The following is a 72,089-nucleotide window of genomic DNA, read 5'->3' as shown; positions in this document are numbered from 1 at the left end:
TGCCAACAACAAGATGCAGTTGGTGGACGACCTGAAGAATGATGGACTTAACCAGTGGATGCTTGCCAAGCGAGCACCTCCCCCAGCAAACACTACCCAAGTGTTAAATTAAAGGCAAGCCCCGGTTTTATGCATAACCGTTTATATATGCTATTTTACTACACTTAATGTTTGTAGGCTTGTACCGTGCACTTAAGTGTAGGAGTTGGTTGAAACCCTAGTTGCATGAACTCAGGATTCCTTTTGAGATGGATACTAGTATGCTAGGTCGAGTAGCTGCTATGCTAAATCAGGATCTCGGTAGAAGTCGAGTGAATTTTCTAGCACTCGCGCGAGGTCAGGAATTGGTTGTATCCATTTTGATAACAGAATGATGATGGTCTGTGGACACGGATCCATGGGGATGCGTTGTCTATGAGACAAAATTGGAATAAGGATTAACGTGCGGATACCTGTGTCAAGCGTTTGAATGTACTAAACACATGTCGGGAAAAATGGTAACCGGTAAACCTAGTACCTGAGTGAAGCCGGGCGCGGACTTTATCCCTCACGCGACCTGAGACTGGGTCTCCCATTCTAGATATGGTGGGTACAAGTGCGGCCACTGCACGGCGGCGGCCGGGGTCAGTGGAGCATTGTATGCCAAGGCGGTGAGGCCTGGACGCGAACGGGGAATCGATGGGGACGGTTGACATGTGTGGGGACGAAGTGCCCTGACATGTCATGTGTTTAGGTTTACCTTGCAAGGATAAAACTCGATTCGAATCGTCTGCTTCTCGCAGCTAATGAGACTGCTTGATCCATTGTACTGCATTGAGTAATAAGTGGAAATGAGGATACTGGCAAAAGATGTTGGTTGACTAAATTGCTTACTACCATGTATGAATAGATAGGTTCTCATCTAGTCTAAAGGATTACACTAAAACTTGAAAAGCTAAAATTTGTTTTTAGACTCAGCTAGTGCTTTTGGCAAACCAAACCCCTCAGCCAAACAGCTGCATGTCTAGAGGTAGAGGAGTAGACTCCTCACACCGGGTAAGTCTAGCTGAGTATTAGTATACTCAGCCTTGCTTGTGGCATAATTTTTGCAGGTACCTCCTTGATTTGGTTGATGGTGTGACTTGGCCTCCATCCCCGCCACCGGGATAGACGGTCGAGTGGGTTGCTGTTTCCGCAGGAGAGGACCAGGAGCAGTAGTGTGGCCAGGCTTCGCCATGTTACTCGGTTCTTCTCCGTTAGTTATTTCCGCTGCATTAAAAACTATTGTTACTATTTCTGAAACTCCGATAATGTAATTACTAATGATACTTATTAAATTTGTGGTATTATGCTTTATTGTATTTCTCTGTGCCTCACCTTCGAGTGAGCTAGTGGTATTCGATCCTGGATAAGTGGCTTTATCGAACTAGATCCGAGGGACTAACAGGTTATTCCGATTTAAGTGTGTTGATGCCTTTAAGGGTACGACTTGGGCACTTAAGCTAGAATAATTCAGGCGGTTCCGCCACACTATATCTTCTATATATATTTTTGCATTAATTACAAGATCTGACGCTGACGATCTATGGTTCTAAATTTATCTTGGTCCTACAGTCGGGGTTACCATAAGCATGGTGTCCACGCTGAGGTGAGCGGTATGGGTGCTGAGTCCCGACGGGAGTGGGGGAGCCATCCTCCAGGTGACGATGCTCCGCGCGCTGAGCCCACCACTGGGCGATCTCAGCACGAGCCCTACTTAGCTCGTCTAATGCATGGTCCAGCTCCATGTTTAGCACGGCGGCTAGGTTGACTGTGCAGCTCAACCTAGGATTGTCCTCACCAACAGGTGAGACAACCACGCCTCCTGTGTTGCCAGATGGGTGGCGGGGGTAATACCTCAGGTTGAGACCATCGGCTACCTCGCTGAGCACTGAGCAGTAGTGCGAAAGCGCACGCCGTGCGGAATCTTGCATGGCTGCCTCAACTGAGTCCCGCTCAGAGATAGAATAGTGCTCTGAGCAGATCTCCGCACCCCGGAGACTGTTCTCCGGACGGCACACCATGCAGGTCGCCTCCCAGCGGTCTGGGTAAACCCCATGACTGTGCTAGAAGACAACACAACGATACTCGATGGACCAAGTGCGCCGGTCGAGTGCCTAGCGCAGTAGGGTGTCGAGCGCGTCGTGGAAGTGACACCCGCGAGCAGCGTCACGAGTGACGGGTCGAGCAACCCATCCTTCTAGCTCTTGGTCGGTTGAAAGGTCGATGCTGTGGCTCGAGCTGCTGTCTCCACCTCCATCGCCTGGGTCTCCTCCAGCAGCTACTCTAGCGGCTGGGGCGCTCAGTGGTGGTGCAGGTGGCGCCTCCAGCGGAAGCACAGGTGAGCAGCTCCTCACAGACTCTATCGTCTGCTGAAGCGAGAAAGAAGAGCCTTGCTGCTCCAGCTCCTGTCGTCGGTGCTCCTGCTCCTCGTGCATGCGATAGTGTAGTCTCTCCAAATGGTTAGACTGACCAGTCACCGGACGGCGAAGCGGACGCTCCGCGAGACGAGAAGGCAAGAAAGGAATGACTGACTTCCGTGCAGTGTGTCTAAGACTTGCCATCTACAAAAGACATCGTAAGCATAAGAGTGAGAACATAGCTAATATGACCAGCAAGTAAACCATGAAAAATTAGGAATTAGAATGAAACAATTTTTTAGCAAGGTATAATATATAGTATAACATAGGTTTGGTCGATATGACCAACTTTTGAAGGGATACCAAAGTCAAGGTGATAATAGGGGTCTATAATCCTTAGATACCAAAGTCAAGGTAATATATAGTAGAACATAGGTTTGGTCTATTCTAGGTTAGCGGTCCTACAGTTAGCACGACTTTGATACCACCTATGTCACACCCGGTTTTAGAAGGCAAACTGAATGCGAACCATGTATGTGCTAGGATAAGCAATTCACGTACACAGCAGTTACATAACTGGACATCATCACATAGTGCTCAAATAATAGCATAAAAGGGGAATAATAGTCGATTACATCATGATGTCCAAGACATCCACATAGTCTTTAACAATATAATCAAAGTGCGGAAAACAAACGTAGATACACATGGCCTACACAGGCAGCTGACTGGGGGTTTGCCGCTAACCCACGCCTAGAACTCATCGTACTCTTGGAACTCCTGGAAGTCCTCCTCCACGACTTCATCTTCACCTGAGCAATGGTTGCAACGTGGACAACCTGGGGGGGGGGGGGTTGGTGTGTAAAACAAGGGTGAGTACACATCAACATACTCATCAATATGTCCCGTTTGGCTGTAGTGGACTAGCTTTATGTGGAGTTAAGTCAAGCAGTTGCTTTTAGTTGGTCAGGTTATTATTACTAGTAGAAAGCCAGGTTTTAGCATTAACCCAAGTTATCAACCCAAAGTACCCTTTCTAAACGGAAAGAATACCACTTACCATTACCATAAGCACAATCATAACCATCCTCCTCATCACCACATGTAAACCATGCATCTCTGATCAAGTATCTCTAATCAATGGAGCTCCCTTGGCTGCTTATAACTGCGAGCACGGCTGATATATCAGTTTCATAACACTCTGCAGAGGTTGTGCACTTTACCCACAAGCCGTGATTCTCTCTTGCCTCGGCCGATCAAACCCTTAAACACTACCAAGGTGAATAGGTAGGGTTTCACTATGTATCCTTTACAAAGATTTCCTAGGGCTGTAGCCACCCATTAGGTTTACTAAATGCACCGCACTCCTCCCCAAGGGGCGAACCAACCTTGGCAGAGCAAGCCGCATACATCGAGCCCCATTAACGGCACGACGGCGAAGCGAACTACACCCCAGTTCCTCTAATTACTCAGCTAAGGGCATCCCACTCCACCCTTATGGTTGCACTGTTTTCCCGGGTGGTCATCCAACGAACCATTCTTTACGGAGAGGCACTCGAGAAATAGCTCGAGTCCCCTTAAATGTCACAGAACCATCATCATAATCAAAAGGGAAAAAACATATCATAGATAATCTCATCATGTTCATTGATTTATGTGAAGCGCTAGCATAAAGCTAAACCATAATAACGCAACCAGAATAGGTAAACAAAGACAAGATAAACAAAAGCTAGTCAATCCTTAGGTACAAAGTGTGTAAATGCGGGGAGTGAATTATAAAATGTATAGGACATAGATGGGTCAAGGGACACTTGCCTTCACCAACCGACTGCTGCTCAGGGTCTTCACCTGCAACTCCTTCGGACTCCACCAACTAACCGTTATCTATACGAGTTCAAACATACATTCCACAAATTTAATACAAAAGAATAGTACACCATACAATAGAATGTAATAACTAAACAAACGTTCGATGCAGGGCTCACACCTACGACTAAGCGAGAAAGAGAAGGTAACGGTTGAGGCTACGGTCGAAGAGCGATCACGTCACACGATTATAAATTAAAATACTCGTTTAAATAGAATTGCATTAAGTTAGCCATCGCGTTTAGCATAGGGTAAAGTCAAGTTCCATGTTTAATTATTATGAACAGATAAAGGTAAATTAAAAGGATTGTCGCGCGGCGAAACGCGAATTAAGAAATAAACGACTCGTCGCGCGACGGAGCGTGCAACGAGACACTTGCATTAATTATAAAGAGACGTTAAGCATCGCGCGACGAAACGCACGACGGCATACGTCATCTAAACTAAATTTAAAACGAAACGTCGCGCGACTGGACACGCGACACAACACATTAAATAATCTGAAATTAAGACGAACCATCACGTGACGTAGCGCGCGACAAAGCTCATTAATAAAGATGAATTGAAAATGAATCGTCGCGCGACGTTGAGCGCGACGCAGCTCATTAATAAGGGTAAATTTAAAATGAAATGTCGCGCGGCGAAGCGCGCGACACAGCACATCGACTAAACTAAATTTTAAAATGGATTAAACTGAAAGTTGAACGTCGCGCAACTACGGTCGCGTGCGCGGGATCGCTCTGCGCGCGCCAGGGGCACACGAGCCGCCGCCGGGGCACGACGCGGTGCTGCAGGGAGGCGCGCGGGGCCCGCCAGGGTGCGCGAGGCCCGCCAGGGGGGCACGGCCGCCGGGGAGGGACGCGTGGGCCGCCAGGAGGGGCGTGGCACGGGGAGGGCCGAGCCCTCGGGGACGCTGTGACAGAACCTTCCAAGTTATTTGGCCCACCTACAGTTGTCCTTGTCCATCGGACTTCGGACAACCCTGTAGATGTACCTGATCACTTGACAAGTTCGATATCTGAATTCTTTACCTTGCCCAAGAGCGTTTCACCCGTCACACAGATATTACAACACATCGGAGAAACGAGTATGCGGAAGCAGTTACAGCAACTTATTTTATATTAAAGTATAGAAAGAGTAGTATTATTATAGATCGGTAAAATATAAGAGTGTTGGAGTAATATTATTACAACCCTGGGAGGCAAAAACCCCTCCCGATTAACAGTAAAAAGTTTTTAAAGGAGGACACTTCCTCCCGAGGCTTCAATCCTGGTTTTCTTCCTTAGGCACCACCTTGGAACAAAAGCAACAAAAATATGCTGCTTCCTCTCCTACAATAACATGGGTTCGAAAACCCTGAGTACGGAGTGTACTTTTGCAAGTCTTACCCATCAAAATAAAAGATTCTCAAAGATATGCTGGCTTAAGGGAGTCAAGGTAAGGCTTAATCAATAATCAAGACTCCTGTTTGCAAAAATGCTTACTAATAGTGGATCCTTAAAAATCCAGTTTTATTAGCAAGTTAAGTCATTACCTGAGTTCTAGAGTTCTTTCTACCCTAGTTCAAGCACTTGACCTATACTAGCCAATTTTTTATCAACCCTTCTAGTTCACTGGAATGCTATGTGTAGGGCAGTGACCAAGTCTTCATGTCTGAGAAGTAACGTCGATCCGAATCGATTAATACTCAGCTGAGGATCTCCAATCACACGACATATGTAGCACTTAACCCTTGCATATGTCAACTCGCCATCGGGGTTCTTAAGACCAGATCAGGTTCACGCCAACCGAGAGCACAGATACACCACCGTCCAGCCTCTTGCCACGAAGGGTACATGCTACTCTCGCCATCTCTCCACTCCCATTGTGTGTTATCTTATTCTGGTATTAGTCTGCCCGAGGCAAAGCTTACCCATGATGAGGCATGTGACCAGTTAAAAGGTCCTCGATCAGCAAGCCTACATCGATAAGGTCCTTAATCGACTCAGACGGAGACACTACACCGAGACTCCCTTCTCGTGCAAGTCACCCGCCCGGTCTCAGCTTTATCATTTAACCCAAAGTTTGGTACCTGACAGAGGTACATCTTTTTCGATGTTGAATCCATCATGACCATGATGGATCCACCATCAAGTTTTATTTTGAAAACATCCCATCCCACTTGAAGCATCATCTTTTGTCAAAACAAAAACATTTTGTTTTTCTAGAGCAAGGCTAAGCATAATAAAAATCTTTTTGTACAACAGGGGATCAAGGAAAGGTAATCAAATTCTCAAGGAAGGAAATGTAGCAATTTGTTTAGCACACAACTCCTATCACCTAATGCATCAAGCAAGTGAGAAAGATTTTAAAATAGCAAGGAGGTGGCAAATGCACCAGGGCTTGCCTTGTGTTATAGGTGAGTCGGGCTCTGCTCCACAGATGTCAAAATAAAAGCAGTTCCCATCCGGTGGTTCTTCAGGTGGTGGTGGTGGTGTAGCTCTTGCTTCTTCAACTTCTACTTCTTCGTTTTCTATATATCACATATATATATATAATCATGAATGCTCATGTAATGCTTATGAAAATGCAAAGATAATAAAAGTATATTATCTTAGGTCTTGAATATAATTTTCCCTCACAAAACTCCAGAAAACTAAGGTTGTTGGAGTGAGAACTGAAGTTCCTAGGGCAAGCATCACTAGAAGATTAGGGTTTTGGGTTTTTGGTATCAAACATTGTCCAAATCATACCAAACTTTGCCCAAAGCTTTTAAATAACTCTTAGACTTTATCCAAAAAGTTTAATGATTTTTTGGAGTTATTAATCAATTTCTAAAATTTTAGGAGCATAAGTTTTGGCTATTCTAAATACTCCATAATTTCCTATTTGGACTAAAAATCATGCTACCATTTTTATTAAATACTATAGAAAATTAGGAACCTAGCAAAATTGGTCTTGTATTTTTAGCATTTTTCTACAATTCTCTAGAAACTCCCTAACCCTGGCAGAAAAAAGAATAATAAAAACAATGAAAAGTGTTGGGCTGAATTCAGCCCAACCGGCCTGCAGAAGGGGAAAACCCCGCGCGCTCCCTCGCCCGCGGTGCCGACTTTGCACAGAAGACCCTAGCCTTTTAAACAACCCGAAAGAGTCTGCGACACTATTGTTTTGCCTCACTGACATTTACACCGAAACCCTCCATGTTCTAATTCTTCACAACCCAAGGTCCTCGACGGCGAGCGGCGAAGAACCGAGCTCCGACGAACCTGTACCGGCCAAGATAAGAAATGGCCGGTTCCCTAACTTGACTGAGGCCTAATTCAATACCTAACAAACGTTTCCCCTCGCTCAATTCCACAATCCGAGCCCTAAATCGCCCTATCCATGGAGACAGTGCGAACTACGGATGAATAGAAGTGTTCCCAACGATCTAGCGCGGTTTAGCTCAATTGAATGGGTCGAGGAGCATCAGGAGAACCTAAGGACACTGAGACGGAAGAGCAGAGAGCATGAACAGACCAGGAACGAGCTAGCCACAGCGAGGTCACTATGCGCGGTGTTTCGGACCGATTTGTGGGAAATCCCAAATTAGGGCTATCTGGTGAGTAATTGGAGGCATGAGCGGGTGGATTGGATGCTTGAATACCTAATGGAGCCGAGGGTGTGCTTAATTTATAGGGCTCTTGAGCGGTGGCTAGTGAATTTGTGCTCGCGCGGTGGTGGTCGGAGAGAAGGAGGTGCACTGGCGGAAGCGATTGGTGGCAATTACCGTGGCAAGCTCACCGGCGATCACCAGATGGGCTAAGATGAGTCAGGGCGGTGTGGTTAAAGCACCGAGGCACGTGGCACAAGGTTGCGAGGTGTCTAACTATGGCAAGGGTAGATCCGAAGCGGCCGTGAGCTAAGCGGACACGGCGGCCGGAGTGAACAGTGGCCGGAGTTCATCCACTGGGTGATTTTTCTTACTCCCTCTACGTTATCCAACTGCGCCGAGCACGAATCACCACGACAGGCACGAATTCGGGCGCACGGTCGTCGGCGATGAGTTAACTGAGCTGGCGCTCTGTTCTGGTTACTGTACCATTGAAGCCCTGATTCAGAGTGACTGATAGGCCGAATTGTAGTGCCCAGATCATAGATTTTCGTATAAGAACTTGCTAATTCGTCTGTAGCAAACTTGTAGTCCTTCATACTAGCTACAATTCTGCTATAGCAACTACCCCCAATCGAGCAACAGATCCTACTCTAATTCGACCCAAAAGTCTGGCCAATGTCACTGGTGACCCAATTTCAGTCAGCAGAGTGACTGACAGCACAACTTTGAGCTTATTTTTCTCCAAACTTTGTATGTGATCAAAGCTTAGTTACTTAAGAAAAGTTGTTCTCCTATTATAGCTCTAGACTTTTGATGTGTTGACCCTAGGCAAATTCTTTGTATTTTTATAATTATAGAGCTCCAAAGTAAGCCTTGTTCACTGATTTTTAGACTTAGTCATATGAGAGGAATTGAGTGGCTTTTTGCAAATAAGCCCATTTCACATCTTTTGACTTGGAAATCCCCAAATGTGTGAACCTTATGCTTTAGGGTACCCTAATTCCATGGTTTTTGCACTTGGGTCCAAAAGTGTGCAAAATTTACATCTAACCCCCTAGGGTTTCAACTCAGGGTTTTCAGTGGTCTTTTTAGGGTTTCTGGCACTTCTAGGGTTTTGGTGCTATAAATTTCCATTAAAGGTGATATCTTATGACCATTTCTAATAAGTTTTGAGATTTTAACTCATTTAGGCTTTATTAACACCCTAATCCTCATTTAGGGTTAAGTACCCTACCCTAGGGTTTCACCCATGACCAGTCTCATCAATACAACTTGTTTGAAATTTTTGCCTAGTGAATGCACTAAGTGTAACAATCACATGATATGCTAATGCTCAAGTTTTAGTGACAGTAACACCAGGGGTGTTACAGATGCGGGGCGCGCGGGGCCGCCGGCCGCGGGGGCGAGCCGCCGGGGGGGTGCGGGCGTGCAGGGGGCGTGCGACAGGGAGAAGAAGGGGGCGCGCAGGGAAGAAGAAAGGGGAGGGGAGGGGAAGAGAGAGAGGGAGAGGGAGAGGGGAGGGGAGCTCACCTCGGGGTCCAAATCCGGCGATCACAATCTCCAAAACCTAGGGCACCACGGGGAGAGAGAGAGGTGGAGGAGAGGAGGTTGCTGCGCAGTAAAATCAAATGAGAAAGGGAGAGAAAGGACGGGGGCACGCATGGGTGAGGGGTAGGGCGCCTGTGGCGCGCGGGCCAGAGTGGGCCGGGCTGGGTCAGGCTGGGTCGCGTCGCGGGGCAAAAACCCACGACACGCACCGCCACAGATCGGGAACCAAATCGCGAAACGAGACTAAGCAAAACACACGATTAATCACGACATCAGACAAGAAATATGCCTCGGCATGATGCAACACCCATGACAACTTAGGTTTTTGTTCACACGCAATACAGACACCAGTCGCTATACTGCTTTGAAATTGGAAAGAAGGAGCGAAACGGGAAGAGAAAACAGAGTAACGCCTGAATTTGGTGAGTAAAAAGAAGAAAAATTCTACCCCCAAATTCAGGGCGTTATAGTGTTTTTCAGACCTTCGGCATTCCAAAGCCTTTGAGTTTTTTTGCGGATCGAGCTCGTTACGAAAAACGATCTAGCACCGCGAAGGGCTACTGTTGGGGGCCTTCTTCTCCGCCGAAGGTCCTCTAGGCAAAAACACCTTCGGCAAGATGATATGCAGGCAGATACGACATGAAGATATATCCGAAGCTACAATTGAAAGAGCTTCGGCATGATGGCATGCTTAAGACGAAGGATGGCACCGACTTAAAGAGGAAAATACCGTATAGTCCCTGATGATTTGTATTATGGTTATGATTAGTTATCAAGGACACGAATGTAATTTTGCTTGGGCTGCGTCCCGTGCCTATAAATAGATGAACAGCACCCCCGTACTGTTCACGCTGACCTATAATCACTCACGCGTCACTCCTGAATCTTTACCTTCTGTCAAGCCGAAGGTACAACTGTAATTTAAATATCATTGATGTTTGTGCATGATTATATAATAACAATGTGAATAGTCTAATGATTTAAAATGATTGTTCATACTCTTTTTGCGTTTCATATGTCTCTGTTTATATCTTTACATATTGAAGTGATGAAGGTAAGTCCTTCATGACCTTCGTCCGAAGATCATTATATCCTAAAGGAGATAATGTTATGAAGGACGAAGGCCTTTAACCATTAACACTTGTGTTGCCTTATTCTTGATTTATAGCTTTTGAGAACAAGTGACCAACATAATGCACTAGGCATATAAATAGGAACCCGTAGTGATAACATTTGATGCGCCATCTCAATCGCTTGTGCTATTTTTTCAAGCTTGAATTTTCTTGCTCTGTCAGATTTTGCTTGATTTGTGAGCTTCGACATTTGAACAAGTGCTCACCAAATGGCTGAAGAGAAGAAGGTTGTTGATCCTGCTCTAGCTGGTTTTTACGAGGCTATGGAGAAGACAAACACAGAGAAGATTACAAATGAAATGCTAGCTGGTTTGTCTGAAGATTCTGGTGATAGCGAAAACTTTGATGTCGAAAGTGGGAACGAAGATGCCGAAGATCGGCCCTGGTGGCCGAGCCACACTATCTTCGGAAAGTCATCCATCAAACAGAGTCAGATTGATGCTATGAAAGGAAGATATTTTCGTGATATGTCCATTGTGAGAGCTGGAGGGGACAGCGCCGCCCCTGCACCTGAGGTGGACGAAGTTGTTGTTTACAGGAGCTTCATGAAGGCAGGGCTTCGGTTTCCATTGAGTAAATTTCTAGTTGAAGTGCTAAAGACCTTTGAGATTTTTCTTCATCAGATTACCCTCGAAGCTATAATCAGGATGGGGATTTTTATTTGGGCCGTGAGGAGCCAAGGACTAGAGCCAAGTGCAAAATACTTCTGCAACATGCACGAGCTACTGTATGAGACGAAGGCTACTAGCAAGGAGCAGTATTACAATAATTTTGGTTGTTATGGCTTCGTGCCTCGTTCTGATGTAAGTTATCCAGTTCCAACGTTTCAAAAGAGGTGGTCAGGGGCCTGGATGGAAGAATGGTTTTACGTAAAGAATAACTTAGTTGAAAGGGAAGATATAAAGTGGATTATCCAACGACCTATTTTATCTCGCTTCGGCATCAGAAGGCCGACTACTGCTCTTGGAAACGATATCGAAGCATGCCAGAAGGCTTTCAACAATGTATACACCTTTATTGGCACAAGAGACCTAGTCCAGGAGCACATAGCCTATAAAGTGTGGCCTCTTGTGAATGACTGGGAAATGCCAAAGGAGACTGCTGCCAGGTCCAGCCAAGGCAGTTTGGTTTATCTGAAATACACCTTCAGATACAGAGAACAGTTTGACGAGCCGTGTGATGACTGGCTGAACTGTGTTGAGGCGACAAGCGATGAGTTGCTTGGGGCTTACACAAGAGCCGAAGGTGATGCCATGACCTTAGACTTCAGAAGGCGAGGCAAGAAAAGACTAAACAGAGTTTTTGTTGTTATTGGTTTTGTATACCCAGATTATAGCTATCCTTCACGAAAGCAGGGAAAAAAGAGAAAAACTGCTACTTCGGCCATTTCTGCTGCGTCGAAGGGCAAAAAGATCAAGGTGTTGATGCACCGGTCTAGATACATTGAAATGGCTAGGGTGCCGAAGATTGTTGAAGGGACATTTTCCACCGCTGAGCCAGGACAGCCTGCTCCTGCCGGCTCAAAGGAAGAATCGGCTGAAGTGCCGAAAATAATAGGGCAAAAGAAAATCGAATCGGCCGGAGCGCCAAAGCATTCTGTCGAAGTCACTGAAAAAGCGGCCGAAGTGCCGGAGCTAGGAGAATCGGCAGGATTACAAAAAATCCTGAGCCCACCACCAGAGTCGGAGTTGCCGAAGGTGCTAAGAGCTCCTACAATAACTCCCAAGAGGAGGAGGATGGCTAGTGTGCTGGACGCTGTCTTAGAGTCGACAAGGGCATCAACTCCTGCTCCTACAAAAGAGACTGTCGAAGCTACTACAGCTCACGCTGAAGTCGAAGCTAGGCCCTCAGTGCCCATTGAAACAGAGCCTGTTGGAACTGGGCAGAGTATTGAACAAGGACCTTCAAATGTCAGTCTGGTTCTGGAGAAAGAAGACACGCCCGAGAAGGTTGAATCTCCAACTCCCGAAGCGTCTACTGAAGAGCTTGACTTTATTATTCGATACGCTTCGGGTAAAAAGTTATCGGAAGAGGAAATTACGGAAGCTAAACACTATGCCCGAGAACTGAAGTACCCGAAAGGGGCCTTAGTGTGTAATGGCACCAACGAAGATGAATTTCTATACTGTCTCCCGGACAACAAGGAAATGTCTATTTGTCGGGAGATGGCAGAAAACATAGGATTTCCGAAGCTTGAAGTTGTCCTTTCTGCTATGTCAAAGGATAACCTCGTAGACAGCCTTGCGTACAATAGTCTGAAGGTACAGAAGTTATGGACTTATAAGCAGATTATTTTTGTGCTTTTTACTCTTGTGCTGATCCTTTGTCTCCCCCCTTTTTTTGCAGGGCTTAATTCTGAGCAACGCTTTGAGAGCACAGAAGAATGCTGAGGATGAAAGCTGCCAAATAGCCCTTGGTAACCTTCGATCAGAGGTTATCAAACTAAGGAATGAAGCCGCAGAGAAGGATAAAATTCTACTTTCCTTGGTAGACAGGATAAAGATTAACGAAGCCAATCTTGTTGCACAGTCCGAAGCTCATAGAGCTGAAATTGAAGATTTAAAGAAAAAGCTTGCAGAAAAGAATGAGGATTTTGAAGTTGCTAAAGCAAAACAAGAAATAAGTGAATGGACTAGCACAAGACTACAAAAGAATGTAGATGAGCTTCGGGAATCGAAGGAGAGGTACCACGAAAAATCCTTGGATTGTGCTAAAAAGCTTAAAGATAGTTTTGCAAAGGTGGGTGCCTACTCATCTGAGCAGAAATTTATCAGAGGTGATCCCGAAGGAATCATCGAATGGATCGGCGAAGAAGTTGATGCCTTTGATGAGATACTTAGCGATCGTGGCGATTTTTGTGCCTTCGCCAGTGCTAAAGGGGTTGCAGCGATTTTAGAAAAATGTGGCTGTGAACATGTTAAAGCTGCAACCCAGACGGAGGCCGTCTTCTCTGTAGAAAACACGAAGGATCCTTCGGCTGAGGCTACTTTGATGGGCAGGAAATTCTACTCCAACGTTTGGATGAAAGGCGGTCGAGAGTTAGCCGACGAAGCTATAAAGAAGAATGAGAAAGAATTCCACAAAGCCCGAGAAGAAGCCAAGCGAGCCGAAGAGGCTGCTGAGCGTGCAAGGCGCATATGTATTTTAATTGTTTCATTGCTTTAGCATTTTTTTCTTCGAAATAACAAATTACTTTTGTTGTAGCTGAACCTTCGCCGCCACCTGAGCCCTATGATCCCGAAGCTGATCCAGCCATGAAGGCGACACTAGAAACTATAAGAATTGCTGAAGAAGCTGTTGACGAAGCTGTCAATAAACTTCTGAACGAAGCTGCTGAGAAAATTTTGAAGGAAGATTAGATTTTTGCGTAGCTAATAAATGTAACATTTGTGTGATGTAATATTCGTAAGAGTTAAACATTGTATATCTATGTGTATATTAGTGTAATATATTTCTTTGCGATGCATGAAATTTGTGTACATACCATTTTTTAGCCTTCGGCGAAAAAACACCTTCCCTTCTTTTCATGTTTTGCAAAGAAAAAGCCCTTCTATAGCACAGTTGTTGCATGATATTGTTGTCGACAAAATTTTCCTGGCGTATAAGATTGTAATTGCCAAAGGGTTGCTTTGTGCTCTGGCACATTATTTCGTTCATCATATATTTTCAAAGAAACAACTTTCCTTCTGCTCAATTTTGCTGCTGATGTGACATGATGTATGATGTAATGCTATGTTGAATGATGCAATGATATGATGCAGCATGATGTTTATGCCAAAGACATCTGCCCTCACGGAAACAATCTAACTCTGCATCCCCTTAAGGACGTCTTTTGGGCCTTTTCACCTTATATTTCGGTGACATTTAAGCTCTGTATCCCCTTAGGAATGACTTTGGAGCTTCTTCACCTTCTATTTCGGTGGCATTTAAGCTCTACATCCCCTTAGGGAAGTCTTTGAAGCTTCTTCACCTTCTATTTCGGTGGTATTTAAGCTCTGCATCCCCTTAAGGACAACTTTGGAGCTTCATCACCTTCTATTTCAGTGGTATTTTGGCTCTGCATTCCCTTGGGAATGACTTTTGAGCTTCGGAACTTACTCTGCGCTCCCTTAGGAATGACTTTTGTAGCTTCGAAACTTACTTTGCGCTCCCATAGGAACGAGTTTTGTAACTTCGGAATTTTATTAAGAGGATGCATCCCTCTCGATGATATGAGTACAATATTATTACATCAAATTGGAATTTAATCCTTCGTGAATTGTTTTTCATACAAGAAAATAAAATGGCAGAAAAAACAAAGATACACCAGGGGTAGGATATTTTTTTAGTAGATGTGCTTGGATTCGAGCATAGTGCTATTGACTGTGCGTGCTTCGGACTCCTCCCGAAAATTGCGTTGCTGCTGAGCGTGTTGGTGCCCTTCTGGCAGCTAGCTTCGAACCAGAGTAGGTGCTAGCGGTGGTGGTGGTGGGAGCTGGGCCCAAGAAGCTTGAGAATGGCTTGCCGAAGCGACAGAGGCCGTAGGCTGTTGATTACCTATGTACTCTGGGACGTAGAGAGAATAGCATGAAGCAATATGTAGAACCTGCTTCGGCTGATTCTACCGTGCTTCAGCTTCAGCAATCTCTTTCTGCTTCTCAATCGTGACATGGCACGTTCTTGTGGTGTGGCCTTTGTCTTCGTCGCAGAACAAACAAAACAGTCTTCTTGGCTGATCTCCATATCTTCCTCCGAAGCTTCTGCCCCCTCTGCCTCTTGGAGCTGGTGGCCTGAAGGAACTTTGTTGCGGCCCTGATGATTGGGAGTTGTGCTGCTGCCTTTGGGTTTGGCTTCCCCTATCATCACTTGGGCTGGCATTATGGATTGACCTGACATGCCTGGGCTGGAATCTTCCTCTGAAGCCCCTGGCCATCTTAGAGTATCTATAAGCTTCTTCCCTTCTTTGTCGGAAATCATTATCAGCTCTAATGTATTCATCCATTTTCTGGAGAAGCTTCTCCAAGGTTTGCAGCGGCTTCCTTGCAAAATATTGCGCTGTTGGTCTTGGTCTGAGCCCCTTGATCATGGTCTCAATGACAATCTCATTGGACACTGTAGGCGCCTGGGCTCTCAGTCGCAGGAACCTTCGGACATACGCCTGGAGGTACTCTTCCTGGTCCTGTGTGCACTGGAACAGAGCTTGAGCAATGACTGGTTTCGTTTGAAAGCCCTGGAAGCTATTGACTAGCATGTCTTTTAGCTTCTGCCAAGACGTAATTGTCCCTGGCCGAAGAGAAGAGTACCAAGTTTGCACTACGCTTTTGACTGCCATGACGAAGGATTTCGCCATGACTGCAGTATTGCCCACATAAGAAGATATGGTTGCTTCGTAGCTCATCAGGAATTGCTTCGGGTTTGAGTGCCCATCATACATAAGAAGATGAGGTGGCTTGTATGATGGGGGCCATGGGGTAGCCTGCAATTCTGCTACCATGGGAGAAGCATCAACAAAAAAAATCCATGATGAAAGTCACCATACCATTCATCATCATTGTACGAATTTTCTTGACGAAGCTCCCTGTGCTGGGGCCTTCGGTCTTTGTTGTCTTGGGTGAGGTGACGCATTTCCTCGGCGGCTTCATCAATCTTCTTCTGGAGGTCGGCGAGCCGAAGCATCTCCTCTCTCTTCTTTTGGACCTGTTGATGGATAGCTTCCAGATCCCTGATTTCTTGGTCCACTTCCTCCTCCTTAGGTGTTGGGCTGGTAGCCTTCCTCTTCTAGCTCCTAGCTTTGCGTAGCGTCTCCTAATTAATGTCCAGTGGCTGCAGTGCAGCCCCTGGCGCTGCTTTCTTCTTCGGCGGCATGACGAAGGTCGATGCTTGCCGAAGGTGGTCGAATGAGTTCACTGGAGGTGGGCGCCAATGTTGGTCCTTGCTTTCGAATGCTTTACACCAAGAGCAAGGCAACACAATTGTTAATGGATAAGGACCTTCATCCTCCAAAACATTATATCCCTTCGGATATGATGATTTTTGGACGAAGGTCATGAAGAGCATACCTTCATCATCTCAGCAAATGAATACAAATAAATAAACATAAAACATATAAAATGTAAATAATGGCAACATAGAAATAGATTATTTACATTCTCATTTTATTTTATAAACATGAACAAATGCTTATAATATTTATATTTCATTGATACCTTCGTCTTGACAGAAGGTGGTAATGTAAGAGACGCGGGAGCAATTACAATGCAGAGTGAACAGTACGGTGTTACTGTTCATCTATTAATAGGCACAATACGCAGCTTAGACAAAATTACATTCATGTCCCTCACATTTACTGTTGGCCATAAAGAAAACTATCAAGGACTAGGTGGTCTTTTCTCCTTTAAGTCGGTTCCATCCTTCACCATCGTTATCATGCAAAGCCGAAGGTCCTTCAGCCACAGCTTCGGCGCCCATTCACCCTTCCTTTAAACCTCACCTTCATATTACGCACATCTTCATCTCAAAGTTGAAACCTCTTGTAACAGTCTGTTATACTGAGGAACATGTTAGTTAAGTTTTTGAGGACCTTCGGAAGAGGAAGGCCCCCAACAATAAGGTTAAAGTTTAATGCGGTTTGCATTTTAGTTGGTCAACATTTTATTGTCAACACCTAATTACTAAGGTATAAGTATGTATCAAACCCATATAAAGCATAAGCAATATTCATCAGCATATATATATATATATATATATATATATATATATATATATATATATATATATATATATATATATATATATATATCATCAGCATAAAACTTAGAACCACTTGAACCAAAATATTATCAGCATGAAGCTCAACCACTTGAGCGCAATAGAACACGATTTATTTTCATCTTCAAGTTCAATTATCATGTGCGGGTCCAGGCTGCTCGTAACCGTGAGCACAGCTGATATATCAGTTTTACACTCTGCAGAGGTGGCACAACTTTACCCGTGAGTCATGATTCCCTTCTAGCCCGGGTTTGCATGTCCCGTATTCACTTTCGGGGTGACTGGCTAGGGTCTCACTACGAGGCTTTTCCCTAGAGTCCTCACTATGCAGATGTTGGAAATGGTCAAACTGCATAGAGCACATCTGATGTAACCCAACTTATAGTCCAGTCTGCAAGGTAAAGCTTGGGAACTATGCTCGTATCCAATCTGCCTGAGCCAGAAATATAAGCGCTTGGCAGATGCCCTCGTTCCAATCGACCAAGACCAACACCCAACATAAGACTTCCCTAGTTATTTAGCCAAGGGCGTCCCATACCACACTCATGGTAGCACTGTTTTCCTGGGTGGTCACTCCATGTTCCAATTAAATCATATGATCTTGCTTAATTATTGGATTAACAACAATAATGTAAACTTACCATTTGGAACATTAATATCATAAACAGGAGTGACTGCATAAAGTTAAAGTTGTAGCAATAGCATAGCTACTAAAGTAAAGTACAATACCTAGGTTTGATCAAGGAATAAGGTTTGAAAGGTTAGGTGTAACCCATCAAATTACACACATATCCAAAAGTAAACTTTATTAAATGTATTGTATGGGATCAGACAGAATATGTAGGGGGAGAAGTCCACTTGCCTTGCTTATAGAAAGCTTGAGATTCTTCCATGGAATAGATCTTGATTCTCAACTACTGGATCAATCTCTAAACATCACACAAATATCTTAATTATAAGTATACAAATATTAGATTTTCCATTTTAATTCTTTATAAAAGCATATGTGGTATGTCTAAGCTTAAGAGTTCATAACATAAATCACATTATAACATTATTAACCCTTTTAACCTTTTAAAAAATATATGTTATATATCTAAGGTTAATGACTTATGAAACACATCATTAAACATTAAATGATGAGAGGCTAATATATAAACCTAAACATGTTTCATATGGAACGATATTGAAACAAATAATTATCTTTATTTTATTAAGAAAACACATGGCTTATATTATTATTAAGAAAGCTATATTCAAAGTCAATATATACACTAACATTTTAATTATAGAAACAACATGAATACTAATTACATTATTTTATTCTGTAGGAAAAACTAAGTGGTATACATAAATAATATGGACTCAATTTGATGCATAGTTAATCATGTCTAGAAAACTAATAAAGTCATTTTAATTTAGGAACAAATGATCTAATTCATTAATAAGGAAATTGTATTCGACATTATGTAAACTATCATTTTAGTTTACAAAAGCAAGAACACTAATTAATCTATTTTAACACTTATTTTAGAAAAAACTCTATATTACTTTTAAACATTGTGAGAAATAACATATCATCATTTATAAGAACTTGAATATAAGGCTAAATCAAGTTTAAACGGAAATATAATTAGACATAAATTTATCTTTTATTTTTATTAAGTAACATATGGTTTACAATTTCTTTTAAATTTCTATTTAAGAAAGCTATACTTAAACATCTATAATGAATATTGCTATATTATGAAAACATGATATTCATTGAAAAGGCCATTTCAATACTTCTTGTATAACAACCGTAATTCAAATTGAACTATGAAAATATGTGATCTGTTGGAAATACTAATTAAAATGCTTATCACATAATTGTGAAACTAACAAAACCATTCCTAATTTGGTTTCCAAATGTATATTTTATAATGAACAGTAACATGGATCTACATATAAATAAAAGTAGACTAGGAGGAGTAGCCGGTAAATTTATATTTTTGTATAAAGATATCATTACAAAAATCTATCTTTTATTTTTTGCTACAAGAACAGAAAGGCTCTAATTCTTTTAATTTCTTATTTTAGAAAATATATGTAGATATGTTATAACTACCATAATTAAAATTACGAAATCATGTAATTTGATGTGAATGCTATTTACGAAGTTAGCAACACAAGAACTCAATTATTTTAAATCTAATTATTTTTTACAAACTGAAAAATGTTGCAGTATTAAAACACGATTAACTGTAGACGATAGAAGGACAGTCATCTACCTTTCAAGTGTAGGGAGAGGAGAAGAGGCGACACCGAATCGAGCACGACGGCTGTGACAATGCGATTTATAGGGGCAGGATGAGGAGAGCAAGCGATAGAGAGGATTAGAGGAATCAAACGGGCAGCTTGGCGTTACTACTGCGAAGGTAAGGAGGCGAGGATGGAGTGAATCGCCGCCGAATTGATGTGGATTGAGAGAAGGAAGACTTCAAACAGCCTTAATGGAGAAAATTGCTTGTAAACGGAGATAAGGAGGGGAGAAGAAACGTCCTATTTAGTGGGACGGGAGGAGAACAGACGTGGGGCAGTGTCATGGTAGTGCTTGCAGCAATTGAACGAGTGAGAGTAGGGGAGGCGAGCAGGCGAACGGATGGTGGCTGGCGGCGTCCGTTTCTTGACAGCAGCAATTAGAAAGAGAGAGTCGTGGAGAAGAAGCCCGGGCGGGCCCACCTATCATACTAACGGAGGGAGGGGAGACAAGAACGGCCACGGCCAGAGCCTAGGAGCAGGCTGTGCGAGGGTTTTCTTTTTTTTGTAATTTTTTAGAATAGATGTGTGTGCGTGAGTGTGTTGCGTTTTGTTTTTTTTCAAATTCCCTAATCGTTTTCCTTCTTTTTTTACTAATAGATAAATGTTAGAATATATATATTTACATATTTTAAAAACTATAATAAATTTAAAAATAATATTTTATAAATAAGAACACCCAATTTTAAAGAATAAATCTTTTTAGTCAAAAATCTATTATTTAAATCGATTGGATTCAAAAAAAGAAAATTGATAAAATAAAATTGTCACAATACAAAAAAATATTAACCTATCAAAAACAATGTTCCAAAAACACTAATTTTAATAGCTCATTCGTATTTTATAAAATGAGATCTTCACACCAACTTAAATCTAAAAAAATTGGATACATCAAACAAAATGTATGTCTCGGCATGAATACATCAAACACTTAACAAAATTTTATCTAATCAAGAAATTATTCAATTTAATTATGTCACCATTTCATTATTTATAAACATAAATAATTTTCTTTCAATTGAAATTTAATACATCAAATTGGGTTGTTTTCATTTGATAGATTTAGGGTGTTACACATATGCAGGATGGCTCGCATGTTGTTTTTCGGAAGACTATCTCGAAAAAACCTCCAAGTTTAGTGTGCTTCACTTTGAGCAATTTGGGATGGGTGACCGACCAGAAAGTTTTCTCGGGTGCGCATGAGTGAGGACAAAGTACGCACAAAAGACTCGTGGTGGTCTATGGGGACAAATATATGATCCTAGAGAGCTGACAGGAGTAAGTACCGCCGGTTCGAGAGTGGACGGTGTGTTACATTGACCGTTTTCTACAAACCCAGCTAGCTGCTCCATGTAGATTTCCTCATCTAGCTCTCTATTGAGGAATGTTGTCTTAACATCCATTTGATGGACGAGAAGACCATGAGAGGCAGCTAGAGAAAGTAGCACACGAATTATGGTCAATCGAGCCACAGGTGAATAAGTAACAAAGAAATCCTCACATTCCTTTTGTGAATAGTCTTTAATTACAAGCCTCGCCTTGTACCTTTCATAGTACCTCAGGCCTAAGCATTTTCAAGGACTTTGTAATCCTTGGCCTCTTACTCTTTCGAGTTGATACATTGTCATCTTCCACAGGATTATGTATAAGGGATTCCTCAGTGTGTTTTACCGAAATAAAATGCTTATGGGGTATCGTTGGTTCATCATTAGACGTATCATGTGTAGCTTTCATGGGAAATTCGTCCTAAAAAATATAGCACCTCTGGACTCCATAATGGTACCAACCAACATGTCCGATACTCTAGAGTTTATAATTAAGAATCTTTATCCAATACTGTAGAAAGCGTACCCAAGGAAATCACAATCAACAAATTTTGGTCCTAATTTGCGCTTCTTGTTAATTGACACATTCACTTTAGCCAAACAATCCCAGGTGCGCAGTGATTTCTTTGTTCTTTGTGGAAAATTAATTCAGGACATGACATGCCATCAAGATTGCATCACCCCACCATTCCTTAGTCCCAAAGTCTATAACATAGCGTTAACCAAATCAGTTAGAGTACAGTTCATTCTTTCATCAACCCAATTGGATTGTGGTGAGTATGGGGGTGTCCTCTCATGAATAATACCATGTTCCACACAAAAAATAGAAAAATTAGCCGAAAAATATTCTCCACCACAATCAGACCTTAACCGTTTTATTTTCCTCTCGAGTTGATTTTCAACTTCAACTTTGTAGGTCTTAAAATAATGCAAAGCTTATGTCACGGAACCTCCCAAGGTATTAGACCCACCTACAGATGTCCTTTCCCTAAGGACCTCGGACAATTATGTAGATGCACATAATCACTCGACAAGTTCGGTCATCTATATCACCATCATATCGCCCAAGAGCGCTTCACCCACCATGCAGACATTACACACATAGTCGGAGTAAAGAATAAGCGGAAGCGGATTACAATAACTTACTTTACATTCGAAAAATATAAGGAGAGTATTTATTACAACACCGGGTGTTATGAGTGCATAAGTTATTATTACAAAATAGGAGGTAAAACATCCTCCCACACAAAAAGCTTAGCGTTTTAAACTGGGAGACAACACATCCTCCCCAAACAGTTTACCGATTGGTCTCCTCCTTTGGCACCACCTTCGAGCAGAAACAGCAAAACTCTGTTGTTTCATCACCTACAACAACATGGGTTCGAAAACCCTGAGTACGGAGTGTACTTTCGCAAGTCTTACCCGACAAAGGAAAAGACTCTCAAAGATATGCTGGCTTGTGGGGTTCAAGGTAGAGCAGATCAAGAATCAAAGACTCTATTTGCAGAAATGGTTACTAACAGTGGATCGTTAAAAATCCAGTTTTATTGTCAGGTTAAGTCTTTACGTGCATCTAGAGTTCTTTCTATCCTAGTTCAAGTACTTGGCCTATACTAGCCATCTTTTATCACCCCTTGAGTTCACTAGAATGTTACGTGTAAGTCAGTGATCAAGTCTTCATGTCTGAGAAGTAACGGTGATCTGAATCAATTAATACCCAGCTAGGGATCTCCATCCACACGACATATGTTGCACTTAACCCTTGCATATGTCAACTCGCCACCGGGTTTCTCAAGACCAGACCGGGTTCACGCCAACCGAGAGCACAGATACACCACCGTCCAGCCTCTTGCCACGGAGGGTACACGCTACTCTCGCCATCTCTCCACTCTCATTGTGTGGTGGCCTTTCTGGTATTGGTCCGACCGAGGCAAAGCTTACCCATGATGAGGCATGTGGCCAGTTAAAAGGTCCTCAATCATTAAGCCTACATCGACATGGTCCTTAATCTACTCAGACGGAGACACTACACCGAGACTTCCTTCTCGTGCAAGTCACCCGCTCGGTCTCGTCTTTATCATTTACAACCCCAAAGTTTGGTACCTATCAGAGTACCTGTCAGAGGTACATCTTTTCCGATGTTGAACCCATCATGGCCATGATGGATTCACCATCAAGTCTTTTCTTTGAAAATTTCCCATCCCATATGAAACATCATCTTTGTTTAAAGCAAAACATTTTTGTTTTCTAAGGAAAGACTAAGCATCAGAAAACTTTTAAGTAAAAACAGGTATGAAGGAATGGTAAACAGTTCCAAGGAAGGGAATGCAACAAATGTTTAGCACACAACTCCTATCACCTAATGCATCATTTCAAGTGATAAAGAGTTTAAAACAACAAGGAAGGGGTAAATGCACCGAGGCTTGCCTTGTGTTGTAGAAGGCTCAGGGTCTGTCCCACAGATATCAAAGTAGAAGTTGTTCTCGACAGTTGGAATTTCAGCTTGTGGGGCAACTTCTTCTTCGACTACCACTTCTTCTTTGCTTTCTATACATAACAATACATATACATGAATGCTCATGTGATGCTATGAATATGCAGTTACAATAGAAACACACTAAGTTGTATCTTGAATACAACTTTCCTTCATGGTACCCACTAGTCATTAGAGTTTCCTAGTTTAGTGCTCTATTAGGGTTAGGTATTTAAATCCTAGAAAGCTAGTTTCTTGGGTTTGGGTTCAAATAATATCCAAAGCATGCCAAACTTTACCCAAGGGTTTTAATTATCGTAAAAACTCACCCAAAAAGTTTTACTATTTTTGGAGCTATCAATATAATTCTAAAATTCTAAAAGGCTAGGTTTAGGCATCTTTAAATACTAAATAAATCCAGGTTTGAACTAAAAATTTTGGAACTATTTTTATCAAATACTAGATGAATTTAGGAGTCAAGAAAAATTGGTCCCACGATTTTATCATTTTTCTAGAATTTCCTATAAATCTCCAAGCTTGGCAGAAAAAAGGAAAAAGGAAAAGAAGGAACAATATTAGGCTGAAACTAGTCTGACTCGGCCCAAGTCTAGGCGAAATGTGCCCGCGCACGCGCCCGCGCTGGTGATTTTGCGCAGAGGTCCCTGGCTATTCGAAGAAACAGTAAAGAATCCCTACGCACTATTCACACGTCTCACTGACGATTTCGCATACCCCCCTAGGTTTCTATTTCTTCTCCAACTTAGGCCCTGGCGATGGCGCGTTCGCCCGCCGGCCATCTCTTCACCGGAATCCATCCAAAACAACGACAACCGCCAGAACTAAGCATCGAATCACCATCCTCGAGCCCAGGCGAGTCCAGTCCATGCCCTAATTGAACTAATCCGGCCCTGGATTCTCCTACCCACGACGACGACGAACATTGAGGACAAACCGAGGCATTCCCGACGATTAAGCGTGATCTAGCTCAATTGGTTGAGTCGGCAAGCATCCCTAGCATGCAAGGGTGCTGAAACAAGGGTAAGGAGCGCGAGAGCGGACCTGGAGGTGGCTGACCACGACGGGGTGACTCACGGCGGCACAAACAACCAATTTGGGGGAAAACCCAAATTCTCCGGCTATGGTGGCTAATCAGAGATGAGAGTTGGTGTCTTTGGTTCGTAACAACTTGGCGAAGCTGATTGGGGCATCAATTTATAGAAGCTTTAAGCGGCAACTCCGAATTTGGGATGAGAGTGGAACTCATCTCCCTGGTGAGGCAATCAACGAGGCTCGCCGTGGAGCGCACGCGTTCACCGTGCGACAAGTCACTATCTAGGGGATGCCACGATCACGACAATGCAGTGAATCAGGCGACTACGTGTCCCTTGCTGCGATCACGGCGAGCACCGGCGGCGATATTTTACCGACCGCGCGGGCAAGTGGGTACGGCGGTGACTCAACTCTGGCCAAGCCCTCCTCCCCCAAGATCTTTTAACCACCACGGTTATCCACTCTTTACTGGCACGAATTGTGGCACCGACGTGAATCGCGGCGCGGAGGTCACCGTCAGCGAGGTTTACTGAATCTGGCCTCTGATTCAGTCACTGTACCATTGCTATCTTCTTCAGGCTGTCTGATGGCTCAACTTGCAGGGCTTTGTTCTCAAATCTTTGTGCGACAACTCACTCATTCATCTGCAGCAAAGTTGTTGTCCAATGATCCAACTATAACTTTGTTACAAAGGTCTTGCGCAAAGATCCACTAAATCCCCCACAATTCGATCACAAAGTTCATCCGATCTCACTATCGGTCAAAATTCAGACTTCAATAGTGACTGACATTCCAACTTCATGTCCATTTATCTCCAATTTTTGTACAGCACCAATGCTTAGTCACTTAATCAAAGTTATACTCCTATCATAGCTCTACAAGTTTGATGCATTGACCTAGGGCAAAATCATCATAGATTAAGAAATATAATGCCTCAAACATGGCCAAATTACACTGAAATTTCAGAGTTAGTCACATAGATGCCCTTGAGGCTTTTTGCACTTAAGTCCAATTTGATCCACATTACTTGAAAATCCTCTAATGTAAAAGTTGTTTGGTTTGTGATGTTCTATCACTTTGATATATACACTTTGGTCCAAAAGTGTAGAAATCACCCCCCAGGGCACAAATTAGGGTTTTCTTGGGTTCGTTTTAGGTTTTTGAGCACTCTAGGGTTTTTGTGCCACTCAAATCCATCAAACTTAATCTCTTGTGAATATTTCCAATGGATTTTGAGGTACTACTCAATTTGGCTTCACATTTACCCACATGCCCTAATCCCAGGGTTAAGTACCCTACCCTAGGGTTAAGAATACTTCAAATCATCCCATCACATTTGTTTTGAAGTTTTACCTAGTGGATGCATTCTAGGTATAACAAACAAAATGAAATGTCAATGCATATGATGCCATGCTCAAGTTTTAGTGCCAGTAACACCAGGGGTGTTATAGCTTAATCTTTTTATTTTAAGAGATACATATAACAAAATCTAGTAGAATCATCGATAAAAGTAATAAAACATCGCTTGCCTTCTTTAGTAAATATTCCATGCATCTCACATAAATCGGAATGTATTAAGTCTAGTGGTGCTAGATTCCTCGCCTCCATAGCCTTACGAGGCTTGCGAGGTTGCTTAGAGTGCACGCACACCTGGCACTTAGAACCTTTGACTAAATCAAATTTTGGGATTAAATTTAAATTTGCTAACTGTGATACACAACCAAATTTGATATGACAAAGTCGTGAATGCTAAATATATGACTCATTCGAAACAACATTGTTCACAGACTTATTACACTCTTTACTGGCACGAATTGTGGCACCGACGTGAATCGCGGCGCGGAGGTCACCGTCAGCGAGGTTTACTGAATCTGGCCTCTGATTCAGTCACTGTACCATTGCTATCTTCTTCAGGCTGTCTGATGGCTCAACTTGCAGGGCTTTGTTCTCAAATCTTTGTGCGACAACTCACTCATTCATCTGCAGCAAAGTTGTTGTCCAATGATCCAACTATAACTTTGTTACAAAGGTCTTGCGCAAAGATCCACTAAATCCCCCACAATTCGATCACAAAGTTCATCCGATCTCACTATCGGTCAAAATTCAGACTTCAATAGTGACTGACATTCCAACTTCATGTCCATTTATCTCCAATTTTTGTACAGCACCAATGCTTAGTCACTTAATCAAAGTTATACTCCTATCATAGCTCTACAAGTTTGATGCATTGACCTAGGGCAAAATCATCATAGATTAAGAAATATAATGCCTCAAACATGGCCAAATTACACTGAAATTTCAGAGTTAGTCACATAGATGCCCTTGAGGCTTTTTGCACTTAAGTCCAATTTGATCCACATTACTTGAAAATCCTCTAATGTAAAAGTTGTTTGGTTTGTGATGTTCTATCACTTTGATATATACACTTTGGTCCAAAAGTGTAGAAATCACCCCCCAGGGCACAAATTAGGGTTTTCTTGGGTTCGTTTTAGGTTTTTGAGCACTCTAGGGTTTTTGTGCCACTCAAATCCATCAAACTTAATCTCTTGTGAATATTTCCAATGGATTTTGAGGTACTACTCAATTTGGCTTCACATTTACCCACATGCCCTAATCCCAGGGTTAAGTACCCTACCCTAGGGTTAAGAATACTTCAAATCATCCCATCACATTTGTTTTGAAGTTTTACCTAGTGGATGCATTCTAGGTATAACAAACAAAATGAAATGTCAATGCATATGATGCCATGCTCAAGTTTTAGTGCCAGTAACACCAGGGGTGTTATAGCTTAATCTTTTTATTTTAAGAGATACATATAACAAAATCTAGTAGAATCATCGATAAAAGTAATAAAACATCGCTTGCCTTCTTTAGTAAATATTCCATGCATCTCACATAAATCGGAATGTATTAAGTCTAGTGGTGCTAGATTCCTCGCCTCCATAGCCTTACGAGGCTTGCGAGGTTGCTTAGAGTGCACGCACACCTGGCACTTAGAACCTTTGACTAAATCAAATTTTGGGATTAAATTTAAATTTGCTAACTGTGATACACAACCAAATTTGATATGACAAAGTCGTGAATGCTAAATATATGACTCATTCGAAACAACATTGTTCACAGACTTATTACACTCTTTACTGGCACGAATTGTGGCACCGACGTGAATCGCGGCGCGGAGGTCACCGTCAGCGAGGTTTACTGAATCTGGCCTCTGATTCAGTCACTGTACCATTGCTATCTTCTTCAGGCTGTCTGATGGCTCAACTTGCAGGGCTTTGTTCTCAAATCTTTGTGCGACAACTCACTCATTCATCTGCAGCAAAGTTGTTGTCCAATGATCCAACTATAACTTTGTTACAAAGGTCTTGCGCAAAGATCCACTAAATCCCCCACAATTCGATCACAAAGTTCATCCGATCTCACTATCGGTCAAAATTCAGACTTCAATAGTGACTGACATTCCAACTTCATGTCCATTTATCTCCAATTTTTGTACAGCACCAATGCTTAGTCACTTAATCAAAGTTATACTCCTATCATAGCTCTACAAGTTTGATGCATTGACCTAGGGCAAAATCATCATAGATTAAGAAATATAATGCCTCAAACATGGCCAAATTACACTGAAATTTCAGAGTTAGTCACATAGATGCCCTTGAGGCTTTTTGCACTTAAGTCCAATTTGATCCACATTACTTGAAAATCCTCTAATGTAAAAGTTGTTTGGTTTGTGATGTTCTATCACTTTGATATATACACTTTGGTCCAAAAGTGTAGAAATCACCCCCCAGGGCACAAATTAGGGTTTTCTTGGGTTCGTTTTAAGTTTTTGAGCACTCTAGGGTTTTTGTGCCACTCAAATCCATCAAACTTAATCTCTTGTGAATATTTCCAATGGATTTTGAGGTACTACTCAATTTGGCTTCACATTTACCCACATGCCCTAATCCCAGGGTTAAGTACCCTACCCTAGGGTTAAGAATACTTCAAATCATCCCATCACATTTGTTTTGAAGTTTTACCTAGTGGATGCATTCTAGGTATAACAAACAAAATGAAATGTCAATGCATATGATGCCATGCTCAAGTTTTAGTGCCAGTAACACCAGGGGTGTTATAGCTTAATCTTTTTATTTTAAGAGATACATATAACAAAATCTAGTAGAATCATCGATAAAAGTAATAAAACATCGCTTGCCTTCTTTAGTAAATATTCCATGCATCTCACATAAATCGGAATGTATTAAGTCTAGTGGTGCTAGATTCCTCGCCTCCATAGCCTTACGAGGCTTGCGAGGTTGCTTAGAGTGCACGCACACCTGGCACTTAGAACCTTTGACTAATTCAAATTTTGGGATTAAATTTAAATTTGCTAACTGTGATACACAACCAAATTTGATATGACAAAGTCGTGAATGCTAAATATATGACTCATTCGAAACAACATTATTCACAGACTTATTACACACATCATGCAAAGATAAGTGGAACAAGCCTCCACTATCATAGCCTTTTCCAACAAATGCCCATACCTTGACAATTTACATTTACTAGATTCGAAAACAAGTTTATAGCCATCTCGACATAACAATGAGCCACTAACAAGATTCTTTTTTATGCAGGGGACATGCTGCATATTCTTCAATAGCACCATCTTTCCTGAAGTAAACTTCAGAATGACTGTACCAACACCAACAACACACACATGTGATCACTTCCCCATCAGCAAGGCTCCAACCCCTTTGCACTGATAAGAAGAAAACAAATAAATATCAGCACACACATGAATGTTAGCACCAGTATCAGCCCACCACTCAGGGGATTGACGCACTGAAAGAACATTAGTTAAAAGATTAACATACCCCGATGTTCCTTCTGGAGTCTCGCTAATAACCATGTTTACTGTTTTCATCATTTGAGATGGTTTTTTCTCTTGCTTAAATTTGCGGTCTGGACAAGCGCTTTTCCAAAGATCAATACCCTCGCAAACAAAGCAACCACCTCCTTTGTTCTTCTTTTTTAATGAGGCTGCATGCTTGGGCTTCATGGCATTCTGTTGCTTGTTCTTCTTTTTATTATTATGTGATGCATTGGAGTTCTTCTTTTGTACCATATTGGCACTAGAAGTCTCAACTCCTTTTCCACAATTGTCTTTTGCTCTCGCCCTCTCCTCAACATCAAGAAAACCAATAATCTCAGCCACACTAAACTCTTGTCTCTTATGTTTTAGAGTGGTAGCAAAGTCTATCCAAGAAGGTGGTAGCTTACTGATAATACCGTCGGCCACAAACTTGTCATGCAAGACACATGGCAATTGTTCGAGTTTCTTAGCCATTGCCTGTATTTCATGAGCCTGTTCAATTACAGGACAATTTTCCACCATCTTATAGTCAAACGACTGCTCCATGATGTACAACTCGCTACCAGCATCAGAAATACCGAACTTCTCATCTAATGCATCCCATAACTCTTTTGCAGATGTGCACGTTAGATAAAAATCATCATACTTGTTGGCAAGAGCGCCAATCATGGTGCCTTGAAACAGGTTATTGGCAACATCGAACATTCTCTCCTCTTTAGGAGTGAACTGTTCGGGTTTCCCCTATGCGGCGTGATAGCAGTTCATTGTAGTCAACCAAAGTATCAACTTACTATGCCATCTCTTGTAAAACATCACATCAAAAGGTTCACTTGGTTTTAACGCAGCAGCAAAACCACTAACAGAAAATTGCCTAATATCAGGTTTTTGGATTGTTAGAGAATTAGGCATTATCAGGTTTAATTAATCCAGAAAACCAGTGTGATGTATGTGACGACATGTATGTGCATGTTTGTATCACTACTCACATAAGCAGTAAACGACAGTAAAACATGCACAAATATGAAGAACAGAGTGTACCACGCGGAGGGAACAATGCTCAAGGCATCAGTGTTCCATTCACACGAGATATCTCGTGTGTATGTTCGATGTAGTCATACGCAGTTGGTGTAGGCTGATGTACACAATGCAGTCCCTCGAATGGTGTCGACGACGAAGAACCAGATCAGCATTGGTCGAGCGGATGGAGCGAGAAGTCACGAGTACGCTCCCCATAAACCTAATCGCCCGCACACCCGTGCAAGTGCAGCTCTATGGACGGCGATTTCAGAGGCCTGCTCTCCCACTCTCTGTGCTCGCAGAAGGTGGAATATGAATGGGCTGAGTGCAACACATCTAAGAGACTGTTCGCGCGTAACCAGATGATTGTCCACCTCCTCCGTATTTGTACATGCACATAGGGAGGGGAACACATAGTAATGGTCGCCATAAGAGCTAGAAACTGACAGCCATTACAACCCGTCCGTTACTAGCCATAAGACAGGAAACAGACAATAACTGATGGCCATCATGATGGTCATCACTCGAGGCAAAATGTGCAACCGTTAGGAAGGAATATTCTGACCAAGGTTCGATCTACCACGAGCCACGACCACGGCCCAGCCCGACCGACAGCGCGCGCGTGTGGTAGTCCTTAATCCTTTTCTCAACTTCTCAATAGATGCACCAATGGTCCACCTATTTAAGTTGATTGATTTGTCCCTTGAGCTTCCGGTATGATAACTAAATTATTAGTACACCAAAGCATTAAAGTGGGCCTTTAGCATTGACTATTATTGAATATTAATTTGGGCTAGGCCCACATTAATCCAACACTTATAACATTACCACAAGGTAACTCAACATAAACTAGGCAAACAATACATTCATTTAGATCTGCACAGAAAACAAAGAAAAACCTGATAGTGAACTTGCTACAAGCATAACTCCTAGACCATTAAGCCTAAACCCATGAAATTTTAGGATATGCTAGATATTGAAATATACTACAACTTCTATATAGAGATAACCTACATAAAACCAAATTTACTTATCTAAATCATTACAACAACAGAGAACCTACATGCAGCAATTCTAGCTCATGGGAACAATACTCAACTTGACTACCACGCAAGGTTATGTTGAAGCATCACAAATACTTTGCTCTAAACTATCATGGCAAAACCATACATCCTCTAATCCATATCAATGCACAACACAAACACTCTAAGCGACATGCATGACTTTGCTTACTTCTAATATTTCACTAACTCTTATGATTATATAATGGATATTATTTTAGCACCATATGAAACTATCCATTTTGGGACTGAGATTTTTATGAGGTATAGGTGATAACAAATAATTACTAATATAACAATTTTACATGCTCAGGTTTTACACATTAATTACTACAAAATGAATAAATTGTTATTGCAATAAAGCATGTGAGAGCAAGTTAAATCTAAAACTAATTATTTTTTGTGGATGCATGACCATATTAAGTTTCCTTAGACTACTACAACATTATGCAAGGACATTGGGACACCATTTTTCATTTTTACATCCATATTGTCGGTGTTCCATACCTCGCTCCAACAAGTAATTATTGCGTGTGTTTCGGGCTCTGGAGGGCGTGTGTGGATGGCGCAAGATTTACACTAGTTCAGGCAGAATGTCCCTACTTCCAGTCATCGGTGGCTTGGGCTATGCACAATTAATGATCAAAATCATAGTAGAGGTTACAAGCAGTCGAGATAGGGAGGAGAGGCTCATAGATCTCTTATCGGGGTGGAAGTGGAGTTTAGAAGCTGCAAGGTGGAGTCCTAGCTAAATCTTGGCTTGGCGGGACTCCGGCCTCTTGGTCCTCATTGGCGCTCCTCCTTCTATTTGTCCTTGTTGGTTCTTCTCTGTCTTAAAGCATACAATCATTTCCCAGAGCCCTCTCCTCCACCCCCTACCTGGAGGTTGGTCTCTTCCTTTCATAGGCCGGGATAGGAGTCGGCTAGCGGTGGATTCCCTGGGAAGGAGCCATAAGGCAAGGGTAAAACCAGCGTTTTTACCCCCGGCGAGGCCACGTGTACTTCTAGGGCCTAGGGTTGTCTGGCTGTCGCGAATTTATCGTGGTGGATGACGTGGGGCGGTGATGGGCCTAGGCGCCATATTCTGGCGACGCTGACCCCTTGTTTTTGTAGCCTAGGGTTCGGTGCGACTCGTTGTGTAGTGCCCTATAGGAGGTTTGGGCACTCAGGCCTAGTCAGATAGGCCATAAGTGTGCCGCAGGCCGAGGGGCATGCAGGCCATTAATGCGCATTACAGGGGCTCGTAGGTCATGAGCGCTATGAGGCCCGAGGGGCCGTAGGCATGAGTGGGAACCTGACCAGTGCCCACACTGTGGCTCGGTACCTAGCGTGGTTAATGTGGCCACTCATTTATGGTGGGTCAACCTAGCGCCGAGCGTTGAATCCACTTGAGTGGCTCCCTTCCGACACGCCCGGTTTCCCTTGTCAGGCCCCACCATCCCCGGCCTCGGGCTCGGTGCTATGGCGTTCGACCGAGGTGGGTCCTTGCAGGTGAAGGATAATGGGGAGGCTACACTAGCGCTAACCAAATTTTTGACCCCATAAAACCAGGAACTACTATGGTTATAGATTATGGAATTACCACTCGATGTAGATGAATGTGTCGAGCAGTGCTTTGCAGTCGTCAATGACCTTCACGTCCTCGCACGGTTCGTCCTAGTACTCCAGATGCAGCGCCTCCGAGGTATCCACACGTACAGGGAGAAAGCGTCGCGTTCTGAACTTCTAGGTTCACGACGGTGGCTAGGCGAGGGGCGGGCGTCTGCTCATTTACTGGTGGCGAAATAGGGTTTAATTAATCGCGCCCCTATCCCTCATTATATAGGCGTTCTAGTGGGCTTCTAACTCCAAGGCCCATTAGTAACCCTAAAGCCCTATCTAATTTCGGATCTAATCTGAGTTAGGCTTCCTTCCCCTTAAGTGTGTGACCCTATAGGTTCACGTACATATAGACATGGCACAAGTACCCTTACTTGGCCTAATAATTGACAGCGGCCTCTAGCAAGACATGTCAACTCCTATGCGCACGTAAAGATAATATCAGATGAACCATTACAAAATTACGTACATGTTGTTACCTTTGTATCACAATATTTGATGTAGCTTTCAGCTGACCTCTCTTTCTTGATACTATGAATTGGAATCCTTTCATTGGTTAACACTTAACCCTAGTGAAAGTCACCTAGATGGGGCCTAAATAGGAGAAACCTGAAAATTATAAACTTTGAACACGCACTTCACCAGGGGTTAGGGTTAGAAACAAATCTCTACTACTACTTAAGTGCCTAATGTAGGTGTCCACAGAGGCGGATGGTGCACGGTTCTACCAAATCGCATCCCGCCCGCACGCCGTGCTTTCTGCCTTTCTCCATGCCGCGCTTTCTTCTCCACGCACTGGGCTTCCATCCATGACTGTTCGCACGCCCCGCTCCCCCTTTTCTTGCGTGAGATGGATCGGTGAGATTGCCCACAAATCACGCCAATCCATGGCAGTCGCGATGGATCCACCGCGAATCGCCCACAAATCGCTCGCTCCCCCAGCCGCGATGCTTCTAATCCAGCAGTCGCGCCCCGCTCCCCTAGCCCCGCCCCACTCCCCCAGCAGCGCCAGGGAACTCAGCCTCCCAAATCAAGCTTTCATCCATGGCAGCTTAGTTCTCTCAAATCCACCGAAAATCGCCGGTCTGCCCAAGCACCTACTCGATCTCCCAAATCCGCCGGGAATCGCCCACAAAGCTTCCATCCATGGCTGCCGCGCCCCGCTCCCCCTTCATGGCAGTCGCGCTCCCTATGCGCACTTCCATCCATGGCAGCCTTCCCCCCATTCCTTTTGCTCACAAATCATCCACCTGGTCTCGCGGTTGCCTTCCCCCATTTCTCTCCCTTCTCTCTCCCTCCCTTTGCACACCACATCTGCCCGTTCCTCTCTCCAAGTCCACAGTAGATGCCACGGTGCTCTCTCCAAGTGTGGCGCCACTGCGTACTCTGCCGCGAATCACCGGTGTGCCGCTACTGGCGACGAAGAAAGAGCCCCGCTCCCGCCCGTCGGTGTGCCGCCACTCGCAGCGCTGGTGTTCCACGGTAACCGCTCCTCTCCTCATCCTCCTCTCTCTTTCCGGACACCACATCTATAGATGCTTGTGCGTTGTTTCTCCTGAGATGTTTTTTAGTTCCCTGGCGCCTTCCCATCCTCTCCTAGGACGTAGCCGGTGCAGCGCCGTCGCCCCCACCAGGAAGCCCGTGGACGCAGCTTAGTTATGTCCTCTTGTGTGACCTGTAATCAGGATGAACTGAAAGGAACTTAGTTAACGTGGACGCAGCTTAGTTCCACCTCGTCGATCATATGAACTGAAAGGAACCAAACATACAAGTTGTACTCAGTATGACTGTAGTTGTCGAGCGTGTCCGAGAGTTTTTGTCTTCCTTCCATGTACTGTGGCCTCTCCTTTAGCAGCTGCAAATAATTGTAGGGCCTCTGTCTTATTGCTTTCAGATTGGAATCCAGGTGCTTTGAATTTGTTTGGTACTCGCACTCTTTGTTCTGTCCTCTTGTGTGACCTATAATGCGTATATCATGCCCTTGCTCTCATGACTTCATCTTTGTTGTCAAAAGAAGCTATGGGATTTGTTTGTTAATTAACTGCTCTGCGCATTCAGAAGCTGATATCAAGTGTTTATGTACACAATTTTGCTAGGAATCGGACCCTGTTTAATATATAAGTTACTGGCCAATGATTATGGATCTTGCTGGTAGAATGATCTGATCCGAGCGTGGAATCCGGATAATTGAGACGTTGATGATCAATGGTTATATCTATTTTCTAATTTCTAAACATCATCACTTGGTGGCGCCACTAGGCCAACACACACACCCAGTTTTTTGGCAATGTTTGAATACCTTAAAGCCAGATAAATTTCTCTGTAAGGCATACTAAAGAAAGCATTGTGGTCTTTATTTACCTGTGTTTTGAAACAATCTAATCATTATTGAATCATTGAGTTAGTGCTTGCAGAACGGGAAGGGTGTCAAACGGAATCAGAAGGAAGCTGTAAGATATGATACCTCTGCTATGTCGGTGTCACACACCATTTAAAATTTTCCTTACAGTAGAAGTATTTCTGTTTCTAGACGCATTCAGTTGTTGAAAAAAACTAGGATAGTTGGTACACTATCATGTTCATGCAATCTATGCATTTACCACACCTCTTACTAGATATATTAGGAATAGACAACTTATGTTCTGTTGATGAACTACTCGTTACCCTCTGATCTGATGATGCTTTGAGTACCAGACTCTTTTGAAGCTCTTTAACTCAGCTAAGAAAAAGTAGCTTTTTATTTGAAAAAAGGTAATCTTGGTTGGGTTTCCTCTATCAATGTAATTATGATCTTGTCAACTGGACCAATCAAAATACACTAACCAGCAGATACTGGACTACCAGCAGGTCCCCATACTCTTTTTAGTACTTGAGTTGTGCTAAATCTGAAAGAGACGTATTAATACAGGCAAAATGGTATTTGCGAGCTGTAGAGGGAGGGAATGTACGGGCCATGTATAACATTTCCTTGTATTATAGCTATGGTGAAGGGCTTGCACAGGATCCAGTGCATGCTAAGAGGTGGCTTCCACTAGCTGCTGATTGTGGTCACAAGAAAGCTCTTTATGAGTGCGATATTAAGCTTTGTGCGGTATGTCTCATCTCTTTCTCATAGGAGTGCCAGACTTGCTTTTCTAGATTTGTTTTTTTTTCAAAATGTTTGGCATATCAGTGCACATTTCAAGGTGATAATAATTTCCACGGCATGCTATTAACTAGACCAACCCTTAGTCCCTTGTATCGAAGTATGATAAGTTACTCATAACACGAACCCATGCCAGGTTCCCGTACTGTGATTGCTTCCTCAATTTTAAGAAATTCATGTGTTTACCTGTAACTCAGGTGGCAAGTGGTGTGACGTTGTCTCTCTCGTTTTATACACAGGCAGGAGACAAGGTTAAGTGTCTCATGTATCTAGAGCTGGCGACACGGCATGGAGAAGCTGCTGCTGCTCACATGAGGGATGTAATACTTGAATCGTTCTCTGTTGTGAATGCGCAGCGTGCCATGTCGGATGCTGATAAATGGAAGCCTAGGACACTCCATCCTAGACCTAGAAGGTGAGGAAATGACCATGCCAAAGTGCCGAAGAACCATATCATCAAGATATTTGCTATGGAATAGGGATTACATTTGGGTGTATGCTAATAGAGGACAGTTCACACGGATCCTTCTCACTTGACTCTGTCTCTGATGAACCAGATAGCTAGATAGTCTCTACGTGCTGACCTCTAAATGTTTCAATGCAGCGTGACCATCAACTCGAATGAACTATTCTATGTCCGGGCAGTGACCGCAGTTGACCATCTACTCTACTAGCCAGTCCATGCAGGTGTTCGTCAACGGCCAGTCTATGGTACTGTCTATCTAAACCTCACTACTACCCATCAAAAAATCTGCATCTCGTGGTTTACTGATGGAACATTTCTGTAGAGTTTTTCAACAACAGGCGCCTTGTATGGTGGCAACGATAGTCCCAAGCTAACATAAAACGGGCATGTGAAGATGTGGCAAGGCAGCAACAAGAAATTCAGAACCATACGACCTCCGTGTAAGCTCATAGCACCAGAAGTTCAGAACACTTCTTTATTAGTAATATCCCCCTTTGCCCTAGAGATGAGCAAGAAAGGTTTATTATTTTTCTACTTGATTTCACTACTGTTCTTCCTTTTGTAAGCACATTTGACATTTGAAACAAGAATTAGCTAATAGAGATGTCATTTGCAGTAGCTCGCTCTTTACAAATTCCAATTGGTTTAATTTGCATTTGACAAGGACAATGCACTAAATGATGGTTTGGTGCAGGCTCAAGCATCACTTAAGCGGGATGATAAGGTATATTCAGATTTATCCTTTACAATATGTAAAGGCATTTAATAGAGCCTTTTTAACGTTGCACTCTTGCTTGTATGAGTCTTTTTTTCAAAAGAACCTTCTGTTTTCCAGAAAATAATTTAGAAAAAGTTGTTGGTCCTTTTGCTTACCTACAATCAGTAAAGTAGTTTCTCCTTTTCCTTCCTGTATGACTAAATTTACTGCTGCGGATACCACTTTAGTTGAGATTTCAATTTTTCACAATGAATCTAGGTTAAAAAGCTGAACCAAAGGTCTCCTAAATATGGTCTACGAAGAGAAATGGCATTGTTGTTGGCTAACTAGAATGACCTAATTAGTCTTAATATACTATAATTGTGTTAATCTCTACTACTATAATTGTGTTTCATTGGATTCAGAGCTAGCATTCATTCCTCGGTGCTCATTCCTTGGGTCATTGCTCAAATGAAAGGGCGTGTGTATTAGGGGCTGCTAATCACACTGTTTATCAGAATGAAACTATGATCTTCTTCTTTTTTGTCAAAGATGATTTGGGCTTCTATGAGCTTCAAACATGGATGGACTGCATTCGACCTGTTAACTGTTTCTCAGCAGGAAAAAAAGAATGCTTACCTATCCCAACAGCTCTCGATCATTGATGCCCATTTAGGATCTGTATCGCTTGGAATGTCCAGCCTCTGATCCAACAGCTCCAATAACCTGCAGCATGGGGGTGTCAAAGAATCAGCCAACAAGGTTGCCATAATGTTTTTTGAGTAATTTGAAAACAAACGCTTGACTTCCGGACCATAAAAACCTAATAAGTCTGAGTAAAAGATTGATTTTCATACTGAGTAAAAGATTGATTTTCATACATAATGAATAGAATTAATTGAATTATCGATCGTACTCTTTTTTATGACGGAGAGTTGCCACTGGGGACCATGATTGAGAAGGCATTTTATTTGCCGTACTAAATCTATGGAATTATATGACTTTTATTCCCCTTATATGTCATCTAGACGTTTGAAGGACAAATTGGCGTTGGATAAAAATATTGTTAGAGATAGTACGTACAACTCATGATAATTATTGGTTTCATCTTTTGTAGCCAACAGAAATGAGTTTGGAGGAAATAGAAGAGAGGTTAAGTTCCGTTGTTAAATCTGAGAGAATTTCCCAGCTAAAGAGTGTGACACCCCAGTATCACCTAGGGTTTCTTCCTTAAACTAACCCAAACCATTATCACATGTGAACCAAATGAAGGGATGAACATCAAACAAAAAAATTAATAACAAAGCTTGAAGTAATTCTTTTTATCTTAAGAAATTCTCCTTAATCATGTCATGAACCTCAAGGTAAGAAGAACTCTCAAACCCTAATTAATCTTAAGTGGACCATTTAAGCACATAAAGGGCATTTGGGAAAAGACTTAGGAGAAAAATACAAATTTTGGTAAAAACCAAATAACAAAGTTTTAGTACACTAAATAACCAACAAAATATAGTAAGAAAGTTTTGCCATTTGAATTTTTCAAAATCCCTAAATCAGCCCCTGAACTAATGCACTTGGGAAAAATTCAGAAATTCAAAAATCTGAATTTCAGCCCCTTTCCAAAGATCGACCGCGTTCTCTGTTTTTCAAAACATAAATCAAACAAGTCCAAATAGCAAAGTGGCGCCAAATTTCCTGGAACACACCATGACAAAGTTTGGAAACCTCTCTCCACCGTTTGACACGATCTTGACATGGATTTACCTTGGGACTCGACCTTGTGACACTGCCACCTTAGCGACACGACAACTCTCTGTACACAGCCCCAAACCGCTCGACTTCCACACATAAACGACAAAGCTCTCTCGGGAGAGCAAATCTTGTGCAGTGATCATGCCCAAATACGCGAAGATCTCCAACCTATGAGCGTTTGAACTCGGGCAGAAGCAAAGAGCCACGTGCTCGACGTCGTGTCAGGCCGGCCGAGCGCGGACTGGTCGCGGCAGCGCGCACCCCGCGCGTGGTCGCCCCGCCCGCGCGTCTGCACCTCACCCCCGCCTATAAATGCCCCAGAGGCCTTAGCCGTTTGCACTCGCGCACCCAAAGCCCCGCCCGAGCTAGAGATTACCGGAGTTCACCATGGAAAGCATGCACCAGTGCCCGCCATCACTGCCTGAGCACGGCGGTTGTGGCTAGCCCCTTCTGTTGACCCCCAGCCTTGCCCCAACCCCTGGACCGCTTCCCCGTGAAACCGTGAAGCTTCTCCAAGCTTGAGCCGAGGAATTGCCTCACCGGAGAGGCGGATTCACCCTCGCCGGACTTTGGTCGCCCGCCGCCGCACGTGGACCGAGCAATCCGGTGAGCCCTTCTCTAATTCCATGCACCCCTGTCCTTCTTGACCTCTGGCGAAGCTCTCTGACCGGTTCATTTGGAAAATCGCGCCATGAGCAGGCCGGATTCCTCACCGTCGACGAGCATCTCCGCCTCCGCACGTGGACCGGCCGACTCCGACCATTCCCGACGGCGACCCGCACATCGTCGTGACCCTCACGACTTCCCCTACATCCTCGACCACCGCACCAGAGCAGTCTCGCCGCCGGTAAGCTCCTCCGCCCCTTTCTTCCTCCGCGGCCACTATTCCATTATGGAAGGACTACGGGTTCGATTTTGCAAAACCCTAGGGGGTTTTCTGTAGAGCCTTAGACTCTTGTGAATAGTGCACCGAGGACCTGTCTGTAATTCATTCAAAACCTTTCGCCAGGGACCCCAGTGCAAAATCAATTTTCCTTTAACCATTTCTAATTGATTTTCTTTAAATGCAGCAGAAAACTTAGAAAATTTATATCTTGAGTTATATTCAACCAAATTTAACCAAGCCAATTTTGCTGGATTCAAAATATTATGAACTATCACAAAAAATTACTGAACTTTGTGCTTTCTGTTTTAAATTTTAGAGTTTGGAATTAATTAAAGAAACTAACCAAACCTTTTTAAAAGGGAGAAAATTAGTTATGCTTCTGTGCTGAACTTAAGAAAATTTGTAGAAGTTCAAACCCCATTTAGACACTGTTTAAAAATATTGAACACCCCAATATTGAAGATTTAAGTAAGGTTATCAATTAAAAGCCATTTTGCCCAAAACTTAAGAAAATCAAAAAGGGAACTAAAAATAATGAACAGTGAATGCAATTATTTTTCCTAGTCTACTAAGGTAATAGAGAACCTAGGAAAAATAAAGGGACCCCTAGTCCAGAACATATTCAAGGTGAAATATTTTATTAAGCATTAATCAAACTAGAAAACAATTATTAGAATTATGAAAACAATTCCAAAATTGTTAAGAAAAATCTAGTGGACTTGTAACCACTAGAACCTCACTACAAAAATTATGAACACCCCAGTCCATCATTTTAAGTAGGGTAAACAAATAAAACTTGATATTAAGCCATATTTCAATTAAATCATAAGCAAGCCAAAAAGTGTGCAACAGTGGACAAATAAATTTTTACCAGGTTAATAAAGAAGTAGGCCACCAGAGAAAAATGCAAAACCCAATTGAAAGTTGCAAGTAATACCCATTGCCAATACTTCATGAAAAAGACCATTTAGTTCATGAATTTCCTACCACCTTTCCCTTAAGCAAAAAGTTGCCAAATTTCAGAATGATTGCTCTTGCACAAAGAAGAAGATAGAAAAAATCATAAATTTGTTGTTTGATATTTTTCAAATATAGTGGTAGTAGAAAGCACCCCTTTGGCTAGAAACTTTAGAAAATCATAACAAAATAACTAATAAGTATTAGTGGATGAAAATTTGTACAAAGTCATGTTATAACATCTGAATGCCAACAAAAATAAGTCTTAGAGAATAACTCACTGTAAAAAGAAGGTTGTAGTTCAAAACACCCCCTCTGCCCTAATATTTGATAATTTTGTACAGAGAGAACCACTCACTGTTTAGGCCCCAAATTTTGAGACAGAGACTTATACACCAGTAAGAAGCCACTATAATGTTTGCAGAATTTTTAGAAATTTATTAAGCTATCTTGTAGTTCAAAGGTTGGGAAAGTCGATCCCATGCTCTTAGGGCTTGCTTAAGTCCATAGAGCGCCTTAGAGAGCTTGAACACATGGTCGGGGTACCTATCATCCTCAAAGCCAGGGGTTGTTCCACGTATACCTCCTCCTTTATTGGACCATTGAGGAAAGCATTCTTCACATCCATTTGAAATAGCCTGAAAGAGTGGTGAGCGGCATAGGCTAATAGAATTCGAATAGATTCTAGCCTAGCCACAGGAGCAAAAGTCTCCTCGAAATCCAAACCTGTGAGTTGGGCATAACCTTTTGCCACAAGTCGAGCCTTGTTTCTTGTCACCACCTCGTGCTCGTCTTGCTTGTTGCGGAACACTCACTTGGTTCCCACAACATTTTGCTTTGGACGTGACACCAGACTCCAAACTTCATTTCTTTTGAAGTTGTTGAGCTCTTCCTGCATGGCCAACACCCATTCTAGATCCTGCAAGGCCTCTTCTACCCTGAAAGGCTCAATAGAAGAGACAAACGAGTAATGCTCACAAAAGTTAGCTAATCTTGAGCGAGTAGTTACTCCCTTGCTTATGTCACCCAGAATCTGGTCAATGGGGTGATGTCGTTGGATCGTTGCTCGGACTTGAGTTGGAGGGGCATGTGGTGCTTCTTCCTCCATCACTTGTTCTTCCTATGCTCCACTTGATCATGTCCCTCTTCTTGAGGTACCTGTTCACCATCTTGAGTTGGAGGATGCACTATTGTGGAGGAAGATGGCTGATCTTGCTCCTGTTGTTCCTGTGGTCGCACATCACCAATTGCCATCGTGCGCATTGCGACCGTTGGAACATCATCTTCATCTATGTCATCAAGATCAACTTGCTCTCTTGGAGAGCCATTAGTCTCATCAAATACAACGTCGCTAGAGACTTCAACCAAACCCGATGATTTGTTGAAGACTCTATACGCCTTTGTATTTGAGTCATACCCTAGTAAAAACCCTTCTACTGCCTTGGGAGCAAATTTAGAATGTCTACCTTTCTTCACCAGAATGTAACATTTGCTCCCAAATACACGAAAGTAGGAGATGTTGGGTTTGTTATCGGTAAGGAGTTCGTAGGAGGTCTTCTTGAGAAGGCGATGCAGATAGAGCCGGTTTATGGCGTGGCAAGCTGTGTTCACAGCTTCCGACCAAAACCGCTCGGGCGTCTTGAACTCTCCAAGCATCGTTCTCGCCATGTCGATAAGCGTCATGTTCTTCCTCTCTACCACACTGTTTTGTTGTGGTATGTAGGGAGTGGAGAACTCGTGCTTGACGCCTTCCTCCTCAAGATACTCCTCAACTTGCAGATTCTTGAACTCGGACCCGTTGTTGCTCCTTATCTTTTTCACCTTTAGCTCAAATTCGTTTTGAGCCCTCCTTAGAAAGCGCTTTAGGGTCCCTTGGGTTTCTGATTTATCCTGCAAAAAGAACACCCAAGTGAAGCGGGAAAAATCATCAACAATTACAAGACCATACTTACTTCTCCCGATGCTAAGGTAGGCAACGGGTCCGAAGAGGTCCATGTGAAGAAGCTCTAGTGGTCTTGATGTTGTCATCACATTCTTGCTATGATGAGTGCTTCCCACCTGTTTCCCTGCCTGACATGCTGCACAAGGCCTATCTTTCTTGAAACAGACATTGGTTAGTCCTAACACATGTTCTCCCTTTAGAAGTTTATGAAGGTTCTTCATCCCAACATGTGCTAGACGGCGATGCCACAGCCAGCCCATACTAGTCTTAGCTATTAAGCATGCATCTAGATCGGCCTCCTCTTTCGAAAAATCAACTAAGTAGAGTTTGCTGTCTAATACACCCTTAAAAGCTAATGAACCATCACTCCTTCTAAAGACAGATATATCAACGTTTGTAAAAAGACAATTGTAACCCATGTGACACAATTGACTTACAGACAGAAGGTTATAACCAAGCGACTCTACTAGAAATACATTCGATATGGAGTGCTCGTTGGTGATGGCTATCTTGCCCAAGCCTTTGACCTTGCCTTGGTTCCCATCTCCAAAGATGATCGTATCCTAGGAATCCTTGTTCTTGACGTAGGAGGTGAACATCTTCTTTTCTCCCGTCATGTGTTTTGTGCATCCGCTGTCGATAATCCAGCTTGAGCCCCCGGATGCATAAACCTGCAAGGAATTTAAGCTTGGGTTTTAGGTACCCAACTCTTGTTGGGTCCTACAAGGTTAGTCAAAATAGTTTTTGGAACCCATATGCAAGTTTTGTCTCCCTTACATTTGGATCCCAACTTCCTAGCCACTACTTTTGCATTCTTACATGAAAGAATAAAAGAAGTGTTGCAAGCATGAAAAACAGTAGTGGGTTCATTGCACATTTTCCTAGGCACATGAGATACAACATTATTCCTCCTAGGCGCATGAGACACAACAAGATTGCGCCTAGGCCTATTTCTACTACAATCATAAGTAGAGCTGGAAGCAATCATAGCATGATCATAGTCTCTATCATTATAAGCATTCCTAGAAAATTTTCTATCATAAATGTAGCCATGATACTTTTGAGAACTACTAGCCATAGGGGCCTTCCCTTTCTCCTTGTTGAGAACGGGAGCCTTTTGGCTTGTTAAGTTCTTGGTTTCCTTTCAAAAACCAAGTCCATCCTTAATGGAGGGGTGTCTATCAATAGTGTAGGCATCCCTTGCAAATTTTAATTTATCAAAATCAATTTTGCAAGTCTTAAGTTGAGCATTAAGACTTGTCACCTCATCATTTAATTTAGTAATAGAAGCAATATGTTCATTACAGGCATCAACATCAAAATCCTTACATCTATTACAAATAACAACATGCTCTACACATGAACTAGATTTATTAACTTCCTCTAGCTTAGCATTTAATTCATTATTTAAACTCTTTAAACTGGAGACAGATTCATGGCAAGCAGACAACTCAGAGGATAGCATTTCATTTCTTTTAATTTCTAGAGCAAGAGATTTTTGAACACTAATAAATTTGTCATGCTCTTCATACAAAATATCTTCTTGCTTCTCTAGCAATCTATCTTTTTCATTTAGAGCATCAATTAATTCATTAATTTTCTCTACTTTGGCTCTATCTAAACCTATAAATAAACTAGTGTAATCTACTTCATCATCGGAGGATTCTTATTCACTAGATGAAGTGTACTTGGGTGTGCCCCGAACATGTACCTTTTTCTCCTTGGCCATAAGACATGTATGGCGTTCGTTGGGGAAAAGTGAGGATTTGTTGAAGGTCGAGGCAGCAAGTCCTTCGTCGTCAGAGTCGGAAGAGGAGCAGTCCGAGTCCCATTCCTTTCTAAGGTGCGCCTCGCCCTTTGCCTTCCTGTAGTTCTTCTTTTTCTCCTTCTTCCCATTATTTTATTGTCCCTGGTCACTATCATTATCGGGACAATTTGCAATAAAGTGATCAGTCTTACCGCATTTAAAGCAGGAGCGTTTTCCCCTTATTTTGTTCTTGTTGGGGTACTCCTTGCGTCCTTTAAGCGCGGTCTTGAAGCGCTTGATGATAAGCACCATCTCATCCTCGTTGAGGCCAGTAGCCTCCACTTCTGCCACCTTGCTTGGAAGCGCCTCCCTGTTACTGGTTGCCTTAAGAGCAATAGGTTGAGGCTTGTAGACGGGTAGTGGACCGTTTAGAGCATCGTCCACGTATCGAGCTTCCTTCACCATCATGCGCCCGCTCACAATTTTTCCAAGAATCTCCTCGGACGTCATCTTGGTGTACCTGAGATTCTCACGAATAAGATTGACAAGATGTGGGTCAATTACAGTAAATGACCTTAGCATGAGTCGGACGACGTCATGGTCTGTCCATCTTGTGCTTCCATAGCTTCGAATCTTGTTGACCAGGGTCTTGAGTCTGTTGTAGGTTTGTGTTGGCTCTTTTCCCCTGATCATGGCGAATCTCCCTAGTTTGCCTTTCCACCAGCTCCATTTTGGTAATCATAGTGGTGTCGTTTCTCTCATGAGAAATCTTGAGGGTGTCCTAGATTTGCTTGGCGTTGTCCAAGCCACTCACCTTATTATATTCATCCCTGCAAAGTGAAGCTAGCAGGACAGTAATAGCTTGTGCATTTTTATGAATTTGATCATTTATGAAAACAGGATTGTCAGTACTATCAAAATGCATTTCGTTTTCAATAATCTCCTAGATACTAGCATGAAGAGAAAATAAATGACTACGCATTTTATGACTCCAGAAAGAGTAGTCTTCTCCATAAAAGTGTGGAGGTTGCCCGAGTGGAATTGATAGCAAATGAGCATTCGAATTAAATGGAATACGGGAATAATCAAATGAATAGTTTTGATTAACCATTTTATTCTTTGAGGAGTCGTCGTCATCGTCATGTGGTGAAGAAGACGAGGCATCGCTATCGTAGTAGATGATCTTCTTGATGCGCCTCTTCTTCTTCCCGTCTCTATTCTTTTAACTCGAGCCTGAGTCAGTAGGCTTGTCTTCTCTTGGCTCGTTGAAGACGGACTCCATTTCCTTGTCGTTGACCACCATCCCCTTTCCCTTAGGATCCATCTCTTCGGGCGGTTAGTCCCTTAGATGAAGAGTACGGCTCCGATACTAATTGAGAGCACCTAGAGGGGGTGAATAGGTGATCCTGTAAAATCAAACACTAAATAGCCACAAAACTTAGTTATAGAAGTGTTAGTGCGACTAAGTAGTTTTGAAGCGAGTTCTTGTGGATAAAACAATCACAGAGAAAGCAACATAAGAGACACGCGATTTTTATCCCATGGTTCGGCCAAGTGATACTTGCCTACTTCCACGTTGTGGCGTCCCAATGGACGAGGGTTGCACTCAACCCCTTTCAAGTGATCCAATGATCAACTTGAATACCACGGCTTTCTTCCTTATAGTCTTTCTCCCGTTTGTGAGGAATCTCCACAAGTTAGAGCCTCTCACCCTTACAATAAAGATCACAAAGAATGCACAAGAGTAAGGCTAGGAGAGCAACACACACAACACACAAATCCGCAGCACACACACGCATACAAGCCAAAACTTGAGCTCGAAACGTAGCATAGAGAGTTCACAACTCGAACGGAGCTCAAATCACTAACACAATCGATCAATAGCGTGGAGGCGGAGTGTGGGAGTCTTAGAATGCTTAGTGAATACTTGAATAACTCCTCCATGCGCCTATGGGTCCCTTTTATAGCCCCAAGGCAGCTAGTAGCCGTTGGAGGCAAACTTGGAAGGCCATCCTTGCCTTCTGTTGAGTGGCGCACCGGATAGTCCGATGCACCACCGGACAGCTATTGTAGCCTGTCCGATGCATGATTGCCTTCCAGATCGGGCACAGCCGACCGTTGCAGCTCTAAGCCCGTTGGCGCACCGGACACTGTCCGGTGCACACCGGACAGGCCGGTGCACCACCGAATAGTCCAGTGAATTTTAGCCGTACGCCGCCGTCGAATCCCGAGAGCGGCGAGTTCACCGCGAACCAACCTGGCGCACCTGACACTATCCGGTGCACCACCAGACAGTTCGGTGTGCCAGACCGAGCTAAAGTTTGGCTGCACAGAGCCAAGTCCTTCCATTTTCCTCTCTTCTTCTTTAGTCACTGTTTCTAGCACTTGGATAACCATGTTAGTACATAAAACAATTCACCAAGTCTAGAAACATATCTTTTGCCTTGATTTGCACTTCTCACTTTATTTGGCACATAAATACTTAATTAAACGTGTTGGGCACTTAATCACCAAAACATTATAGAAATTGCCCAAGGGCGCATTTCCCTTTCACTTTCACACTCTCTCTCTCACGCCGCCGTCCCGCGCCGCCACCGCGCCCCCACGCCCGCCGCCGCCCCGCGCCGCTACTCGCACGCCCGCCGCGCCCCCTACACCGTCGCCACGACCCTACGCCGCTGCCCACACCAGCCCACGCCGCCGCGGCCGCCTACCGCGCCCCTTCACCGCCATGCACCGTCCACGCCGAGCACCAGGGTACAAACTCATTTTGAGATTTTTGTTGCTAAATATTGTGAAATAGAGGTTTGCTTGTTGTTAAATAGAGTTAGGTATTTTTTGTGTGTGATTGTGTATTGTAGAATAGAGGGAAAATAATTATTTTTAGTGGTCACTTTGCATGCATTAGCTAAGTCTTTTAATTGCACAAAAGATGTATATGTGTGGATGTCAGCCATCGCACTGCTACTTATATTTGCAGGCTTTGAAAACCTCTCCATGTAGGTAAAGTCATGCATGTTTGGTACCAGTAGTCCATACGTGGATTTAATTTTATCTTCTGATATGCACTTTACGTGTTTACTTTGTAGATGATTCCATATTGGTGTGCCGCACATCCTTTGTGCTGGGAGCAGATGGTGGATAGGTGGTGCTCGCCTGAGTGGGATGAGACGCACAACGCTAGCCGAGAATGGCGTATGATGATGCAAGGTCCCTCCCACCACCAAGGCAGCCGGAGCCTAGGCCAATATGCAGAAGCATGGGTACGCCCTCTTTTTTATTTAGGTATATAGCACTAGATTAGATATTATTTCTAATTATCTCGTTGGTTTTCTTGCAGTCAGCGTCACATGGTGGCCGGACTTGCTCCATCTTCTCGGCCTATGCTATGGCCCATAAGGGCAAGGCGACGTCCGACGTCACCTACAACCCGAATGAGGGGCCTGAGGCGTACAACAACCCTGCCATCTACAACCGCCTTTATGATTACACCGCCATGGCGCAGGAGGTCCATGGCCCAGAATATGATCCGAGCACCGAGCAGATCGACCCTGATGTGCTCATGAGGATCGGAGGAGGCAAGAGACATGGGCGGTACTGGATTGCCGATGGGGCAATCGACTCGTCCTCCACTCTCACTCTGTCTCAGGTGCGAGCAAGGAGCACGAGCTCGAGTCCAGCCATACGACCTCGGCATGACAGCTCACAGCATCGCATACAACAACTCGAGGTTAGTGCTTCTATAACTTATCATTTCTTGAGTTATATACTTTATCTTTGAGTTACTATAATATTGCCTTGTAATATTACAGAACCAGCTAGAAGAAGAGAGGAGGGAACGCCAAGAGATGAAGGCAAGGACGGAGGCGAAGCGGGAAGCCCGTCTGGCAGATCAGATCAGCAGAGAATGGCGGAGATGTTTCAATATATGCAGAACCTTGGCGCCGCACAGGGTTTCGCTCCGCCACCTCCATTGTTCCCTACAATTGACCCTGCTCTGTTCCATACTCCTGTGAGTATCAAAATTACAGTTAGATGTTGGTAATGCATCTGGTATAACACATGCAATCTCTTCTCTGTGCAGGACCAATCTGGAGCGACATCCAACAACCCTCATGAAGCGCCCAACCTATCGCAACACCAGTCCAACCACCCACCTCGATGAGAGTTATATTTTTAGTGTTCAGACTTCAAAACTTATGTTGAATACTTATATCAGAGCTTGAGACTTATGTGTTGATACTTCTGAACTTGTGTTGATATTGTTTGTGTTGAGAACTTGTATATTAATGTTTGTGTTGGATATTTATATCTGTGATGTATATATGTGATATATGTGATGATATTTGTGATGTATCTTTTGTTTGTTCGGATGGAATATAAAAAAACAAATTTAAAAGGTGTGTACTGGTCACTTTGTCGAGTGTTATACTCGGCAAACGTTTGCCAAGTGTCAGTGTCATGGCACTCGGCAAAGGACCAAGACCTAGGCACCGGTATAGCTTCTTTACTGAGTGTGGTGGCCCTGGCACTCGGCAAAGAGGCAGGCTTAAAGAACCTGATAAAGGGACCCGCTGACGGATTCTTTGTCGAGTGCTGGACGACAGACACTTGACAAAGAGTAACTTATTTGACGAGTGTATTAGGAGACACTCGGCAAAGACGTCGTCTCCGTCATCCCGGCGCCGTGACGACGGCTTTTCTTTGCCGAGTACTATCTGGCACTCGGCAAAGTCTGTGTCGAGTGCCCAAAAAATAGTACTCGGCAAAGAAGGCTTTGTCGATGTACTGTTCGTCGACCCTTTTTGTCAAATACAATACTCGACAAAGTCTTTGTCGAGTGTTTTTTCAGCTTTTCGGTCGATTTCGGTAGTGACAGCGAAACAGCAGGGATGGCTCCGGTCACAGTAGTCCTTGGCGTATAGCGATGTTGCGACGGCAGAACGTCGACGGTGCAGCTGGCGCGTGCAGAGTGAAAGCTCGGCGCAGCACACCAACGACGAGGCACTTCAGCAAAGGGAGGACTCCGGTGGGGCTTGGCTGTGGCGGCGCGAAGTGGAATCCGGCGAGGGCAGTGTGCAGCAAGGATGAGGGCAACACACAACGAGCAGCGAAGTAGCGAGGGTGCACGGATCAAAGGCGAATCCGAGGCGGGGGTTTGGCGGAGGAGGTTGCAGGGAACTCGTCGGTGCACTTGCTGGTGGCGGGGAGGCTTGGACTTGCCGAATCGACACGACAGCGAGCACGAAGTTGCAGCGGCGTGCGGCTGTTTTACGAGCAGCAGCAGGAGGAGGTTGGGAGGTGAGGTGAACGACAGCAAGGAGCAGTGGGTTGTCGACTTTATAGGGGAGGGAGAGGCACCGTGGGAGTGGAAACGCAAGCGGCGGGCGCCATTGATGGCGTGAGAGAAACCGTCGAGCATTAGTGGGAGATGAAGAGGGGAAGAAACGGTTAGGCGGCGCGTCCATGGAAGATGAGCAGGTGCCGGGGAGCCGAGGTGGTGAGTTGAAGCGGCGGCGCTATTGACGTGTTGTGCACAAGGTTCAGTCGAGAAGATAATTAAATTGGAGAGGAATAAAGAGATATGACGTGCGGGTCCCATTTGCAAGGGAGATAGAGGGAGGAGAGAAGAAGTGGGTCATGTGTGTAAGGAGGCTAGGTGCTAGCTGCTCGCCTGCGCCGAGCAGCCGGCTCAGGGGTGAGTGCGTGTGTTTTTTTTTCTTTTCTAATTTCTTTTTTTAATAGATAAATTTTAATGTATATATATATATTTGTTTATTTTTTAAATATTTTAAAACTATAATAAGTTTAAAAGATAATATTTTATAAATAAAAATAGTGTATTCTAAAGAATAAATTATTTTAATTAAAAGTCTACTACTTAAATAGATTGGGCTCCAGAAAAGGAAATCGACAAAATAAGATTTTCACAAATACCAAAAAATTATTAACCTATAACTATAAAAGTACATATTTTCCAAAATATTAGTTTAACAATTCTTTATTATTTCAATAACTCGTTATTATTTTATTAAACGATATCTTTCTCACACAATTATATCTAAAAATTAGATGTGCAAATCAAATCAAACAAAATATATGCTTCGACATGAGTGCTTCCAACCCTTGGTAAAATTTTACTCAATCACGAAATTGTTTAATTTATTATATTACCATTTTATTATTTAATTTCATAAATATTTTTACTTTCAATTGGAAATTGATAAATTAAACTAAGTTACTTTTATGTGATGGATTTAGGGTGCTGCAGTCTCATAGTAGCGCGACTGGATGATCGCCGAGACCTTCACCTCTCAAACCCTTCGATCTAGAACATGTACTTCAGTGCTCTCTCATGATCATGAGAGGGAAATTGTGCCTTGTTGGCACACATCTTGTTCACAATTGACTAGAACCGAGAAAACATCGTATCAATGGTCTCTCCAGCCAACTGGATAAAATTCTCGTACTCTCGCCTGTACTTCTCAAAGAGTCTAGTCTTTAGATAATCATTGCCCTCATGGAATCTCTCGAGGGTGGACCAGACCTCGTGAGTCATAGCCAAATGTCCAACTCACTCAAACTTAATAAGCGAGAGACATGAGAACAAAATGTTTCGAGCTTTGCTTTTCGAATCATGGAACTCCATCTAAATCAGAGTGATTGGATCACTCACAGCATCGAACGCAACATCGAGATAGATCTCCTAGACGCGGTACCTAATACTCTAAAGATATGCTGACATGCGGAACTTCTAGTACGGATAGTTCGTCCCATCAAAGAACAGAGATTTGCCAACACCTCGTTTCATGTCGCATTCGTGGATCTAAAACCGATTAAGGTGGAAGGAGAAAAACTAGACAAAAAACTAGTGTTTTCTCTCAAGTGGAAATCTAAACTCGTGCTCAAAGAGATGTGGCTACCAAGATGGTTGTAACAACATCCCTACCTCTCTATATATAGAGGGTTATTTGCCTAGACAAAAATAACCCTATGTACATAAAGCCTATCCACTTCGCTACTGCAAAATGGACCAACTCCTAGGTTTTGGATCCAAAGGCTACACAATGCACACGAAGTTGCTTCACCTTGACAAACCCGTCGTTGTGACGCCACGTGCCACCACCAGTTCCTATATGGAACCATCATTGTCGAGTTTTTAGGCCAAACTCGATCGAAAACCTGTCGTACATAGTGTAGGATGGTTTTTCAATGTTCAACCACGAAACCCCCATGAGTATAGGGAACACAACCTGCTCGACTACGTAGGATGGTTTTTCGATGTTCAACCACGAAACACGTGTCCCACCAGTCCTTGACTGCGCCAGCAACATGGCCTGCTCCGCCACGTCCACACGCAAGTGTGTGTCCTAGGTGTCCGCCAATGTGGCTAGTCCCCCCGCAACTCTAGTTCTTCAGTCAAGTCTCAGCGCTCGTCCTTCACCGCTCCTGGTCCATTGACACGAACCCACATGACCTTCACCTTCGTCGTCGACCACCATCCCTATGCTCGACATGTGCACACCACAAGTCAACAGACATGGTTGCACAAACACATAATGCATGCCTTAGTTAGTCCACGACTCAAACCGAGGCGCTACCCATTGATAATCACTCATCATCAACCCAAACCACAAGGGACAAGTCAACCTTGTGTTCGCAGTAATATGTTATTATAATCTTTATTTACACTTTTATGCATTGTTTCTTTGATATATTACACTTGTGACATCAACATATGTGTGAAAATAGATCCTGCCACACATATGCTATGCATCGGTTTTACACTTAAAATCGGGTATGACAGAAGTGGTATTAGAGCAATGTTGATTGTTGGTCGCTAGATTAATGAGAAATGGAAAGCCAATTTAGTCTTTCAAAACTTGACATATTTCCCAATAAAAACTTAATTTATATCCAAAAACTAGTCTCTTTTATCATCAACTCTTTTAGTCTAATTTTGGTCCATCAGATGGCTATGGTCAGAAGCATTGCAAGACACTCAAGCTAGGATTGCAGAACCCAAAGCGAAGCTTACAGATGGAATCCTTTCAAAGATAGTGAAGAAGCTCCATTCTCTATCTTATCCCCACCCCGCAAGAAGTTTTGTTATAGATCCCCTAGATCTATTATTGGACTTCTTGGCTATGTTGATAGGATAGTTCTATGATATTACGTTTTTCGACTAGATGGGCAAGGATGGAATTAAGTTATATTATAGTTGTTTTCCAATCGATAATCATGTTGTATAACCCTTGAGTTCTTCTACCCTTGTTTTCTTACCATTGAATTATCATCCTTGGGCAATATGTACCTTGATATATTGAACTCTTTGCCTCTCTACTTCTCTCCTTGATAATGCCTCTCTATTTTGTCTACTTGATAAAGCTTTCTCCCTAACTCACTTCATAATCCTTAGTTGTATAATTTATTCTCACTTCACCAGTTCATGGTTATCTTATTTCACTCTTGGCCATTAACAATAATGTCCTATTTATTTTTTCCTAACTCCTTGTTATTTCTGATCAAATTCCTTGATTTATAAAATCTCTTCCTTATTCCACTTTATTAGCGACCAGGCATAACAGAATCTATCATCGGAGTGGACCCCCAGCATGAATCCGCACCTCGTTGTGGACTGGCTTCTTCGTGACATCCCCGCTGGTAAGCACTGTCTCCGCACGTTCGCCATCTCCTGCTACTTGATTATCACCCGTCAATCTCGGGTTTGGGTGCTTGGATGTCAAAATGCCGCGCACCGGCGAGCATCGCCGCCATGGGGCCTCGAGCGCCGAAGTGCCCTAGAATTGTTGAGCGGAGTCGCATGAGAGCTGAGGATCTAGGAATGAACGATCAAGATTTGTTGACTGCATACCGATTCAGGTGAGGCAAGTGATAGTCGTAGATCCTTGATCTAAGGAGTAAGGTGGAAACCATGTTCATTAAATTTCATCCGGTGATCTAAGATCCAAGGGCCAGAATTAGATACTAGTTCACGTTTAAATCTTAGTCGTAGATTAGAATCTAAGGGCTCACGTGCGTCCGCATTGTGTGGACTGTGTATTTTTGCATAAGAGACCCTCGGGTTTCTTGAAAACAAACCACTGTCCACCGTAGTTCAAAGAAATCACAACAATGTCCCTAGACCTTATACTTTAGCCTCTAGTATTTATAAAATTGAGAACCACATCCCTACTCTCATTTAAATAATCACGTGAAGTGAATTTAACTATAAAATTAATAATTAAACAACCTCAAAACTTATTTATTGCATAACTTCTTTATTTTAACTCCGAATTTAGTGGTTCTTGAACCTAGGATTTCATCTCGACTAGTAGAATATTATTATGTAGTTTGTTCTTATGTTTGGTGTAATGTTAATTTTTGTTCCTATATTGTTTGATTGTATTGCTGCATGTAGATAACCAAGTGACCGAGGAACCCGAAGCTACGCAAGTTAAAGATTCTAAGCAAGAGCTTGTAGTTGAAGGCAAGTTGTGTCCTTGATCACTTTCTTTGACCTAATAAACATTATGTTAATCACCATGGCACTATTAGGTTAAGCTGGTGGGACCTAATAGGCTGCCTAGTTTGTTTACCCTATACCTTGCAAACAAATGAATTATTGTGTAGTCTTGCTATTGCTCTACCTGGTTTTGAGATTAATGCTATATATGGATTATGATCATACTTTATTATTATTGTCAATAAATTCTTTATTGTTCATGATAAGATCATCTTGTTAATTGGAACATGGAGCTTACCCTGAGATAACAGTGCTACCACAAGGGTGGTATGAGACGTCTTTGGCTAATTAATTAGGAAAGCTAGTATGTGAGAGCCTTACCTAAAAGGGGCAAATAGGGAGGAGTTGTGCAAGTATAGGGAGGTTCTCGTGCCAAACTATCTATGATAGCTTTTTGGACAAGGGATTCTTAAACCCCCTCTACCTGAATCTGTAGCGGGTTTTCTGATACTAGTGGAACTTTATAAAGCCCGCGTAGTGGATCCCTAGCCATTCACCTCGGAAGTGTCTAAGGGTTTTACAAACTATAGCTAAATGGGAAACACAACTTGTGGGTAAAGGATGCAACCTCTGCAGAATGTAAAACTGGTATATCAGCCGTACTCATGGTCAAGAGCGACTCAGGACTCTCGCATGAGTAATTTATGAAATTAAACTTAACCTATCATGCATTGCATTGTGGGATTTATTGTTCATTATGATCAATTATTTAACTTGGTTGATATTTACTTAAACTTAGTAATTGCTAATAAAATTTTGACCAACACGAAAAGCAATGACCGTATGCGAGCTCACCTTTTTCCCATTCTCTTTAGTAAGCCTTACACTACACTTTTTCCCATACTTGCTGAGCGATGACCGTATGCGAGCTCACATTTGCTATAATCACACCAGGAGAAGAGCAGGTACCTTCAGAGGAGGACTACTACGACAAGTTCGACGAGATCTAGGCGTCGTCTCCTAGTCAACTATGACGTCATGGAGATAGTATCTTAGTTCGTTTTATTATATTATCAATTATTTAGTAAGACATTCTCATTATATAATAAAGTTGGTTACATTTGTATCTATACACTGAGTCATTGTATGTGTGGATTTTTATTTGGCACACATATGAGATGTGAAAGTCGCCTAGAGGGGGGTGGATAGGAGGAAACTGAAATTTATAGAAATTAAGCACAACTACAAGCCGGGGTTAGCGTTAGAATAAAATCGAAGTCCGAGAGAGAGGGTGAAAACAAATCAAGGCAAATGAAGTTGATGACACAGTGATTTGTTTTACCGAGGTTCGGTTCTTGAGAACCTAGTCCTCGTTGAGGTGGTCACAAAGACCGGGTCTCTTTCAACCCTTTCCCTCTCTCAAACGGTCACCTAGACCAAGTGAGCTTTCTCCTTAATCAAACGGGTCACTTAGACCCCTCACAAGGACCACCACAACTTGGTGTCTCTTGCTTTGATTACAAGTGTCTTGGGAACAAGAATGAGGAAGAAGAAAGCGATCTAAGAACAAGAGCTCAAAGAACACGAGCACAAACTCTCTCTCTAGTCACTAAGTGTTTGGAGTGTATTTGGGACTTGGAGAGGCTTTGATTCTTTTGAATTGTGTCTTGTATTGATTGCACTAGCTCTTGTATTGAATGAGATGTCTGAAAAACTTGGATGCTTGGAGTGGTGGTCATTGGGGGGTATTTATAGCCCCAACCACCAATTCAACTGTTGGGGAGGCTGTTTGTCGATGGGCGCACCGGACAGTCCGGTGCGCCAGCCACATCACCCAATCGTTAGGGTTCTGACGGTTTCGACCGTTGGAGCTCTGACTTCTCACTACAAGGGCTACAGTCATTTTCGGCGGCCAGAAACCGCTAAAAATAAGGCCGTTGCTGCCGAAAATAAGTTATTTTTGGCGGCCTTAGGCTTATTTTCGACGGTTTCTGGCCGCTAGAAAAATAGTCGAAAATAAGGCTATATTTTCGGCGGCCAGAGTCCAGCCGCCGAAAATAACTTATTTTCGACGGCCAGAAAAAAGACGCCGAAAGTTAACGCCCGCCGAAAATCAGCGCCCTATTTTCGGCGGCCAGAGCAGGCCACCGAAAATTAATAATTTCAGAGCAAAAAAAATGAAAAATGCAAAAAATAATAGCAAATTCATCAACAATATAATCACAACATAAAATGACAGCCCATACAACATCCACAATACATAAACATTAAATCCACAATCCACAAATAGTCCACAACATAAAATTGGAGTCCATTACAACATCCGAGTTCACAAACAGTCCATACAACATAAAGTTCACAAATAGTCCATTAGAACGCACAATTCGGCACAAAACTAACACCATCACATATCGGGGTCGTTGGAGTTGTGACCACATCCTCCAGAAGCGAAAAACTCGTTGACGAAGTCGTGTAACAGGTTTGGATTCTAAAGAAAAAAGAAGACATTAATAACAGCAATGATTACATGCATGACCATTATTCAAACAAATTGTTTATCAAACTAACCTCTCCTGGAGTAGCTCCCTCCCCTACATAAGCTCCTACTGGTGCTGGTATCGTCGGTGGTGGCGTGTTGTGGCCCATGACCCCAGATCCCTACAAAATCAAGTTTAGTAAAGATTTGAAAGGTTGATACAAACGATAAGTCTTAACTAAATTGAAGCACCTAAGGTGGAGGTGGCGGAGCATGTAAACCCCACTGAGTCATCGACGGTTGAAATTGAGGGAAAACAAATGGTTGCTGCTGTGCCTGCTCTGGAAACCAAGACTGTTGCAAATATAATATGTTAGTTATAGAACCAATATCGACCGTGTTGAAAATAAATAAGACACTCACGTTCATTGCTTGTTGCGCCTGTGCGTTGTAAGCAACCATGTACTCTGATTGTTGTTGGAGGAATGTCATTTGTTGTTGCCGCATCTCTTCACGAAACTTTTCTTGCTGCTCCCTCATAGCGTCCTTCATGCTAGATATAGAGCGGCGACTACGGCTGCTACTACCACAACCCGACTGCGACGAAGAGCCACCACGAGAACGCAACTCTGTTGAATCGATAACACCGGTAAACATAGAATATCTTGAAAAACAAGAAAATTAGCTATTCGGTCATAGTTCCAATATTATTGAAAAGAGTCACAAGTTCATACCGTCCATGCGCCTTGCCTCCAATAGAATGCACAACTTCAGCGTCGATGGTAGGCGCTCCTCGCCAATCATAGTCTTCTCCATACTTCCTAACCATCTCCTACTCGTATGTCTCCTGCAATACAATATGAAGGTTCAGCACACATGTAATTTATAGCTATATGGCAAGAAAACATTAATCCTAACAACAACTAACCATACGCTCAACGGCCGCTTGACTACACATCTCATCGGAGATTTCACTGTTTTTCGCTCTATGCCCTCTCCTATAAACATCGATTGGGCTCGGGACAACTCCAGTTTGAGCCTCCTGCAAATATATGAGTTTAATCTGGTTTCATTTCTGAGTAAAACAGAATACTACATACTCACCATTCGCTTCGCCAACTGAATGTGTCCATCAACCCCATAGGTATGGTTGACTACGACCTTATCATCGTCCTCGTCCTGTTGATGGCGCTGCCTATGTCGATTCCTGTTAGACTTCTCAATCCACTCGGGCGAAGCCCATATCTCACACAAAGCCTTGTAAGTCTGCGGCCGGTGTTCCATCCATGGAAGAGTTACCTGCATCTAATGCGTTAGCTCAAAATTACATTCACATCAGAAGGAGCTGCAAAATTAGATTTTTACCTCCATGTACTGGTCTACAGTCAAGTAGACATCCGAATATTGTCGAAAGTTGTTGATAGAATGACCTCGACGCTACATGTACGCGTTCACAACCTGTATACGAGCATTGGAAAATGCATCCCTGCACACCTTCTTTGCATTTTTCTCTAATACTCGGTCTGCATGCTCTTGAGCCTCAGGTTCGACACAATAGCGTCTCTGTCCAACATCGAAAATAAATTTAGTTTGAAAACAACTAAAAAATGTTAGTTTGAAACATTACTCTTACCCAAAAGTCGTGCTTGACGGTGCCTTGAGTTGTTCCATATGTAGCATGTGGAGCTAGTGCGAAGTGCGCCCAGCTAGTGCAAGGAACCACCACACCTTTCGGGTCGGTGACAATTCCTGGATTATGTAGACGACAGAGGTTACCTAAGACATGATTAACCTGTCTATGGTGACCTCGGCCATCGAAAGACGTGTCATCCCATTGGCTGCATGACAAAAAAACAAGGTAAGTCATGTCATATATATAGTGTACAATAAAAAAATAAGTAAGAACAAAGTGGCCAAACGTGAGTACCTATCACCAACAGGGATGATCAGTACCCGAGCTTCAGATTGTGCAGGCGCTGACGGAGGTACGACAAAGTGGCCCTTCCGAGTGCCCCTTCGTCGAACGACAGGAGCCTCAGTGGTATCGTCATCCGCCTCAGCATCTATGCACGCGACCTCCTCCTCCTCCTCATGGGCCTGCACCTCCTCCTCCTCCTCCTCCTCATGATGTTGCACCTCCTCCTCCTCGTCCTCCTCTTCCTATGGACATGAAATAGAGACATGTAAGACACATTTATACATAAGTGACTGATGCATCCAGTCTGCTCTGGCTAGAAGAACTCCCTTGGAAAAGGGAACGTGCACCAGGGAGTATCCTGCTAGCCGCATTAAGAAACCCCCTAGCAGTGCATTTTGTTTTCCTACCACTCATCCTGTTCATAGAAAACATTAAAGGTATTAGCTCCATAAAATTAAGTGAATTAATAAAAAATCAAATAATACATCACATAAAATTAAATTATGCATTACACATCAAAATTCATCAGAATCACGATCAAGGAGTCTTCTTTGATCCAAAGCTCGAAATGTGGCTTTTTTATTCCTTGGATTTCGTTTTTGTTTCGGTGCAACACACTCATCAGCAGCGACATCGTTACGGTCTCCGACTAGTGAGTTCAGTACAACACCTTCATCGATAGTAAAAGTGGTTGGCAATTCTTCTTCTTGATAAACATCATCGGCATGTTCGTCTTCGAATTGATAACCAGCAGTGCAAGGAGTATGTAAACATTCCCTAGGGTTCACCTTGTGAACTACCCACCATGCTTTAAACTTCAGATTTGGGTACGACATATAGTAGACCTGCTCGCACTGGTGGGCAAGGATAAAATTATCATGGCCTCAAAGTCGTTCCTTGTGCTTTACTTCAGTTATACCATATTGACTTTGTCTAATCCCATTATTGCTGTCAAACCAATCACATAGAAAGAATACTAATTTCAAAGTTTCATTCCCTGCAAAATTAAACTCTAGGATGTTTTGAATGATGCCATAATAATTAGTTTCTCTTCCGAGTGCATCGAGTGCCCTAGTTAGAACTCTAGTGTTACGTGTGGCTGCACGAGGACGAGACTTTTCAAATTGGTCTGAATGAAAACGGAAGCCATTCACATCGTATCGACCAAAGGTTCTGCAAGTCACCGTCCCATAAGATAGCTATCTCAAGTCCTCGTGTATGTTAGGAGTCTTTGTGCACTGCAAATAATATACAGTTAAAATGACTACCTCGCGTAAAAGGCTAAATGACATCAAAGTAAGGAATATAAAGAGTTTACATGCTCCCGAAACCAGTCAACAAAATTAGGTCTTCCTTGCCTCCCATGTCGTCGCATTGTATCTAGTTGTTTGCTTGTAGGCTGATGGGAATAAGTCCAATTTTCCTCGTCGAACTTACTGTACAACAAATAAGTAATTAAATATGGATCCTTGGCAAAGAAGTTATGGGGTAAAATAAAGACTTACATGAAATATGGCTCCATCTCTTCCATATTAGAGTACATGTATAGCAATGCGGACATTCTTTCATCCATGCTAAGGTGGTAGAACGTGCCCTTACTAGTACTTGTGCCTCTCCATTGGAAAATGTTGAGATCACTGATAGGAGGTTCCTCATCGACATTGTATCGCATGGTAGCAGCATAGACATTGTGTTCCTCTGTGAAATACACACTCGTGAAGTATGAAACCTCCTTTAGCAAAAAAGCTTCAGCGATGCATCCTTCTACTCTAGCCTTATTTCGAACCATGCCTCACAGGTTTTTGAGTGCACGTTCAATGTGATACATCCACCTATATTGTACAGGTCCACCAACCTTTGCCTCATATGGAATGTGAATAAGTAGATGCTCCATTGGATTGAAGAATCCAGGTGGGAATATTTTTTCTAGCTTGCATAACAACACTGGTATTTCTTTGTCCAACTTCTCCATCATTCTTATTTATTTCTTTGGCATAAATCTGCCTTTAGAAATAACTTAGCTCAGCTATTGCTTGCCACATGGCGTCGGGCATATAACTACGAAACATGACATGGATAATCCTCTCCTTTAATATATGGAAGTCATGGCTCTTTAACCCAGTTAGTTTTCCCGTTTTCAAATTCACAGCTCTTTTCAAGCCCGCAGCATAACCATCGGGAAATTTAATTTTTTTTCATCCATCTCATTACCTCGATCTTGTCTTTAGAGGTAAGACAGAACAAGGCACGTGGCGACTTACCGTTGTCATTGAGCACTTGGGTTGGTCGATCATAAAACATTGCTAGATCTCTTCGAGCTTTCAGATTGTCCTTTGTTTTTTCAAAATGCATGCAGGTGTGTATGAGGGCTTCAGCAACATTACTTTCTTGGTGCATGACATCAATGTTGTGCACAAGAATCAATGACGACATATAAGGGAGCTCCCAGAGAGCACATATATGTGTCCAGTTGTGGTCCACTCCGAATCCTTCGTACTTGTCCCCCTTTTCATTTAACACAAGGTTGTTCAGTTGAGCATATATTTCTGCTGCGTTAAGACATTTAGGCGGTCCTTTGGTGACCACAGTGTTCTTTATAAAGTTTTTTTATCGCTCCTAAAGGGGTGTTTCCTAGGCAATCAGCGTCGATGACAATCGAAGTAAGTGATCTTTCCACCATGAGCAAGACGGAAGCAATCTGTATCTAAACCGCAATATGGACATGTCAATCTACCATGTGTACTCCAACCGGTAAAAATAGCATACGCCATGAAGTCATGCATCGACCACAAATACACAACTCGAAGTTTGAATATCTGTTTTTTAAAAACATCGTATGCTTCAACACCTTTCCAAAGCTCCTTCAAGTCTTCAATCAAGGGTTTTAACATGACATTGAGGTTCTTTCCAGGATAGTCTGGGCAAGGAATGATTAAGCAAAGAAATATAAATTCATATTTCATACAAAGAGAAGGTGGAAGGTTGTATGGAATAACAAAGACGGGCCAACATGAGTATGATGATGGCATTTGACCAAAAGGTGTGAAGCCATCGGTCGCGAGGCTGATTCGAACATTCCTCGGATCAGCTGTAAAGTCGGGATCAAACGTGTCGAGAGCCATCCATGCATCCCCATCTGAAGGGTGCACGATTAGGTCATCGTTATCACGGACACCTTCTTTGTGCCATCGCATGTGCATAGCGGTTTTTTAGATAGAAACATCCGTTTCACTCGAGGAGTTAGTGGCAAGTATCGGAGCTGCTTATGTGCAACATCTTTCATCACCTTCTTACCCTCATCATTAACAACTTCCACAAATCTAAATTTTCCACATTTCAGACATTTTTTTTTCTTCCGCATGCTCCTTCATGAAAAGCATACAATTATTTTTGCACACATCAATCTTCTCATAATCCATACCGAGACCTTTGACAATTGTCTTTGAATGGTACATGTCTTTAGGCAACTTATTGGGCTTTGGGAGCACATCTCCTAATAACTTTAAAATCTCATTGTAACAATTGTTCGAGAAAAAGTACTTAGACTTAATGTCCATGAGCTGAGTCACAAAAGTGAGTATACTCACATCTGTGTGTTCATGCAACGGCTCTTCAGAGTCTTTTAGTAGTTTGAAAAATCTGGAAACCTCTGGTGTGGCAGGATCCTCGGAGCTTAGGTTTAATTCTGGACGTAGCGAATCTAGCATCTCATGCATCGCATCATCGCCAGCCCAATCATTGTTCTCCTCCTCTTCTACATTTCGGTTGGGTACTACCTCACCATGATGTTCCCACACCTCATATCCGGGCATAACTCCAAACTGACAAAGATCTAGACTAACTCTTTCCTTATTAAGAAATATACTGTTTTCGTGCCGCCTACAAGGGCATCTGACAGTGCCGGTTAAGGACAAGGAGAATACGTGGTTCACAAAATCTTTGGTTTTGGCTACCCAATCATCAGAATGACGTCCATTTCTACTCTAGCCAATGTACATCCATGCACGATCGTCAGCCATGCCTGAGACTGTTAAACCGAAGCATATCGTGAAAACATTATTCAATTTCGTTGAGGGTTTCGGTCCTATATGTATAGGCAAGGATAGGTTCTAAACCCATAGCAAGCTAGCAGGACCAAAAAAATTTCGGCAGCATAACCTCGCTGCCACTAAACAATATATTACGTATATATAAAACATAGAATGATATACTATTAATCAAATCAAACTAACTACCACATACCATAATAATGCAACAATTCTACGTACCAATAATGTACTTGTAAAACTAATAATATAATATTAATATGAAATTAATGACACAAATACAATATGCCACTAATACCTAAACCACATATACCACTAATATATTAATGAAATCAAATTAAACAATAACACTAATCAAACACACAAATCAAACAAACATAATTACAAATATATACAAATTTCGGCGGCAATTAAATAACGGCCGCCGAAAATATGAAATAAAATGCGCAAACAATTACCTTTGGATGGCGAAGAGCTTGGCGACGACGGTGGAGTGGTAGGAGGAGTAGACGCGGGCAGTCGATGGTAGCGGAGGACGGCAGCGGACGACGGTGGCGGCGAGCGGCGCTGGCGGCCGGGGTCGGGCAGCGCGGCGGGCGGGCAGCGCGCGCGGGCAGGGGCCGCCGGGACTGGGGGCCAGCGCGTAGGCGGACAGCGGTGGGTGGCGCGGCGGTCGGACGACGCGTGGTAGAGAGAAGAGAGCGACAACGCGGGTGAGAAAGAGGCAGAGAGAAGAGAGGAGTCGAGGAGCCGTTTTAAAATCTTGATTTTCGGTGGCCAGGGTACGGCCGCCGAAAATAAGAAACTGTTTTCGGCGGCTGTGTCAGAGGCCGCCGAAAATAAGCTAATTTTCGGCGGCTGTGTCAGAGGCCACCGAAAATTAGCTTATTTTCGGCGGCCAGGGTCGGGCCGCCGAAAGTGCCGGTAGTTGTTGTTGTGTCTTGGGGCACCAGACAGTCCGGTGCCGCACCGGACAGGCACTGTTCACTGTCCGGTGCGCCTTCTAGCGCTGCTCTGACTCTGCGCGAACTGTCCGCGCACTATTCACGTTGTAGGCGACCGTTGCGCTTCCTAGCCGTTGCTCCACTGGCACACCGGACAGTCTGGTGAATTATAGCGGAGCGGCGTCTGAGAAACCCGAAGGTGAAGAGTTCAGACTGTACGGCCCCTGGTGCACCGGACACTGTCCGGTGGCACACCGGACAGTCCGGTGCGCCAGACCAGGGTTCTCTTCGGTTTCTTTTGCTCCTTTCTTTTGAACCCTAACTTAGATCTTTTTATTGGTTTGTGTTGAACCTTTAGCACCTGTAGAACATATAATCTAGAGCAAACTAGTTAGTCCAATTATTTGTGTTGGGCATTCAACCACCAAAATCATTTAGGAAAAGGTTAAACCATATTTCCCTTTCAATCTCCCCCTTTATGGTGATTGATACCAACACAAACCATAGCAAATATATAAGTGCAGAATTGAACTAGTTTGCATAAGGCAAGTGCAAAGATTGCTTGGAATTAAACCAATTTTTACTTTTACTAGATATGCATGGATTGCTTTCTTTTATTTAACATTTTGGACCACATTTGCACCTCTTGTTTTGTTTTTGCAAATTCTTTTGGAAAATCTTTTCAAAGTCTTTTTGCAAATAGTCAAAGGTATATGAATAAGATTCGCGAGAAGCATTTTCAAGATTTGAAATTTTCTCCCCCTATTTCAAATGCTTTTTCTTTGACTAGAACAAAACTCCCCCTGGAAGAAATTCTCCTCTTAGTGTTCAAGAAGGTTTCACCAATTGAAAAAGGTTTAGATACCAGTTGAAATATATTTGAAGATAAATATACTAAAATATATCAATTGAAAATTTTGAAATTGGTGGTGGTGCGGTCCTTTTGCTTTGGGCTTAATATTTCTCCCCCTTTGACATTAATTGCCAAAAACAGAGTCTTTTGAGAGCCCTTTTTACTTTCTCCCCATTGGTATGAGTAATAAGAGTGAAGATTATATCAAAGTGGAGAGTGGTGTGGAGTGACGGAGAAGGGTAGATGATACCGATAGAGTGGAGTGGAAGCCTTGTCTTCGCCGAAGACTCCATTTCCCTTTCAATCTATGACTTAGTAGAAATTCTCTTGAAAATACATTAGTCATAGGCATAAAAGAGATATGATCAAGGGTATATAAATGAGCTATGTGTGCAAAGTATCAATCAAAGTTCCGAGAATCAAGAATGTTTAGCTCATTCCTAAGTTTGGTAAAGGTTTTCTCATCTAATGGTTCGGTAAAGATATCGGCTAATTGTTCTTTAGTACTAACATAAGCTATCTTGATATCCCCCCTTTGTTGGTGATCCCTCAAAAAGTGATACCGAATGGCTCTGTGCTTAGTGCGGCTGTGTTCAATGGGATTATCCGCCATGCGGATGCACTCTCATTATCACATAGGAGAGGGACTTTGCTAAATTTGTAGTCATAGTCCCTGAGGGTTTGCCTCATCCAAAGCAATTGCGCGCAACAATGGCCTGGGGCAATGTACTCGGCTTCGGCGGTAGAAAGAGCTACTGAGTTTTGTTTCTTTGAAGCCCAAGACACCAGGGATCTTACCAGAAACTGACAAGACCCTGATGTGCTCTTCCTATCAATTTTACACCCTGCCCAATCAGCATCTGAATAGCCTATTAAATCAAAAGTGGATCCCTTGGGGTACCAAAGACCAAACTTAGGTGTATAAACTAAATATCTCATGATTCTTTTCACGGCCCTAAGGTGAACTTCCTTAGGATCGGCTTGGAACCTTGCACACATGCATACGGAAAGCATAATATCCGGTCGAGATGCACATAAATAGAGTAAAGATCCTATCATCGACCAATATACCTTTTGATCTACGGATTTACCTCTCATGTCGAGGTCGAGATGCCCATTTGTTCCCATGGGTGTCTTGATGGGCTTGGCATCCTTCATTCCAAACTTGTTAAGTATGTCTTGAATGTACTTTGTTTGACTGATGAAGGTGCCCTCTTGGAGTTGCTTGACTTGAAATCCTAAGAAATACTTCAACTCCCCCATCATAGACATCTTGAATTTTTGAATCATTATCCTACTAAACTCTTCACAAGTAGATTTGTTAGTAGACCCAAATATGATATCATCAACATAAATTTGGCATACAAACAAATCATTTGCAATGGTTTTAGTAAAGAGTGTAGGATCGGCTTTACCGACTTTGAAGCCATTAGTGATAAGGAAATCTCGCAGGCATTCATACCATGCTCTTGGGGCTTGCTTGAGCCCATAAAGCGCCTTTGAGAGTTTATACACATGGTTAGGGTACTCACTATCTTCAAAGCCAGGAGGTTGCTCAACATAGACCTCTTCCTTGATTGGTCCATTGAGGAAGGCACTTTTCATGTCCATTTGGTAAAGCTTAAATCCATGGTAAGTAGCATAGGCAAGTAATATGCGAATTGATTCAAGCCTCGCTACGGGTGCATAGGTTTCACCAAAATCCAAACCTTCGACTTGTGAATATCCTTTGGCTACAAGTCGGGCTTTGTTCCTTGTCACCACACCATGCTCATCTTGCTTGTTTGCGAAATACCCACTTGGTTCCTACAACATTTTGGTTAGGACGTGGAACAAGATACCATACCTCATTCCTCGTGAAGTTGTTGAGCTCTTCTTGCATTGCCAACACCCAATCCGAATCTCTTAATGCATCTTCCACCCTATATGGCTCAATAGAAGACACAAAAGAGTAATGTTCACAAAAATGTGCGACTCGAGATCGAGTTGTTACCCCCTTATGAATATCGCCGAGGATGGAGTTCACGGGGTGATCACTTTGAATCGCTTGATGGACTCTTGGGTGTGGCGGTCTTTGACCCTGTACTTCTTGATCATCTTCCTTGTCTTGATCATTATCATCTCCCCCTTGATCATTGTCATCCTCTTGAGGTGGCTCATCTTCTTGATCTTCTTCTTCATTGTCTTGAGCTTGATCCTCATCTTGGGTTGGTGGAGATGCTTGATTGGAAGATGATGGTTGATCTTGTGCTTGTGGAGGCTCTTCAGATTCCTTAGGACACACATCCCCAATGAGCATGTTCCTTAGCGCGACACATGGAGCCTCTTCATCATCTAGCTCATCAAGATCAACTTGCTCTACTTGAGAGCCATTAGTCTCATCAAACACAATGTCACAAGAAACTTCAACTAGTCCAGTGGATTTGTTGAAGACTTTATATGCCCTTGTGTTTGAGTCATAACCAAGTAAAAAGCCTTCTACAGCCTTAGGAGCAAATTTAGATTTTCTACCTCTTTTAACAAGAACAAAGCATTTGCTACCAAAGACTCTAAAATATGAAACATTGGGCTTTTTACCGGTGAGGAGTTCATATGATGTTTTCTTGAGGATTCGGTGAAGATATAACCGGTTGATGGAGTAGCAGGCGGTGTTAATCGCCTCGGCCCAAAACCAGTCCGGCGTCTTGTACTCATCAAGCATGGTCCTCGCCATGTCAAGTAGAGTTCTATTCTTCCTCTCCACTACACCATTTTGTTGTGGTGTGTAGGGAGAAGAGAACTCATGCTTGATGCCCTCGTCCTCAAGAAAGCCTTCTATTTGTGAGTTCTTGAACTCTGTCCCATTGTCGCTTCTTATCTTCTTGATCCTTAAGCCGAACTCGTTTTGAGCCCGTCTCAAGAATCCCTTTAAAGTCTCTTGGGTTTGAGATTTTTCCTGCAAAAAGAATACCCAAGTGAAGCGAGAATAATCATCCACAATTATAAGACAATACTTACTCCCGCCTATGCTTATGTAGGCGATCGGGCCGAATAAATCCATGTGGAGTAGCTCAAGCAGCCTATCGGTCATCATGATCTTCTTGTGTGGATGATGTGTACCAACTTGCTTCCCTGCTTGACATGCGCTACAAACCCTGTCTTTCTCAAAATGAATATTGGTTAGTCCCAAAATGTGTTCTCCCTTTAGAAGGTTGTGAAGATTCTTCATCCCAACATGAGCTAGTCGGTGATGCTAGAGGCATCCCATATCAGTCTTAGCAATTAAGCAAGTATCGAGTTCAGCTCTATTAAAATCAACTAAGTATAGCTGACCCTCTAATACTCCCTTAAATGCTACTGAATCATCACTTCTTCTAAAGACAGTAACACCTATATCCGTGAAAAGACAGTTATAGCCCATTTTACATAATTGAGAAACTGAAAACAAATTGTAATCTAAAGAATCTACAAGAAAAACATTGGAAATGGAATGGTCAGGTGATATAGCAATTTTCCAAGTCCTTTGACCAAACCTTGATTTCCATCCCCGAATGTGATAGCTCTTTGGGGATCATCATTTTTCTCGTAGGAGGAGAACATCCTTTTCTCCCCTGTCATGTGATTTGTGCATCCGCTATCAATGATCCAACTTGAGCCCCCGGATGCATAAACCTACAAAACAAGTTTAGGCCTTGTTCTTAGGTACCCAAATAGTCTTGGGTCCTTTCACATTAGAGACAAGCACCTTGGGTACCCAAACACAAGTCTTGGAGCCCTTGTGTTTGCCCCCAACATATTTGGCAACTACTTTGTCCAATTTGTTAGTAAGCACATAAGATGCATCAAAAGTCTTAAATGAAATATTGGATTCATTTGATGCAACAGGAGATTTCTTTTTAGGAATTTTAACATGGGTAGAATGCCTAGAGCTAGAAGCCTCATTCTTATACATAAAAGCATGATGGGAAACAGAATGAGTCTTCTTAGCATGAATTCTCCTAATCTTGTGCTTAGGATAACCAGCAGGATATAAAATATAGCCCTCGTTATCCTGAGCTATGGGAGCCTTACCCTTAACAAAGTTAGACAATTTCTTGGGGGCATTAAGCTTGACATTGTCTCCATGTTGGAAGCCAATGTCATCCTTAATGCCAGGGCATCTCCCATTATAAAGCATGCTACAAGCAAATTTAAATTTTTCATTTTCTAGTTCATGATCGGCAATTTTAGCATTTAGTTTAGCTATATGATTTTTGTTGTTTAATCATAGCAATGTGATCATGGATAGCATCAACATTAATATCTCTACATCTCATGCAAATAGAAACATGATCAACAGTGGATGTAGAGGGTTTGCAAGATTTTAATTCATCTATCTTAGATTTTAGCATGGCATTTTCATCTCTAAGACAGGAAATAGAAACATTGCAAACATTTAAATCCTTAGCCTTAGAAATTAGTTTATCATTCTCAATCTTAAGGCTAGAAATTGATCCATTCAATTTGTCAATCTTAGCAATTAAACTAGCATTTTTATTTTTAAGATTGGCAATTGAATCATCACATACATTCCTATTTTCATCCTTAGCAATAAAATTAGCATTTTTAATTCTAAGGTTGGAGATAGTGTCATGGCAAATACTAAGCTCACTAGTCAATTTTTCACATTTCTCTATTTCCTGAGCATAAGCATTTTTTTACTTTAACATGCTTTTTGTTTTCCTTAATAAGGAATTTCTCTTGGCTATCCAAGAGTTCATCCTTCTCATGAATAGCACCTATCAATTCATTTAGTTTTTCCTTTTGTTGCATGTTAAGGTTGGCAAAAAGACTAAGCAAACCATCCTCATCTTCACTAGAGCTATCCTCATCACTAGATGTTGTATATTTAGTGGAGGCTCTAGATTTTACCTTCTTCTTTTTGCCGTCCTTTGCCATGAGGCACTTGTGGCCGACGTTGGGAAGAGGAGGCCCTTGTTAACGGCGATGTTGGCGGCGTCCTCGTCGGAGGAGGGGTCGGTGGAGCTCTCATCGGAGTCCCATTCCTAGCATACATGGGCATCGCCGCCCTTCTTCTTGTAGTATCTTTTTTCCTTCCTCTTTCCTTTCTTGTCGTCGCCCCTGTCACTATCACTAGATAATGGACATTTAGCAATAAAATGACCGGGCTTACCACATTTGTAGCATACTTTCTTTGAGCGGGGTTTGTAATCCTTCCCCCTCCTTTGTTTGAAGATTTGATGGAAGCACTTGATGATGAGCGCCATTTCCTCGTTGTCGAGCTTGGAGGCGTCGATGGGGAGCCTACTTGATGTAGAATCTTCTTTCTTTTCTTCTGTTGCTTTGAATGCACGGGTTGCACCTCGGGTGTGGAGGTGCTGCCTTGCTCGACGATTTGTTTGGAGCCTTTGATCATCAACTCAAAGCTCACAAACTTTCCTATAACCTCCTTGGGAGACATTAGCTTATATCTAGGATCACAACGAATTAATTGAACTTGTGTAGGATTACGAAAAACAAGTGATCTTAGAATAACCTTGACCATTTCATGGTCATCCCATTTGGTGCTCCAGAGGTTACGCACTTGGTTGACCAAGGTTTTGAGCCGGTTGTACATTGCTTATGGCTCCTCTCCTTGGTTGAGGATGAATCGATCGAGCTCCCCCTCGATCGTCTCCCGCTTGGTGATCTTGGTCACCTCATCCCCTTCATGCACGGTCTTTAGTACGTCCCAAATCTCTTTGGCACTTTTTAGCCCTTGCACCTTATTATACTCCTCTCGACATAGAGAGGCGAGGAGTATAGTGGTGGCTTGCGAGTCAAAATGCCGAATTTGGGCGACCTCGTCCGAATCATATCCTTTATCCCCCACGGATGGTACCTGCACTCCAAACTCAACAATGTCCCAAATGCTAGCGTGGAGTGAGGTTAGATGATGCCTCATTTTATCACTCCACATACAATAATCTTCACCGTCAAAATCGGTGGTTTGCCTAATGGCACGGAAAGTAAAGGAGTGCGTTTATAAATGCGGGGATATCATAGGGGGATCTTACTAAACTTCTTGCGCTCATGGCGCTTAGAAGTGATGGATGGAGTGTCGGAGCCGGAGGTGGAGGGCGACAAAGAATCGGTCTCGAAGTAGACCACTTTCTTCATCTTCTTCTTCTTGTCACCACTCCGATGCGACTTGACACGGGGAGGTGATTCCTCCCTTCCTTTGGCGCCAGACTCCCTTGATGGAGCCTTCCCGTGGCTTGTGGCCGTTTCCATCTCCCTCTTGGCGGATCCTCCTGACATCACTTCGAGTGGTTAAACTCTAATGAAGTACCGGGCTCTGATACCAATTGAAAGTCGCCTACAGGGGGTGGATAGGCAGAAACTAAAATTTATAGAAATTAGGCACAACTACAAGCCGGGGTTAGCGTTAGAATAAAATTGAAGTCCGAGAGAGAGGGTGAAAAACAAATCAAGGCAAATGAAGCGGATGACACAGTGATTTATTTTACCGAGGTTCGATTCTTGAGAACCTAGTCCCTGTTGAGGTGGTCACAAAGACCGGGTCTCTTTCAACCATTTCCCTCTCTCAAACGATCACCTAGACCGAATGAGCTTTCTCCTTAATCAAACGGGTCACTTAGACCCCTCACAAGGACCGACACAACTTGGTGTCTCTTGCTTTGATTACAAGTGTCTTGGGAACAAGAATGAGGAAGAAGAAAGCGATCCAAGAACAAGAGCTCAAAGAACACGAGAAAAAACTCTCTCTCTAGTCACTAAGTGTTTGGAGTGTATTTGGGACTTGGAGAGGCTTTGATTCTTTTGAATTGTGTCTTGTATTGATTGCACTAGCTCTTGGCTTGAATGAGATGTCTGAAAAACTTGGATGCTTGGAGTGGTGGTGGTTGGGGGTATTTATAGCCCCAACCACCAATTCAACCGTTGGGGAGGCTGTCTGTCGATGGGCGCATCGGACAGTCCGGTGCGCCACCGGACACTGTCCGGTGCGCCAGCCACGTCACCCAACCGTTAGGGTTCTAACGGTTTCGACTATTGGAGCTCTAACTTCTTGGGGCACCGGATAGTCCAGTGCCGCGCCGGACAGGCACTGTTCACTGTCCGGTGCGCCTTCTAACGCTGCTCAGACTCTGCGCGAACTGTCTGTGCACTGTTCACGTTGCAGGCGACCGTTGGAGTCGACCATTGCGCTTCCTAGCCGTTGCTCCTCTGGCACACCGGACAGTCCAGTGAATTATAGTGGAGCGGCGTCTGAGAAACCCTAAGGTGAAGAGTTCAACCTGTACGGCCCCTGGTGCAAAGGACACTGTCTGGTGGCACACCGGACAGTCCGGTGCGCCAGACTAGGGTTCTCTTTGGTTTCTTTTGCTCCTTTCTTTTGAACCCTAACTTAGATCTTTTTATTGGTTTGTGTTGAACCTTTAGCACCTGCAGAACATATAATCTAGAGCAAACTAGTTAGTCCAATTATTTGTGTTGGGCATTCAACCACCAAAATCATTTAGGAAAAGGTTAAACCCTATTTCCCTTTCAAGATGCATCTTGTAACACCCCGGGCTTTAAGGAACAAATTCGGGTGCATCTTATACATGCGCCAAAGAAGACAACATATATAATAACAAAGTGTATATAGATAAATGTCACAATATAATCAAAGTACTTATTACATAGCGGAAGACTTACAAAATAAATTATAAATATAAAATGAACTAAGGATCGTCATTGGTGCTAGAAAGTCAACTGGGAGACGCCACCTAGATCGAATTGAACTCCTCATTGTGTGGCTCCTCTTGAACCACATGTTCTTCTCCTGTAGGGGTGTGAGACAGCAAGGGTGAGCTCACACATGTTCATCGCTCAA

The 72,089-nt window shown here is 42.9% G+C and overlaps 1 protein-coding gene across 1 annotated transcript; it reads left to right on the top strand.

Annotated features, from left to right (window-relative positions):
- Positions 1-32,798: 32,798 nt before the first annotated feature.
- On the top strand, positions 32,799-36,516 carry LOC103633940 (F-box protein At1g70590). Its single transcript, XM_020541576.1, has 4 exons — positions 32,799-32,814; positions 32,932-32,996; positions 35,845-36,027; positions 36,321-36,516. The coding sequence occupies exons 1-4, from the start codon at positions 32,799-32,801 to the stop codon at positions 36,498-36,500; spliced, it is 444 nt and encodes a 147-aa protein (XP_020397165.1). The 3' UTR covers positions 36,501-36,516.
- The last annotated feature ends 35,573 nt before the right edge of the window (positions 36,517-72,089 follow it).

Source organism: Zea mays, chromosome 7 (assembly GCF_902167145.1).
Source record: "Zea mays cultivar B73 chromosome 7, Zm-B73-REFERENCE-NAM-5.0, whole genome shotgun sequence".
Taxonomy (NCBI): Eukaryota; Viridiplantae; Streptophyta; class Magnoliopsida; order Poales; family Poaceae; genus Zea; species Zea mays.
The sequence above is the reverse complement of the archived record's forward strand: the minus strand, read 5'-3'. Positions and strand labels throughout refer to the sequence as shown.

Bases quoted from the DNA above. Each gene is read 5' to 3' on its own strand.
- LOC103633940 (XM_020541576.1), top strand. The intron at 32,997-35,844 runs GTACTCCAGATG...GTATTAATACAG, and splicing joins TCCTCGCACGGTTCGTCCTA to GCAAAATGGTATTTGCGAGC. The intron at 36,028-36,320 runs GTATGTCTCATC...TTTTATACACAG, and splicing joins GCGATATTAAGCTTTGTGCG to GCAGGAGACAAGGTTAAGTG.